Here is a 72,089-nt window from a genome sequence, read left to right as displayed (position 1 = left end):
TCTGAAAACAGGACAAATGTTTGTGTATTTGTTGTATACAGTATGTCAAAAAAAATATACAATCAAATTTTCGCATTGATAACACCCAATATGATTAAACTGTCTAAATGTTACTTCAGGGTCTTAGAATATAACATCTTAGCTCTATTTCGCAGAAAATCCATTCAATAAGCCAATTCGGAGATAGGTCATGTGCACATGGATACAAAAAAAAAAATGACCTTTCATTTTTCTCAGTTGGTTAGGCACTTCACTGAATTCAAAGCGACATAATGCAGCAGCTTGCCCAACATAGCGATTTGTGGAACTCGTATTCTAATAAAGAATGAACCTGTGTAGATGAAGTGACCAGAATGGTTCGTCATTCAACAGTTTGGGAATCATCTACACGGTATGTATTTCATTGTGCTGTTTTGAATACATTAACAAAATGTTTCTGTTCACATTGATAATACCAGGCTTGCTGTCTGGATGTACTGGCTGGCACCATTTATAAGGATTCCATGAATAATCATAGCATTACAGATGCTTATCTCAGTGAAATTAAAAACCAGACTGTCTCGCGGTACAAATGACCTTTTTCTGCTCATGCTCAAACTGGAACCCCGAACTGGCTTATTTGGTTATTAAGAGGTCTGGGTCACAGAGAAATGTGAAAAAGTTGTAAAGCATGTCATGGGTCTGATTCTTCCAAGTTTAGCACTTCGATGCTTTTGTGTGTGAATACAATATAGATAGAACTTGGAGGGGAGAGATTCTTGACATCCTCTACAAAATTCCTCATTTCTCTATGACCACAGAATCAAATCGAATGGGGTTTTCTGTAAGATGTGGGCAATGACTTAAAGTCTCATACCCTGATCTTGTATTGTATTTGATTTGCATTGATTCACTATTTTCAAAGATATCATTGCGGAGGGTGCCGTATTTTTATTTATTTATTTTTATTTTTTATTTTTTATTTTATTTTATTTTATTTATTTTTTTTTTTGGGGGGGGGGGGGGGGGGGGACTTACGGTACTGTAAGGAAATCATCCTTGAACAATTTACACTTACCTGACAGCAAAAGCAATATTTCGCAATATCAAAAGAAAATGATTAGTTGTTACATTCAGTGCTAGATAATGAATCGGATCCTTTCCAAAGGGCCAATTGAATGATCATTCTGGTCTGGATTCACCTGGGCGCCATTTCATAAAAGATGTTAGGTTAGTAACTCTTCCTGGAATGGCAACTTCCCATAGGAACAACCAATCAGGAAGCTGGATTCTTGTCGTTACCATGACAATAGCCATTCCAGCAAGAGTTGCTATCATATCAACTTTTAATGAAATGGGGCCCTGGTCTTCTCAAGTTCATCCTTTGTTTGAGCATGACTGATGGACAGTTACGTCGGGCAAGCTAATGCCTTCTGTTGCTTGAAAAGTGGTGGAGTGCCTAATCAACTGAAAAAAAAAAGAAGAAAGGTCATTTGCGCATGCGCTATAAATCCCGAACTGGCTTATCATCAACTATCGCATAAAAAGTTAGCATTAGATTGTATCATCTCCCTCATGTTTTGTGTAATCTTATTTACCAGGTTTAGTCCCTGCATGAAGGTGAAATATTTCGGATATGCTACTGCGTGTTTCAGCGTATTCAATAACATTTCATACTGAAATAAGTACTCTCTACTATTTGAAGTGATATGTTTACTTATCCTATCCTCAACACACTCACTAATTGCTAAAAAAAAAATATGTTGAAAGGGCAAAGCGAGTTACTGCTCAGTCGGGTAGTTGGTTGTGACTGGGGAATGCGTTGTACTTAATTGAATAGAAATGAAAGTTGTCTTTATCAAAGCAATCTATTAGCATCTGTTGTATATAGGTTTATTGCCACTTTGTCTACTACTAGTATCAGATGGTCTACTTCCTAGTTCGTCTAACACCACTACGGCTAAAATCACTTGGTCTACTATCAATTTCGTCTAATGCCCGTTTGGTCTACCTCTCACTTGGTCTAATGCCCAACCTGGCTACTTATCGTTTCGTCTAATGACCAGATGGTCTAATTGCAGTTTTGTCTTTTTGGACTTTTCCTAATTTGTGTAATAAAATGTGGGTATTAGACGAAGTGAGAATAGCCCATCTACTGGAAGTAGACCAACTGGTGATGAGTCTAAGTGGCAAAATTGGACTATAATGGTCACTGTAACTAGACAAACTGGTTTTAGACGAAACGGTATTCGACCATGTGGGTTGAGACGGCATGCAAGGGTATTTAATAGACGAAGTGGGAGTAGACCAAGTGATAATGAAAGATCCCCGTTGTATAGAGCACATAACTTTTCGGCGGTGCTGAGAATGGGTACAAAAGGAAAGACACATGTTCCTTCTTCTTCTCTACAACACTTCCCTGGTCCATGTACAAGCCTTCACAGTTCACGCTGTAAAATGTCCCAGAATTCTGTCTGACGTTTCATCCTGGACAAGATGTATTCACCCATAAGTGCATAATGTCCGCTGGTGGTGTTCTATTTCTAATGGAGCTATGTCCTAGCTGTGATCACTATAATATTATGTTTAAAAAAGTGATCTGCTTAATTCGGTTTCCATAAAAAATTGTTACAAAATAATTTCATTTCGCTCGAAATTTTATCAATATTTGAATTTATTGTTGAAAACCGCCTGGCCACGGAAGATAAATAGGATAGGTTTAACGGGAACAGTAAATGTCGGCTGCCTGCTTCTGTACAGGAGTACAGGGCTGTTCCGTTCCGGGCCCGTCGGCGGACGGCTTGAAGACCCTACCGTCGACGACATGCAGGGGCATCGTCGAAAAGAGAGGGTAATAGAAGAATAGCTGAAAAGATGAAGACAGTAAATGAAGACAGGTAGATAGCTTAAAGGGGAAATCCATTCCAAATATAAGTTAGTTTGATAAGAAAGAGTAATATATTACGAATTCATCGGTAAAATTTTGATCGAAATCGGGAGAAAATTAGGAAGTTATGACATTTTAAAGTTTCGCTATAATAGTTCAGGAAACATGTGCAGTGAGCATTGTCCCCTCACAACTTGCCATATAGTTTTTACATAAAATTCCGAAATTTCCATTTTTTTATTCAGTAACGCAATCATACCCGAGGCTCAAATCCTGATATATCAAATTGATCACTACTCTGAAGTTATTCAAGAAGGAATAACATCATGTTTCACATTTCAATGACAGAAACATTGAGTTTTCGTCATTTTTTTTTTTTTTTTGCACACAATCAATGTAAAATTCTGAGGTTATGACATGGTTAGCTCACTCATTTGCATATTCATATCCGCTGTATACAAGAATTGTTTTGCAGAAATAATAATTAGCAAAACTTCGAAATGTCACAACCTTCTTATTTTTCATCTGATCCCAATTATTCTTTTTTACCGTTAAACTCGTAAGATTTTACTCTCTTTTTAAATCAGATTAACTTTATTATTTTACTGGATTTCCTCTGTTAAGGAGTGGGAGAGATGCTCTGGGCACCTGCCACTCCATAGTCACCAATAGTGGTAGATTCAGTGGTCTGAACACTTCCCATGGACGTCCGTCTTGACTCGGGACCCCTGTGTGTGTGTGTGTGTGTGTGTGTGTGTGTGTGTGTGTGTGTGTGGGTGGGTATATGTGTGTGTGTGTGTGTGTGTGTGTGTGTGTGTGTGTGTGTGTGTGTGTTGTGTGTTTGTACAGTATTCCCCTCTCGATGTCGGGGGCGATGATAGGGAGAAGCTGCTTTAGATTTCAGCGGCTCGAACGTTTTGACGAAGATTGCGTTGGCCGTTCTCCTTTCTCCCAACGTCCTGTTGCAAAGTAGCTGTAAGATTACGTGAAGACGCAAACAATGATGTGGCTGGCTCTGGCCATTCATCAGTGCATCACTATAGTTTAAATGCGGACAACAAAAGGCACTGCCTAAACCGACCTTGCAAACTCACACGATGCGAAGCCGATTTTGCTAAACAATTTTGCGCACGCGCTGAACGCTGTGTGTGTGTGTGTGTTTTTTTTTTTTTCCTCCGGACGTCCTCGTCGTGAAAATCTAAAGCTCCCTAAAGGCAAGGCCTTATGGAAGATATGGCTATACATGTATTGAAAAAGATAACGTGGAAATAGAACAATCTTATTGGCGTTGTAATAATCACAGAGATGCCAAGTTAAGAAAGAATGCGTGATGTACTTTAATGCTTTCTGAAGTGAACTCCTGTTATTTCGAACACGTCGAACACGGTTATGGCCTAAAACGAAATTCTTGTTACAACAATGTAAAAATCCAGGTCCCCAAATTATCATCTACTTATCTTTCTGTGCTTTACTGTTCGGCTATGACGATTTTCTATATATACAGTAGACTCCCGTTATAACGAAGTCTTCGGGACCGGCAGATTTCTTTCGTTATATCAAAATTTCGTTATAACCGAACAAATAAACAAATGAAAAAACAAACAAACATACAGCCAATGATATTGAGACCTGGAATTTTATAACCGTGTTCGTTATGACAGGATCGCACTGTATAATGAAAGAAAATCGCCGACCCAAGGCTTCGTTATAAATCAGACTACTTTCTTTGGACAAGGCATCACCAATGATCACACTTTGACGACGATTTGTCAGATATGAGGTAAACCAACGCAGGGCTGTCCCACTGACTCCCAAAGAAAAAAGTTGGTCTAGGAGAATGTCGTGGTCAACAGTGTCGAATGCCGACGACATGTCGAGGAGAATTAGAGCTGTAACGTTTCCCCTATCCATCTGCTGTAGTACATCATCTGCTAAGTTGGTCAGGAGTGTTTCCACGCTGTGGTTTGGCCGATATGCAGATTGATGGCTGTCAAGTAGCATGTTATCATCCAGATATTCTGAAAGTTGAGAGAAAGCGACATGCTCCAAGACTTTGGAGAGATATGACAAGTTGGAGATTGGGCGGAAACTCTGAAGAGACTCAGTGTCCATTCCTGGTTTCTTTAGTGTCGGACGAACATAGCTTTCTTCAGATCTGCAGGAACTACTCCAGTTGCGAGGCTGGTGTTGATGATGTTTGTCATGGCGGGAACAATGGCAGAAAAACACTTCTTCAGAAGAGATGTTGGGACAGGATCTAATTTGCAAGATTTCGCAGGTGACCCTGACAAGATCCTTCGGACTTCATCTTCATTGGTAGCAGTCAGAGTGTCCATTACTGTAGCAGTTTGACGCGCTCCAGAAGGTCTTCTAACATCTGACAATGATGCACGTATAGCATCAACCTTATTGGTGAAGAACTTGTTGAAACGTGAGGCCAGATCCAAAGCAGAGGTATGTGTTGGAAGAGGTGATTTCTGCTTTCTGTTCAGAAGATCACTTGCAATTTTGAACAGTCGTTTTGAGTCTCCAGAGCAATCCTTGATTCGTTCTGAGTTGTATTCCCTCTTCGCTGTACGAATCAAAGATTGAACACGTTGACATTGTTGGCGATACAGTTGTCGATGTATTTCGAGCTTGGACGATCGCCATTTTCTCTCATGTTGCCTACGTAACAGTTTTGCTTCTGCGATTTCATTCAGTGTTTGGACGAACAATTACAGAACGCTGTCGGACAGGAGCATGCTTACTTAGAGTCTCCTCAAGAATAGAGTTGTAGTTGTTGACGGCAATGTCTGCATTGGTCAACATGCATTTATCCGTCAGTGAGGCTTTATCCAGATCCTCCATGAAGCAGCTGGCCTTTACAGACTGGATGTTTCGGGACACAACAGTTTGTCGTGATGATTTCTGACTTCTTACATGAAGATGACATGTGATGGCTGAGTGGTCCGAAATACCATCGATGGCATTGACGTCAGAAAGCACGATTATATCAGTTTCCTTTCGTGAAATGAGCAGATCCAAAGTATGGCCCCGTATGTGAGTTGGCTGCTGGATATGTTGCTGTAGACCATATGAGTCAAGAACATCATTCAACTCTCTGGCATCAGGAGCAGAAGTGTCGACATGAATGTTGAAATCACCAGCAATGACCAGACTAGATTGTTTGAAGAGACAATCGTCCAATAAGTTTGAAAACTCTTCCAGGAAACATGTGAATGGAACTGATGATCTGGGAGGTCTGTAGATAACTACCAAGTGCATCGACTTTGAGTTCTCGATTACATCCATCTGCATCATTTCAAAGGACGTGAAATTGTTGACCTGTGTATGAACTTTGACATTCAAATGACTCCGATAAAGGAAACCAACTCCACCACCACGTTTCCCTATCCTGGGAATATGCTTGAAGGTGTACCCCCTGGGGCTAAGCTCTGCAATGACAGCATCGTCGTCGGTGGATAGCCAGGTCTCACAGACGCTGACTACATCGAACTTGTTGTCTACAACAAAGTCAAGAAATTCGCTGCTTTTATTCCTGAGAGATCGTGCGTTGATCAAACAGAAAGAGGCTGTTGGCTCTCTCATTATCCGTTTTGTGCTTCCTGAAATCTTTACTAGATTACCTTGGCAGCTGGTCTCTCTTCTATTTTGCGAGGGGTCAAAGTTACTTTGAGCAGTGATAGGTTTTCTCCGTCTCCTATGACCAACAAGCACTGGAATCAAACTTTGAAGGATCCTCCTTCTTCTGTTAGTTCCAGCTTTGCAACCCCTACGTGTACGCCTTCGGAGAGCACGATGCTCATCAGGATCACACGTAGGTGGATGCAGCAAGCATGGGGTCTGTCTGATGTGTAAGCTGGTGATATACCTGCATGTATGTAGCTGGAAAGGACATGCTTGGTCATTATTAAACACTTCGTCCTTGTTCAGCATAAAGAGCTGGGTAGATGTGTAAGTGAACTTCTGCTGTTGGGAGGTTGAATGACCAGAAGTCATTGTAAGCTTCAATAGACCTCCACAGAGATGAAAGGATGACAGTGAAAGACTTGGCGGCTTACTGCTTCCCTGACAGCTGGCTAATCCATGAAGGTGATGGTGCACAATACTAGGCCACTTGTGGTGCAGAACTGACCTATTGTTGAAGAGATTGATGCACCTATGTCCAAAATACACAGAAAAGTCAGAAAAATGATCCAAGATATTCTCCAACCAAGAGTCCTTTCACCGAGAGTGCAGCAGCCCATGATGATCAGTGAATTTCAAGCTTTCTCCTGATATAAAACTCATGATAGATCTCAAAGTAGAAAAGGCTAAAAGCAGCCGAAATTGAGGAGCCCAATGTGGAGCTGCCAGGTAGTAGCGCCTCACACAATTATGTCTAAGACCTCTATGTGTTTTCAATTACATTTGGAAGTTAAGATATTGATTGCTGAAGACACCCACAGCATACCTTAAAGGGATCGTATAGTTTTGGTTGAAACCTAATTTCAGGTTTCTAATATTTTTGGGTGAGATAACGAGAAACCTCTTATGAAATATGAAAGAGCATGTAATTTCATAAGGAATTCAACGTTTATTTGATGGAAATTGGTTTTGAAATGGCTGAGATATCCAAAACAGAGCGATTCTAATAAAGTGTGGGACCCATCTTTTATTACGATCACTTTGTTTTACTTTGATTTTGGATGTTTCAGTCATTCCAAACCCGATTTTCATCATATAAACTTTGAACTCCTCTTCAAATGGTATGCTCCGTACTAGTAACAAGTGTTCATAAGTGTTTTCTTGGTATCTTACAAAAATTTAAAAGCCCAATTTTCATCTCCACCAATACTGTACTATCCGTTTAAGTAAATTGTTTACCATTGGGAGCAGTAATTTGAAAATGCTCAGGTTATCACATTCAACATATTCCTATGAGCAGGTTAGGTTGTATCATACAACATCATACCATATAAAAAGGGAGAGCCTAGAATATAGGGAGATATCTCCCCCTCTCTCTTGCTCTCTCTCTCCCTCTCTTTCTCTCTCTCTCTCTCTCCCTCTCCCTCTCTCTCTCTCTCTCTCTCTCTATAAACCATAACTGTAAACGGTTTAGTCTAGGCTACTGTTCACATTCTGTATGTTTAACAATACTGAACATCGATTGTCATTTTTGTTTCTATTCCTAAATCACATTGTAGAACTATCTTGAAAAATTACAGCTGGGTTTTTCTTTATTCTACAAATAGTAAATAATGCTTTTTCAAGAATTAACTTAATTTTGTCATAGATTATTTTATTTGTGACACACCATCCTTGTTGTCTGTATTTTCCTTCACAGAAAGACGGCCATGGCACATTCACGTGACAGCGTAAGGTCCATCGGCCTGGGCGCCATTTTGGGTGTGACGGTGACGCTCTGCTTCGCCTACCCTTTCCTGGACCCAAGACTCACCTCTCCCGTCTCTAAATCCCTTTCCCCGCGAAGGTCCGAATATGACGTGAAACCACCCCAACCTAAATCTACCGCCAGTCATCTACAGAGGGCCCTATCCAGGACGTCCGACGGGCGCGGTGGGAGAGCTCGTGCGCCGCCGAAAGAGTCCGCCCCTCTGCTGAAAAACATAACATGCCCGGAGGACGGAAGGCCTTCATCGCTCATGGCAGCCCTGGACTGTAGGCGGCGCCTTCCGACAGTTATCGGTATTGGTGCCATGAAATGCGGAACGGGGGCTCTCTCGTTCTTTCTCGAGGCACATCCATACATCGTTCGCTCTTATCCGCAAGAGGTTCACTTCTGGACTAGGCACTTCGAGCGAGGAATGAATTGGTATCGTGAGCAGATGCCGATTTCCTCCAAGTATCAAGTTACCATGGAAAAGACGCCCGAGTACATTAGCTATTCCAACATCTCCGCGATGATCAAAAAGCTGATGCCGTCCACGACGAAGTTCATTCTCGTGGTCCGGGACCCGTTCACGCGAGCCGTGTCCAATTACGTCCACCATCTCGCGATCAAAGGAAGGGACGAAATGAGCCGAGAGACGTTCGAGTCGTCAGTTCTCGCCAAGGATGGCAGCATCGTGCGCAGTAACTGGGCCATTCGCGGAGGGATTTACGGCAAATATTTCCAGGAGTGGCTGGCTGACTTCCCTCTTCGCCGTTTCCTGGTGATCGACGGCGACCAGTTGCAGGCGAACCCCGTCCCTATCCTCCAGGAGGTCGAAACATTTCTCGGGCTCCCAAAGTACTTTGACGAGTCCTCCGTTTACTTCGACAATGAGAAGGGATTTTACTGTCGAACTCACGAAGACCCTGAAAAACGATGTCTGGGGCAGGCCAAAGGGCGCCCGCATCCGGTCGTGAGCAAGCAGGTTGAAAACAGGGTCCGCGAATTCTACCGCCCGCGAAACGCAGTGTTTGAAAGAATGGTGGGCAAGAAGTTTAACTGGAAGTGAAGACACTGATAAATCAGAGCGATTCCTCTTGTCCACTGCACAGTCAATTTGGATGCCTGCCCGCCTAGTCACCAAAGCTTTGATATTCCAGGAATTCACAAAGTCCTGTATTTGCTTCGATGAAGTTCTCCATCATTCTGCCATATGAATGCAATGTGCAAATCCCTTTTTAACTCTGATGTCCTTGATCTTGAAACAAAATTGACCATTGCTTGGCCGACGGAAAGAGGGGGTTCTCCCCGGGATGCTTCTCGTTGAAATATGTGAGAGAGAGAGAGAGAGAGAGTGTGTGTGTGTGTGTGTATGTGTGTGCGTGTGTGTGTGTGCGTGTGTGTGGGGGTGGCTTTTACCACTAACATTTACGATCACTATTTCTTTATATCCTTCCTAAAAAAAATATGCACTCGATAGGTTTAGTTTGAAAATGTCATTTTTAGCCAAATGTTTAGTGACCTTTGACCTCAGTCCTACATGTTTATGGAGTTTGCCAAGAATATAAATTACTGTAGCTACACAATCACGTCGAAAGTACTACAAAAACTTCAGAGCAGATTTTCTTAATCCATTACAAGTTGCGATAGCCATATCCCAAATTGTTCATCAGTCAGATTGAAGGTTTGTTTTGAAACACAAATTTCCTCTACCTAGATGTTCTTTGATCGAAAAAAAAAGGAAATAAGTTTGTCAATCCGAACATTAATTGTGGCATTATTCCGAAGGTTTATAACTACTAAGGTTTGTTAATCCAAAAAAAAAAAAAAAGAAAGGAGTTCGTTATCTGTGTCAATAAGGTTCCTTAATCGAATAATGCAAAGGAAAAAAAGGTGCAAATTAATGAACCTTATTTCCTTACTAACGAACATTGGGAACAACAAACCTTATTTTATTTTCGGGTTAATGAACCCTCAGAATAACGAACAGAGGAGCCGTCAACAAAATGTCATGCCGGCGTAGGTTGGTCTGTCTGTTTGTTTGAAAAATAGCTCGAAGTGTTATGAACGTATCTCATCTGGATCACTGTGGGTCCACTGATGGACGGATGGGCAACCACTCTACGTAATCCCTCTTGCACCATTTGGATTAGAAACATAAAATCACTTTTCTGTTAATGTGGATTCATTGTATTGACTACATGTACTTCAAAATCGTCTTGTTATATGTATGTTTACTTGTTCATGCAAATGTTCTTTTTTTTTGTACAAGTGAAAAGCAGTATTCCCACAAAATATTGAATTCACTTAAATATCTTGGATTTTTTTTTATTATTATTCGTGTTGTTGTTTTCTTCACATTTCAGAATTCCCGGTTGAAATTTTGGTTTTTCCATTCTCACCTCTGTAAACATCACGAAATGCATAAGACGCTGTCATGGTAAATTTGATATAATGAACACGGTTGTAGCGAAGATCGCAACGAATTGAAAATTCAGAGCCGCTAAATTATCATTTGTGTTGTATCGTCATAATAGTTCGGGTATAATGACATTTCGATGTAGCGAAAAAAACAAACAAATAAATAAAAACAGCAAACAAAGGAACAGAAACAAGCAAACAAAATAAAACAAACCTGCCCGTCTCGCGGGCTTTATAGTAAAACCTGATATAACGAGGTCCTTGAGACCGCCCATACTGTATTGCCTCGTTATTGCCCCAGTCACATATAAACACGGATGTCAAGGATCTACACGGTGATCCGGGGAGATCCGGGATTTTGGTATGACTGTACACGCGGTATCAACACGGCAGCTACACGGATAAAGCCGGAAGAGCGCGGCGTCTACACGGACATATACGGCATCTACACGGATCAACACGGCAGCTACACGGATCAACACGGCAGCTACACAGCAGCCACACGGACCACCCCGGATTGCTCTGCCAACACGGCAATCCCCGGATGACGCCGGATGTTTTTGACCTCCAAAAGTTGCCGTGTTGGCCTCCCGGCGTCAACACGGATCTCTCCCCGGATCAAATCCGGGGTGGTTCGGGTTGATCCGGGATGTCTATGTGACTGGGGACATAGACATCCCGGATCACCCCGGACCATCCCCGTGTTTGTCCGTGTCGACGCCGCGCTCTTCCGGCCTTATCCGTGTGGCTGCCGCGTTGATACCGTGTGTACAGTCACACCAAAATCCCGGATCTCTCCGGATATCCCCGGACGTCCCCGGATCACCGTGTAGATCCTTGAGCATCCGTGTTGATGTGACTGGGGCATTATAATCGGTTCCTCGTTATAACCGTACGCACTAAAGAAAACGTAAGCACGGAGTCATATACCAATCAAACATGTGAACAGTCTTTGCATTGTTATTAAAGGGGCATTCCGGACGGTTTTCATAATTTCACATCGTGTAGTACATACATCGACAGCTCCACGTATAGATTCGTGGAATTCATAATGGTCCTTGAACAGAGAAACCAATGAACTCGTCTGCTTCTTCTTCTTCTGTTTTTTTCCCCGTGGTTCTGGGGGTTGTGTTCAGTATCTTGATTTTGGAGCTTTGTAATTGGGCTTGATACGCAACGCAGATGTCCAGAGGAAATCAAAAAAAAAAAAAAAAAAAAAACGAGCAAAACAAAACAAAACTCTTCTGCGCAACCGGAAGACCAATTTTCTGGAGTTTTCACGTCGGTTGTGGGCCATTTTAGCTCAAATTCACCGACGCAGAGAGCTGTTTGATGCACTAATCATAACTGATGGAGGTGCCATTTTTACTTTTTACAGGCTGCGTATTGACCGATTCGGGTTCGTTGAGGGCAGCAGACATTTTACGGCACAGGGCGCAGCCATAGTGGGTGTATCGGTGTGTATCAGCCGACCCCCCCTGCTCTCCCCCACCCCCTGGCAACATGTTTATCACGCACTTGTAACAAAGGTTCGCGCACTAGCAAGCATTCGCGCACTCAGTACGAGACGCCCATTGGCTAAAGCAGTTTTTCATTCTGCGCGCGTGCTAATGTAGGGAGAGGGGTGGGGGAGTGCGGAGGGGGGGTCGGCTGATACACCCAGTATGGCGCTGCCCATGCCAAAAATACACATAGCGCGGCACAGAATCGGTCAATACAGCTACATGTACTTTAGAACACGACGCAAAGAGAGAGAACAGCCAACGCAAGCGTGGTCTAAACGTCTGCGTCGCAAATCTAACCGAGCTTCCTACTATTCATGACGAGGAAGACATAGATAAGGATTTAAAAGAAAATGAAAAAATAAAAAAAAATAAACAAAGAAAGAACCAGATCATCAAGGTAAATATAGTTTCAGCAGTAGGACAAACCTCATATACCTAAAGTGTGACAGGCTTGTAAGAGTCCTTATGCTAAAACTAAATTTACCTTGACGATCTGTGTGTGTGTGTGTTTTTTTTTTTTATTATTATCCTAAGCTATAATTATATGAATTCATTGTAATCTTTTTAATCTTAATTGGCAACATTTATTTTTCAGGAAAGTGAGTATGCTACTTCCTCAGATTGGCAACATTTCCTCTTTTCCTTTTTTTTTTTTGTGGGTACTACATTATTGTATAAAATAAAAGACAATGGTTCCCTCCATTGAAATAAATTATTTTCTTTGTTAAGCTGTTTCTTTTGGCCTTCTGCAGATTCATTGTGCAACTAGTGCCGAATTATATTTCTCCAATGTACAATTTCCTGTAAAAGTAAGAGGTGAAAATACTTCATGAGGAAACGATAATCTTTGCAGTTAATTATGCCCCCCCCCCCCTTCACCGACCTGATGGATTTGATATATTTTGGCCCAAGTAGCTGTAACTGAAGAATGTTTTTACAACATCTCATTTTTAATCCATGTATGAATGCTCAAAATGCAACCTCCGACATAGCATCAGACATACACATAGCATGTTGCGTAAGCAAACCCTTAAGGAAATGACAAATCACAAACGATATTCATGCACGTACATGTACTACTATATCGCACTTCTGTTACATTGAACACAATTAGATAACAGAAGGGAATTTTGCACCATAGGCTTTAACCCTAACTTACCTGGGGGGGGGGGGGGGGGGCATAATGCCCCCCCCCCCCCCTCAACGAATTCCGCGACCATTCTGGCGCGCAAAATTTTTTGACCGTGCCGCTCGCTGACTTTTTACTTTCAAGTCTTGCGCAACTTTTGAGACCAAATTTGTCGCACCCGGCATACCGTTCTGAAGCCACGCCCCTTCAAAAAAATTTCGTCAACCCCCAAATTGCTCAAACCCCCTAAATTGCTCAAAAAATACAAATTGTGTTTTTTCAATTAATTCATATTTTTAATTTTAATGGCTGAAATCAATTTGTTTTAGTGTAATTATGCTTCAAAAAATTTGTATGACAAATTCTGCTGAAAAAAACAAAAACAAAAGTTCGAAAAAACAAAGAAATACATAAAAAATTGACAGAACAATAAAAAACATAAGAAATCGATTTTGATACTGAATTTTTTTTTACGCACAAATGTTCGGAATGTCACTAGGAATATTTACACCAAAAATCAGCATTCCATAATCTTTTATAAGAGTGCAGGTACACATATTTGGGGAATTGAGAACTTTTACTTTTACTTGACAGACCTTTTTATAAGTTTATGCATTGAGTAATTTCCAAGGTATGAAGAAAGAGTGTAATGACGGTACAAAATGTATTTTTATTTTTTTATTTTTTTTTTTTTGGGGGGGGGGGCATTGAAACCTGGTCTTTGACCCTTAACCTTTGACCTTTGACCTTCCGGCTGGAAATTTTCAAGAGAATCTCCATTAGGTAATGCATGTAATAAGTTTTGAAACTAATAATGCAAGCATTGCATATACTAGTATATGAGGGAAATAGTAAAATTTTGAGGAGTTGACCTTGACCTTTGACCCCTGACTATTGACCCATGACCCCTAAATTCCCTAGATAATCCCTGCCAGTCAGTACATGCGTATGTACCAAGTTCCACGAAGATACATTGAACCATTTGCGAGAAAAGTGACATTTTCACCTCACCATTTTGCAACATTTTCACCTCACCTTTGACCTTTTGACCTTTGACCTTATGACATGAAACTCTCTCTGGAGAATCTTTACGCAGTAGTACATGTCCACACCAAGTTTCAATAAAATACCTCTGGGCATTGCATAGATATGGGGGAAATTGCAACATTTGTAACATTTGACCTTGACCTTTTGACCTTTGACCTCTTGCCAATGTCACTAAAATCATATCAACTAATTGCCCCATCATGCATCATCCTTGGACCAAGTTTGGTGAAAGCTGCTTCATCCAGTTTTGAGTTATCACGTAAACAGATAAATTTTAGGATTTGACCTTGATCTTTGACCTTTGACCTTTGACCTCTGTCCGATTTCACAGAAAAACTAATCAAGTAATTGTCCCATTATACATCATCCTCCAACAAAGTTTGGTGAATTTACTCCATCCAGTCTTGAGTTATCGCGTAAACGGATACAATTTCATGATTTGACCTTGACCTTTGACCTTTGACCTTTAGCCGATTTCACCCAAAATGGCCGAGATACCCCTAAACATACAGGTCCTAAGAAAAGGTGGGACCTACTCTTTCTTAGTACTATTTTGTTTTTACTTCTTTTCTTTTTTTGGATATCTCAGCCACTTCAAACCAATTTTCATCAAGTAAACTCTGAATTCCTCTTAGAATAGCACGCCCTTTGATAATTCATATGTAGTGTCTAATCACATGGCAAAAAGGTACAATCTGAATACCCCCATCTCAACCAAAAACATACCATCCCTTTAAGAAAATACATGATATTTTCACATGTTGGCAATTACAAGTAATTCAATCATTCACTGCTTGTTATGCATTAAAAAACCAATAATTGATTGTATCCAAACAGGCAACTCCCATTTTATAAAGAATTTCTTGAGACCGGTGGTTTTCTTTTATCATATTTAAATTTCATCATAGTCAAACAGTAAACTATCCATGGGATGTAAACATATAGATGTCGTTGGCTGATAATGATAAGGGCATTAAGGTGCCTCGAAACTATGGCTTTAGTGGCAACTTAACACACTTATCATTCTCACCCGGCAATGTAAAGATAATAATTTAGGGATCTGAATGTTTACTTCGTTGTAACAAGAATTTCGTTATAACATTGTTGGTTATAACAGGAGTGCATTGTACTTATAAAGAGAAGATGATTTTCACTGAAGTATGCAAAGCTTTCATCCTTGTGATGTGTGGTGTAAAACTAGTGGATAAAGAGAAGAAAAGGGAGATAATGGAAAGGCCTGTGATGAAGGAATAAGTGGTGGGAGCAATTGTGGCCCCTGAAGATTTGTTTTTTAAATTATTACCAACATCATGGAAACACTGTTTATGATGCTCTATACTGATCTATCTCTCATTTGATCAAAGAGAACTCACACCAACCTCTTTCATCATTATTGTACATGTATCTAGGATTTTGTAAAAGCCCTGCACAATCTCAGACCCATCCATGCTATATCTACACCATCTTGGTAGATATTAGTAGCAGAGATGCACTCCCTTAAAAGCCTGGCACTGATGAGATTTGAACCATCGACTCTCAGTTCACAAATCCAGCTCGCAAAAGGCCATCTTCGGTCTCAACTATGTTCTTAATACATTTCCTTTTGGTCACATGATCATTAAAAGCAGCACCCTCACAGCTTTGGATTCCACAGAATTCAGCCATCACTTTGCTTGAATCCCAACTACCAACACATGATGAAAAATGGAGGTCCAGTGGTTAGTGTCCATCGAGTTTCAGCAGGGTACGGGTTCAAACCCCTTCCAAGTCTGCTGGTTCAATGGCCTCGTATAGCCTTTTCATTGCAGTCGATACCATATGCCTGAGCTGTTTGTCCTCAGTCTGCACTTCCTGTTTAGTAAACAGTAAACAATACGGTAAACAAAAACAGTAAACAGTAAACAATACGGTAAACAAAATCAGTAAACAGTAAACAATACGGTAAACAAAAACAGTAAACAGTAAACAAAACAATAAACAAAATATCTCATCATTTAATTTGCTGCTATACTAATTTCTAGCAGAGTAATGTAATAGAGCAATATGCAGGTCAAGAATACACTGACAAGTTCTATCAAAATTGACAACCAAACTGCGACTAAATCTTAACAAGACAACAAACCAATTGAGATGACTCAAACAATTTATTTTCTTATTCCATTTTATTTTTACATGGAAGCTATTTCAGTTAATAAATACAATGAATTACAAAGGGATCCTGCATAAAAACAACACAAAACACATTAAAAAAAAAGTGAAAATTCAACAGTATTCATTCACACTAACAGTGCACCAAGTTCCTTTAAAAAGAGATCATTCACTTAATGTCTGCATTTCGAGCTAACATCAACTTTGCATCCTAGAAGCCACAACAAAGGGTTGTAAGAGATGAACGACAAACTATAATTCATAATACAATATTGTGTAAGAACATAATACTGAGTTTTCACTGTATAGACACAGCAATTTGAGGGGCCTGACCTGTCTTTTTTTTTTTTCATTGTAACAAGAGTTTTGTTGTAACCGCCTATGTTATGATGGGAGTGCACTGTATAATGATATGGGATTTCCTATGCCAGTCCGCACTCAGAGCAAACAGAGGTTTTAAAAGGGTGGTATAGTATTGGCTGAAGTGAGAATACAGCTTTAACTTTTTGCAAGATATTTAGAAACCACCTGATGAAATGTTAAGAAGTCTACAATACTAAGAGGAATTCAAAGTTTATTTGATGAAAATCGGTTTTGAAATGGCTGAGAAATCCAAAAACAAAGAAAAACAAAGCAAAACAAAGCAATCCTAATAAAAGATGGGTCCCATCTTTATTGAGATTGCTCTGTTTTGGATATCTCAGCCATTTCAACACCAATTTCATCAAATAAACTATGAATTCCTATTATAATTACATGTGTTTTTTTTCATATTTCATATGATGTTTCTCATCATCTCAAAAAATCATTACAAAAACTTTGGAAACCTCCACCCTCCATCGAAGCTGTACCATCCCTTTAACACATGAGTGGACACGCCATACATACCAAAGTGGTAACGTTGACCGCCGCTTCTTTGCCGTCCAGACAGACCACTAGGTCGTTGCTGTCGGGAAAGTTCTTGACCGTCGTCTGGCCGAACATGTCCCTCAGGAGGACGGAGAGGCGCTCGCTGAAAACCTCCGTGTCGTTCTTGGCGGGCAGCTGCTTGACTGCAACGGGGAAGCATTTGATAAACATTATTATACAACACCTAATTAGAATATAGCTATCCGATTGGTCGATTGCCCATCACATGACATTTAGATAAAAGTTCAGTCGCATGCTGTGTCTGTCAGCAGTGCAATTTTGTTTGAGCAAAAATTAATAGCACGGCCGTAATCTGGCAGAACTCCCTAAGTCGATTTTGGTCGATTTTCAGGTTTTGAGTGTTTTGTGTGTTTTTTCTCATGCTCTTTCAAGTGGGCCAAAAAATAAGTTGTGATTCGATACAGAAAGTTATTTTTAGAAAGTAATTTTGGCAAAATTCCTGAGGAGAGAGGGCGATTAATCTGGCAGAACTGCGTAAGTCGAGACTCGAAATGAATTTTCCGATGTTAATCAGGCAGAACTGCGTAAGTCGACTTACGACAACGCTTGGACCAAGGTGTTCCTGCATCCCGCTTGGACATGGTATATCTTAACATGCGCGGGCGCAACCTTGGTAGTGACGAACGCGCTGCGCGTTCAAGCCAGCAGTGCCTAGCTAGCTAGCTAGACACGTCGTACGGCTACGTGTATTGTACACGACGACAGTCACGCTAAAGCAATAACCCTCGTTACTCTTGGGGGAAATTGCCACTTTCTTTCCCTTCATAGACTGGCAGGCTTCAAAACAGGTCAATATGCGGTATGCCTTACTATTAAGTTTTTCTACAATCTAGTGTTTTTTAAGCCTAGAGCATTTCTAGATCTAACAAACGTTATAGTTTGCATCTTGTCTGACATCACGCTCCAGTCAACTTTAGGCCTACTTAGTACTGCTGCAGCACTTGTCCATTGTTAGTGTACGTGAAATCAATGTACTGTGCGGTAGCGTAGGTCACGTGAACAACAATATCTGTAATCCATTGACCATAGCTTCTTATTTTGATTTTCATTGTAATAAGCGGTTAGTGGGCTTGGATCTATGGGATTGATCTCGAGAAGTTTAATGAATATCTAGGATACCGTCCATAACGATGGCATTTTCGATCCAATCCTACAGACGTCAGAAATTGACCAATACTAACACTTTTACAGTTTACTTTTTAATACCGGTACCGTACCGGTACTCCCAGTAGAGTTGTGCAGTAGACTAGACTACTGGGGCCTATCGTTACTTAACTTAGGCTGAATCGCCGGTTATCCTGTCTTTACTCTGTTTTCTATTTTTCTAGATTTGATTAGGCGTAGACATTCTTTAAGTCTGTAATATGAAGAATCTAGAATCTACAGCTTAAATGCTAAATTATAACCATTTAGCCCTAGAAATAGATCTGAAACTTAGATTTAGATCTGAGATCTATACATTGATTACTACTAATACTAGACATTATAGGCTATAGACTTTATAGACTTAGGCACCTACCGTTAAATAGTCATTAGATAGGCAGGTTAGGCTTTACGTTGTTTTTAGATCTACTATAACATTAGTAGGCCTACTCTAGGCCTAGATCCCCAATAGACAGTCTAGCTGTAGATTTAGCCCCTACCTGGATATAGAGTCTAGATCTAGAGTCTAGACTAGAAAATCTAGAAACTAATTTTCATTGATATTACCAGTCTGTTATAATGACGCCCCAAAATAGACGTCTGGATGTTACATAGACCTAGACAATCGAGTAGAAAGAGTTCGAGAGTTCTCGTACGTTTTAGGCCTGCGTAGATAATTAACGGTTAGAACACTACTACCCTAACGTTTAAATAGTACTGTCAAACTTGTAATAGGCTTACAGTAGGAGTCGACACAAACGAGACCAAGAGTCTATTTTGTTTATATTTTCTAACAAAGCTGTAAATAAACTTTTAGTCAGGCCTAGCTCCTAGTATTCTTTAATTTAAACAAAGTTTAGGCCTTCAGCCAAAGGGGTCTAGGCATACTCTTACTTTGGGCATAGAGTAGGATAATGATGAGATCAGTAGGCCTATCGTATGCAGATTCCTACGTACCGCTCTACTAGTCTCTAGATGTCTAGTGTATCGTTAGGCCTGAATAGACTACGGTCTAGACGGTCTACAATGTAGTACCTGTAGTCTTGATGAACAATATAGCGAAACATCTAGAACCTAGTCTAATATTATTCTTAATCCAAATGCAATGCTTCATGAGATCGACAATATCCCAAGCAGCAGCGAGGCTTTTGATGTAGCAGTACTTCTTGTGCCGCTAAATAATACTGAAACATGAACACAGACTGACAACATTTAGGGAAAGCAAGTTATTTTCCACATACAAATGAATGGATAAAATGAAATTAAATGTGAATCAATAATGATGACTGTATACAATACAAATGTTTCAAAAAAAATTGTACTCGATCTAAAATATTCATTGTTTTGACACTGCATCCACTGAATAGTAAGGGGTAAAATCCGATAGACAACCCGCAGAAAATAGACCGAGATACGTAGTTCTGGTTGATAAACCATGTGTTTATCAGCCAGAACTGCGTATCTCTAGGAGATACGCAGTTCTGGCTGATAAGCACGTGGTTGACGACGAAAAGAGATACGTAGTTCTGCCTGATGAAACACGTGCTTATCAGGCAGAACTGCGTATCTCCTAGAGATACGCAGTTCTGCCTGAAAAACCCCCCGCATGGCCAAAGACTTACGCAGTTCTTGCTGATCAACCCGGGCACGTGACCAGAGATACGCAGTTCTGCCAGATTACGATCGCAAAAATTTGGTGACGATTAATCTGGCAGAACTGCGTAAGTTTTTTAAATTGGTAATTTTTACTACTTAAAAAGGTCAAATTGTCATTTTTTGCTGGAAATAAATTCTTTAGACCAATTATGACCAAGAAAAGAGGAAAAATGCAACTCATCGTATCTCAGTTTAGAAAGGTGTAACATTGAATCTTTAAACCCGATTTCTGGCGTAATGTGTTAAAGGAGATACGCAGTTCTGCCAGATTACGGCCGAGCACATAGCTGATATCACCCATTTCCATCGACTCCTGTGTTAAACTCACGATTGACTCGAAGTTTTTGTTCTATCGCACGGATCTGATGTCACAATAAACAAACATTTGCCTTTTCAGCAATTTGCATTTTAATAATTACAAGTGCGCTTCCGAGCACATACTTTTGTCACTCATATTTGTAAAAAACTGCAACCCATCAGCTTCGCGTACGTACCGTACGTGCACGGCGACTGTGACTGTGTGGCTACTCATACATCTTTTAATAAAAATGGTTGCCATTTCTGTGCTAAATTCAAGAATCTATGTGGACAACATCTGTTGACGTTCGAGGTGTTGTCAAAAATAAATAGTGTATCGTCTTTACTCGTGCAATGGAACAAGATTTCGCACTTGGGGAAAGATGAGGTGCACTATTCAACTTGGCTTCGCCTCTATGAATAGAGCGCTTCTGTCTTTTACCTCTTGTGAACTCTTGTACCATCACACTCATGACCATTTACTATTTGTATATAATGAGATGGTTTTACTGTAAAAGCGGCTGCAGTGCTACTCTGTATAATGAGATCCTTGGGACCAAGATATTTTGTTCTTTATATCAGGTATTTTGTTATATCAGTAGTCAATAAACAATACAAAACAAAGGAAATAAATTCATTGAGGCTGGAGAAATAAGTCTGTTATATTAGATATTTTGTTATATCAGATCTCTTTATATCGAGTTTCCACTGTATTGTTGAGACAGTTTAAAGGACAAGTTCACCTTCATAAACATAAGGATTGAGAGAATGTAGCAATATTAGTAGAACACATCATTGAAAGTTTGAGGAAAATCAGACAATCCGTTCAAAAGTTATGAATTTTTGAAGTTTTTGTGCAGTACCCGCTGGATGAGAAGACTACTGCTGTGTATGAATAACTTAGATGTCACATGCGTACAACAATATAAGGAAAATATAAAAAGAATTTCACAAAATTCCATCTTTTGAAAAAAGTACACATTCCCCTGACTCCTTACCGACACATGTTATGGGTAATATTATTCCCCCTGCCTTTAGAAAGAGGCAAGTCAAGTGCTCTTTTATTATTCGAAAAAAGTGAAAATATGTTGAATTTTCTTTTACATTTTCTTTATACTGTTGTACGCATATGACTCACAAGCTGTCATAGTCTCCTCATCCAGCGGTTCCAACACAAAAATTTAAAAAATTCATAACTTTTGCATCGATTGTCCAATTTTCCTCAAACTTTCACTGATGTGTTCTACTAATATTGTTGCATTTTCTCAATCCTTATGTTTATGAAGGTGAACTTGTCCTTTAATTTCTGTGAATTTCTTTAATAACTATTGGGCCATGAATTTGTCAACATACGAAAGCATGGCTACATGATCTTGATCATACAAAGTGGTGGAGTCAAAGGACAGGCATTAGCGCACTGGGTGTCAAATCACAAATACAACATCTCCCAAAAACATCTGTGACCACCTCATTCACAAAAATATACTTGTACGCGAAACTAACATCTTTTACAGTACCCTGTGATATCACATCCCATAATGGGTACCTGGCAATGCTACGGTTACCCTCGGTGGAAACACTGAAGAGGCTACCCTGGATAAATAAGACTTTATTATTATCATTTATCATCATTTTGGGATAAGGTCAATAGATGCAAAACTCACATTTCTGCATGTTGACATCTGATGCTACCTTGACCACCACAGTCATGACAGCATCTGCATACATGTCGTTCTCTGCATTAGCCACCCACTGGAGAGAAAAATGACATTTCTAAGTAAAACTAGAAATGTCGCTACAGCAACTGGTTATACCCCCGCCAAACAACATTTCATAAGCTTTGGTCAAAACAACATTTCATAAGCTTTGGTCAAAAAACTGAGGAAGTAGTTAAATCCGCAAGATCTTTCCTTGATCTTCTGCCATTAATATGCCGTTACCATGGCAACGTACTTTCGGGTACTGTCGGAAAATGCGTCTTGCACATCTACAACCAAAGGCACACATCTGTACCAAGTTTCATGGAAATTGGGCAAAAACTGAGGAAGTAGTTTGCAACACAAAATTTTCCATCATTTTGGCTCATAATATGTGAGCTGTTACCATGGCAACATACTTTTTGTCACTGTCAAGAAATGTGTCATGCTGACCTATATCCTAAGACAAACATTCAATATGAATTCCATGAGAATTGGAAGAACACTGATGAAGCAGTTTTGCCATGAAGCATTTTGCCCTCTATTTTACCAATAACATGCCGTTACCATGGCAACGCACTTTTTGCCACTGCGGAAATATGTGTCTTGCACATTAACATATTCAGATGAACATCTGTACCTAATTTCATAAAAATTGATCAAAAACTGTGGGAGGAGTTCGCGACGCAAGATTTGTACCCATTTTTGCCCATAATATGCCGTTACCATGGCAACGTACTTTTGGGTACTGTCAAAAAATACGTCTTGCACATCTACAACCCAAGGCACACATCTGTGCCAAGTTTTATGGGAATCGGTTAAAAACTGAGGAAGTAGTTCGCGACGCAAGATTTGCAACGGACCGACCGCCCGACCGACCGCCCGACCGCCCGACTGCCCGACCGTCCGCTGATTCCTATATACCCCCTTCAAACTTCGTTTGGCGGGGGTATAAACATAGTTCTGGTTAGGGTTTGAGAACCCGTCTTGCACCATTTCATATTTGCCTGCAATATATCGATAGAGTCTACAAAGAAACTTACCTGGCTGAAGTGATTTGCCGGGATGGTGAGTTGTTTTGGAGTATTATGAGATCAAAAGTGTAGAATGATAGAATTTGGAAAAGTCAGTACACCAACTTTTCCAGAAGGAGCCAGGACTCGGGGACAACTCAGCCCTATTTAAGACAATTTACATGCAGTTCATGATCACCATACTTTATACAAAGGCGCATGTTCCTTTTGCATGCGCGCCAAAGAGGTTCTTTGATACGCGCATTGTATCAATTTGGTCCCTAACTGCGTCCAGCCAGAACGTGAAACGCTCCCATAGTACAACACTGTACAATCCAGGGGACAACTCAGCCCCGCCGTCAAAGCAAGGCCGAGCTGTCCCCGAGTCCGAGTTAGCCTGACCCCGATCGGGTAAGTTCAGAAATTGCAAATCCAGCTAACCTTTTTTGCCTAATATTTCGTATTTTCGTCATTACCCAACAAATATCTTGTTATTACAGCGTCATTCCACACATTTCTGAGGCATACCTGTACATTTTGGAGCGAAATCTGACAGTTCTGCAGGCGTACGAGAACTATGTTTTACCTTTAAAGGTGAAACATTCGCATATTCTGCTCAAATGTACACACCCGCCTAAATCAATCAATAAATCGCCAAATGCCACGGTACGATGAAAGCGTATCTCGCGATTCCATTCTTGTCACATATAGCATGTATTTTGCATAGTGATTGACTATCAGGTTGTGTTCCTCTCTTCATTTGTGGGTAAATTCTAAGTTTCTGTCACTATTTTGTGTCAAAAGTTCATGCCACTACAATAATGTAGGCATTGGTCATTTGAACAAAAAGCAATCATAGATTTGTCATATATTGTACAATTTACATCAAAGCAAAGCTTGCAATTTTCTGTACAACTTTGATCATTACATGGCCAGGAAAACAAAAATTCATAAAAGTCACATAGATTGGAAAAACAGAATGTTTTCCCAAGGCATGAATATGTTATCACGTCAAAATAATGTGGCACACAGGGGGTTTACACCTTGGCACATTAAGAGTTAAAGCACTCATGCACACTGCAGCCTCAGAATAATGTGGCACACAGGGGTTTAACCCTATTCTAACTGGGCTATTTGAGACCAAGTTTTTACTGGGGGGGGGGGGGGGGGGGGGGGGGTGTGGTCAATTTGACCCCCCTTCAGATCTCAACCACCGATCGCGCGATAGCCGCGAAATTTTGCCTCAAGATAGAGCTGGATGTCAACTACAAGATTACATGGTCATACAATAGAAAAATATTTCCTTTCTATTTTCAATAAATTAATTATGGAAATTTGTGCATGAAATCATATTTTCACCTATAACTCCATCAAAAAGACTGAAGGATTGCTAAATTTTTGTGTCAGAATTCCTCGAGACATATCAAACAATTTTCATGCAAAAAAATAGCGCAATCAAAACCAATTTCTTTTGTTTTTTATTGTTTTGTTAATATCTTATGTATTTTATTGTTTTTTCGACCTTTTGTTTTCTATTGTTTTTTTGCCAAAATTTGTTGCAGGCACTTTTTCAGGCTTATCTACACTAGAATTGATTAATTTCAACGGTTAAAAGTTGAAATAATCTAATTCATATCAATTTAACCTAAAAACACAATTTGCATTGGATTTGCACACGATATCATGAATTTGAGCTGTTTTTGGGTTGACATGCATATGCAAAACATTACGTAACTTCAGAACAGTGTACCCGGACGTCGCAAATTTGGTCTCAAAATTTGCGGGAGACTTCAATGAAAAAAGTCCTGAAACGACGCGGCAAAATCTTCGCGCATTGCGGAATCGTGGCGCGAAACGTCGAGGGGGTGGTCAATTTGACCCCCCCCCCCAGTTAGAATAGGGTTAACACCACCATGGCACACAAAAGAGTTTATACAGGACTTGTTGAGGTGAGGATTCAGCTTATAACATTTTACAAGATATCTTAAGAAACCATTCTACGAAATGCTAAAGAACATATAATTCTAAAGGGGAGCAAAAGTTTATTTGATGAAAATCGGTTTTGAAATGACTAAGATATCTAAAGACAGGTACAACGAAGAGATCCTAATAAAAGTTGTGGCCTGTCAACTTTATTAGGATCGCTTTTTGGATATCTAAGCAATTTCAAGGCCAATTTTCATCAAATGAACATTGAATCCTTCATGAAATTACACGCTCTTTCATATTTCATAGAAGGTTCCTCATAATCTCCCCCAAAAATGTTATGAATCTGAATCCTCACCTCAACAAGTATTGTACAGTCCCTTTAAGTTATATCACGGCGACGTACTAACCTCCAGTGTCACCATGCCACAAGCCGGTTCGTGGATGATGTTGATTGCGCTGAAGACCCTGAGGGCGGGCTTACTGTTGACCTCAGTATATTCAATGTCTGCCGAGAGCTGGGTCAGGTAGTGCGTAAGGAGCGAGAGTGGGGCGTGGTAGGCAATACTCTGCCGCTGAGTAACGTTACTGACTGCAAGATCCGTGTATTCTGCTCACATTAAATGTAAAGAAGAAGAGAAAAAGACAGCACAATCAGGGGCAGATCCAGGAATACTGTAAAGGAGAGGCGCCTCCGCAAAGTTAAAGGGGGGCAAACGCATCCCCCTCATTTTTTTCTTTATTTCTTATGTTTTAACCGAAAATAAAAGAAGGGGCGTGCGGTGCGCCCCCTCTCCCCCCCCCCCCCCAATTTGCTACTGACAATAAAAGACAGTGACATCATAGCCATTCGTTGCCATGGAAACTGAGTCAAACAACAAACCCGAATAATTGTGAACACAATAGTTGCTAACCATGCTCACACCTAATTCCAACACACTGCCAAGAGCCTGTGAGGATTTCTCTACGGTACCGTCGCTAAGCTCTGACAAAAGACTGTGACAGCATCTTTACGGTACTCTACACAACTACATCTGTAGAATCTTTGGAAACTGCATATGATATGCTAGTGTCATACAATGCTGAAATACATATCAATCTATATCTCATAAACTTGTCTTCACTATCATGTGAAATCACTGTTTGGTTGATTTGGAATTCTTAAATGACTTTTGGAAGTGTACAATATAAGCAAAAGTTGTGCTGTCAACAATTTTTGCAGACTAAAAATCATTTTTATTATTGGTTGATTCTTTTTGTACAGTATGACCATCCATGATACCATGATTGCATGATTTCCACCCATGCCATGAATTGTCAATGTGAAAACCCTATGGTGAATGTGAATCGTTACATATTCTGCACGGAATGAAATGAGTGTGAAAACGTAAGTGCACAAATTTGTAATGCAGAACGGTTACCCAGTACCCATATAGTAAAAGCCTTAACCTGACATAGCAGTGAGGAGCTGTTTCAAGTGCTCACTAAATTGTCACGACCATCAGCAAAATTAAGAAATGAAAAAAATTCATCATAAAAGCCGAGCAATAAAAATAAATTAAACCCAAAATTTCCTCTTCCACGGTAGCTTTAGAGCCACTTTCTTGGGCATCATGAATACTGTAAAACCAGAGAACTCCTGCGAATTTCGTGAGCAGTTGAGACTTGAAATAGTAAAATGCTCGCAAAAGTTTTTGTCTGCACAATGAATTGAATGCCAGTGCAATTTGTGAAAGTTTCATGCCGCAAAAAAAGGCCATCTGCTCCGATTCGCGAAAGTTTTATGCTGCAAAATGTTTCTGGCTTTATTATGGACAAAGAAAGCCAATTACCAGACAGGTCGGCCGGCGCCATGATGTGGTAGTTGAAATTCCTCTTGACCAAGATTCCGGACACTTTGCCGTTGTGCTGGGGCTTATGGGAGGCTAGGCTGCCCATGACCTGAATGGACGAAAGGTCAAGAGGTCATGTTGAGGTCAGAGGTCATATGTCACAGCTGTAACCTATCGCACACAAACTAGGGCACAAGATCTTTCTTCAGTTGGAATTCTCTACTCTAAGAAATTTCATTATATTCAGCAAACATGTAGAGTTTGATTGCAAAAGAGATTAAATCCAATTTTTTTCATCTGCTGACGGACTTAGTTAACAATTTATGAAAATGGCATTCAACCTGTTTTTCTGTCAAATTCTTTATACATTAGAGATGAAGAGGTTATTGTATTTTGTTTTCATCCTCTTCTGCTGGCTCTATTTTGGCTACGTGGAGTTGCATGCATAAGCACTTGCCCGCTTGAACAGGGCAAGAGAAAACTGAAGTAGGGCAAGTGTTTTTGTACACGCTCTTTCATATTTCATAAGAGGTTCCTCACTATCTCACAAAAAAATGTTAGAAACCTGAAGTTAGGTCTCAACCAATACTATACGATCCCTCAAAGTCCTACATCCCTCCTGCCCCCCCCCCAAAAAAAAACAACAACAACAAACACTCACCTTTGCCATTTTCTCGCCCCGGAAGTAGAGCTCCACCGCCTGAGTGGTCCTGGGATTGTGAACCTGGATGTTATACTCATCATCGTCCTCGTATTCTCGGAGGACCGCGGCCTTCAGACGACTCATCTCGTTCTGCTCGCCGTGGACCAGGATCTGTCATAAGGGGGGGGGGGGGGGGGGAATACACAGACAAACAAATGAGTAAGAGTTTTACATCCTTGGCATAAGGTAAAACATTTCTTGAAGGTTCATAGTCAAATGAAGATCAGTAGAGAGTTTGAGGCATATTCATGAAAAAGTGGAAATAATTATTTACACAGTTGATATTTGGGATGAGCTTGAATAAGGTGAATTTCTTGCAGTTTCAAATTAGCTGATGATATACACACATTACGGGTTGTTAAGTCATGTAGACAACATGTTGTCATAATATCTTTACTTTCTTCTTTGTTAGTTTGTTTATTTGTTATGTTGTTGTTGTTTTTAGCCATAATCACATCATGCTATAAACTGGAAAGAGGTACCCACGTTGATTGCCACAATTTGAATCCACGATCTTAAAATGCATCACTATTCAGATACAGAAACTAAACCACAGAGCCATTTCCCCACCCTGTTGGTCTCATCTTGAACTTTTTTAGGATCCCGACTCCCTATCTGGGGAGGCGCGAGGGCCCACATGAATTCCTGATGCGGAATTTCATTGTGGACCTGAAGACCAACTTTGAATTCCATGACTTGAGCAGAGATTTGAACCCTAAAAGTTATGATGTATCTGTTCAGATACAAAGACTAAACCAATGAGCCCATCTGTCCACCCTTTTGGTCCCTTCTAGAACTCTTTTCGGATCTTGACTCACTATCTGGGGAGGGGAGAGGGCTTGAATGAATTCCTGAAGCCAAAATTCATTGTGGACCTGGAGACCGGCTTTGAATTCCGTGACTTGAACAGAGATTTGAACCCTAAAAGTTATGATGCATCTGTTCAGATATACAGACTAAAGCACAGAGCCATCCTGCCCCCTTCTGGTCCCTTCTCGAACTCTTTTCGGATCTTGACTCACTATCTGAGGAGGCTTGAGGGCTCGGATAAATTCCGACGTCTGCTCGTAGTCGGTGTGGGCGGAGAAGGAGATGTAGTCGACCGACATCTTGAGGGGAAGCTTCTGACCACTGAGGGAGGTGATCTCTTCGGGTGATGACATCACATGCTATAAAAAGACAAGACAGATGACATCACATGCTATAAATAGACAAGTTGGAGGACAAACTGATCATTTCTACAGCAAAGTTACCCTAAGACTGAATGAGTCAAGCTGTTTGAAGACAAAGTTGGGACATCTATCCACAATTACAAGGTACCACTTCATTGGGTAGTCCACTTTAATTGACAAACAAACTGAACAAACCATTCTGATGCATGTTATATATTTATGTGATTGCGTAGACACTTCAGAATAAAAAAGGTAGAAATTTTCAAAATAAACGTCATTACATTATCTTCAAAACTTTCCTTGAAAAGTCTGTAAAATGGGTTTATTACAAATTTGGAAGAAACTGCAAGGTGCTGAGAACCGACTGTGTGCATAGGTTTACGTTTTACAAGAACATGTCACTGCAAGTCGACACAAAGTATTATGCATGCCATTCACAAACCCTTGCACCAGCCGAACACACACTACTGGAACTACACACACAGTGACACACTCAACACCACACAAGTCTGTGGCTGTAGAGACATACATGTAGTACGCTGTGTCTGTGATACAGATGGGAGCATGATAGTAGAGTACGGTGGTTGTGACATGAATGAAACACGCTCTTGAGTTAGTCGGGTACTCTACTTCATCTGGTAAGAAATGCTCTGCAAGACACATGCGGTAACAAAGAATATTTTCACATGAGTAATTTTTCACATACAGCCAAATAAAATGAGCTTAGCATGTTCCTACTTGCATTTCTGCCGTATGAAAACATTTGCTACAGAAACATATGGTAAGCAAAAACATTTGCGTACTTTCATTTTTGCACTAGTTTCTGGTTGTACGAAATGTGCAAAAAATTTCAACATTGCAAAAATTTCAATTTCACAGTACCTGGTTAAGCAGAGACTACTGTATATCAAAAAACGTAGTACAGCTGCTGACAATCTAACCTTAGCCATGGTGCCCTCTACGCTGTAGCCAGCAATGATCAGGCCATTTCGGCGGTCGTTGCACCACATCTCGAAGAGCTCCCTCGACAGGCCGGACTGCATCATTCCGGGGCTCGCCATGACAACAGAGGGGCCGACATCGTCAAAGTGGTCCATGCCTCGAAGGTTTGAGATATGCTTAAAGACGAAAGGGTTACTGATGTTGATCTGTGTGGAGGAAGGACACAAGACATAGAATTTACCACATGTTGAGTGTTATATTTGTTCCCCTTCCCCGTTACAGGATACATTTTGTGGTACTTTTGTCTGTTAAGAATTTAAGAGTCACCAATAAATACTTGCAAAACCTTCTTAATGCACTGCATGTTGATGGCCATTTACAAATCATTAAAGGAGATATATTTCCCATTCACAAATATGGAACTTTTGGATCAGAACACCATACTTTAACTCTTTGGGTTTCACACTCGCACATCCAACTTTTAGTCGATGGCTTGTCAACTGTACATACTGTGAAACATGATATTTTCGCGGGATTAAATATTCACAAGTTCGAGCTGACAGCCTTTTTCGAGGCATGAAATTTTTGTGAAGTGCTGCTGGCATTCAATGCATATCGTGTAGACAAGAACTTTCACATGCATTTTAATTTGCAAATATTGGCGCTCGCGAAATTTCCAAATTTATAATGCATGTGAACATTCCTCGTTTTACAGTAACTTGCTTAAATGCACAACTGTTGACAGACTGATAGAAACATTGCAATAGCCACACTACTACACTTTCAATGTCAGAGCCATAGCTTTATAATAACATTCATATCACAACAAAGACTGCAATATCCTCTACAACACTGCTGGACTGTATTTCCAGCATTGATGCTTCTATGAAAAGTGATATGGCTTTTAAAAACAAAAACCCTTTCCAAAAAAGCACATGCGTTGCCATCTCAGCATAATATCATGCATAGGCAGAATACACTCTGACACACACACACAAATTTATATTGTAAAAAGAGGAATCATCGCATGCTGCGATGCATTTTAATTTCGCGAATTTCGCCAGCGGCAACATTCGCGAAATTAAAATGCACATGAAAGTTCTTGCCAACACAAAACACATTGGATGCAAGTGGTGAGTCGCGAAAATTTCATGCTGCAAGAAAGGCCGTAGGCTCCAATTCGCGAAATTTTCATGCCGCGAATATAACGTGTTTTACAGTACTGGGAAGTATCCATTTATATCAACTGCCCAAGAGTGAGATTCTGTTGCCCTGTAAAAGTGGGTATGTGGCTCCCTGAAGTGACCAGTGGTCTCCCCTCTCTCTCTCTTCTTTTTTCCTTCCTCTCTCTCTTCTCCTTCCCACTCTCTCATCTCTTCTAACTCTCTTCTCTTTCCATCTCTCCCTCTTTCCTTCTCTTTCTTCTCTTACCTGTCTCCTAATCTTCTCGTTCATGGCGTCGATGTAAGTCTGGTAGACAGCCATGCACTTCTTGGCCAGGGACGAGGCGTAGTAGATCGGAATGTCATGAAGCTCGGGGTGGTTGGACCAGTACTCATCTGTGTAACCATGGCAACAAGAAGCAATCAATGTTACACAGTAATGTCTATTGATGACAACAGAATAAACTTTAATATGCAGTCTTAATCCCCATTCTTAATGATGGAATTGTTTGTTCTGCAATTCATTCAGTGTCCACTATCAAAACAAAAGAGTCCACACAAACAGAAAATAACTAATTAAATGCATAATCAAATACACACATAAATAAATTAACAGATGAATAGATGAATAGATCAATGATGAATAAATAAACAAACAAACAAACAAATAAATGAATGAATAAAATATAAGTAAGTAAATAATACAGCATCAAACTTTGGAAACTAACACTTAATAGCCCGAATTCACGAAAATGTATTAAATTAGACCACAGACTAAAATAAGCATGAAATAGGTGTACCTTTCCCATGCACGTATCAATAACGCTTTTGTTACTGGACATCTGCTTGGCGTATGCAATCTGCCAATCATATTTACACAGACAAAATTTGTATAAACCATGGTCTGAATTAAAACCACCTCCATAAATTTGGGCCAAAGTGTTAACCACTTTTTTTTATTATTCCTTCAAGTATGAGGGAAAAAGAAATTGGACGAACCTAGAATGAGAAGGAGCTCCTGAGCTCTACCGAGAGCAAAGACAGGAATGAGACAGCGCCCTCCCCTGTTGACGATGTCGTGCACCGTTGCCGTGAATCGCGCCTCCCGCTCCTCCCGCTTCTCGTGGATGTGGGTGCCGTACGTTGACTCCTGTTTGAAGAAAAGAGATGCACAGGAATTCGGCGAGAGAACTACATCATATTAAATGGCAATGAATGGAATACGAGGGGAATATTGCACAAATCAAAGATGATTGCAATATTGGCAGTAACGAGTGCAATATCTATATCACATTGGATGGCTATGGATGGATACCAGGGAATATTGCACAAGTTATGGCAAATATTGCATGAATCAAAGATGAGTGCAATATTCACCTTGACAAGTGCAACATTTCCTGGTATTCAATGAATGAAATCCATCCTATATGATTATTATTATTATTATCTATAATCATTATCTAGAATATGGAAAAAAGTACCCTACTTCTACCAGACTTTGAAGTCAACTCTGCACTGAAGAAGGAGTGACTCGCACTTGCTGCCTATGTAAAAGATGTTTGCGCGCTGGTGAATTGTCACAAGAGTGTGCGCACTTGCAAGCATTTGCGCACTTAGCAAAGCACCTACACAAGAGATGAGACACAACGCTGCTTATTATTGCTGTGATATACAACTATATGATAATTTTGGGAGCTGGATTTCTAACTTCACTGTAACCGAAACTTTATTATAACCACGTTTGTTTTAAGAGCGGTACACTGTACGTACTACTCTCCGCTATCTTACCGTGATGAGAATGTCGGGTTTGATGTTCGGAATCTCGGCCTGCATGAGATGGCGGTCCTCCTGTCGGGAGAAGTCTCCAGTGTACAAAATCTGGGAAGAAACACGGAGAAAGGTAACAGGTGAAATCACAGGCATTAAACCAAAATATCATGTCCACAATAAACATCTTTTACACTCTCTTCTAAGAGTATAATTTTGAACATATCACTGAAAATTAAAGGTAGATTTTTGTATATACACATTGCTTTGACTTGATACAACAATATGTATGGCAAAGATGATGTTATTTCTCTCCCCACCCCTCCCCCTACATCTAAGGGAGGTAAGTAAGCTGTGCTTTCACTTCCCTAGAAAATAAACAAAATATGGTAGTCTCAAGGAAATAACATCAGATATGATTTGTTCGTTAGCACGGGAAGAGCAATCAGCAACTAGTGTTCTACATCTACATGTACATGGTAGCTATTCTACAATAGAGGAAATGGCTGGAATGGCTCTTTTGTTTACACACCCGACTCAGTAAACGGCATGCCAAGTTCGCACATTTTGCTTAAATGCACAGACCCGCCCCAACCGATCGATAAATCACTAAATGTGACAGTACAATGACAGCTTCACTTGCTACTCTGTTCCTCTGGTATGTATGTAGCTTGCATTGTGTGGTGACTGAATTTCAAGCAGTCTTCCCTACTGGATTTTTTTTTTTTTTTTTTTTTTTTTTTTTGGGGGGGAGGGGGTAAATTCCAAGGTTCTATCATAGTTTAGTGTGCAAAAGTCATGCATGTACTATAATATAGTGGCTGGTCATATGGAAAAAAAAATAATCACATATTTGTCATGACATACGTCATAGCAAATCCAGGCATTTTACCTACAACTTTGCACATTGCATGTCCAGCATAACAAAATTTATGAATAGTCACATGGATTTGAAAAATAATACATCTTCCCAAAGCATGCCTATATTGTGGTATCAGAATAATGTGGCACACAGGGCATTTCCATCGTGGCACATAACAAGTTGGATGGTGGAAACTGTTATGTAACGTGTCTTCATGTACCTTGACACCAGCGATCTCAATGAGGAACATGCAGGCTCCGAGCACGTGACCAGCATGGTAGCAGGAAAAACGGATCCCATTCACGTCCACCTCCTGGTGGAAGTTGACCGTCTCGATGCGGTCCATGCTGGCCTGAAGGTCGGCATCGGTGTAGAGCATCCGCTCAGCCGAGATGTTGCTGTGAATAAATGAAGAGACGATCAGTCAGAAAGAGGAAGATATAACACATTTGAAAAGGCTGAAATAATTTGGAAATCAGGCAGACTCTTATATAATTCTACTTGTGGGCTACTGTACAACCAGCAATTTTAGCAGGCATGAAATTTTTGCAAATTTCGCACGGTGTCACGATTCACAAAATTAAAAGGCACGTGAACAGTCTTCTCTACATTATGACTTGAATGTCAGTGGAAATTGGCAAAAATTTCATGACGCTAAAAAGCTTGTTTGCTAAAATTCATGAAAACTTCATCCCGCAAATGGTTCTACAGTATGAAGAGATAAAACAGGTGCAAAGAACTTCGTATTTTAGAAGCAATATTTGTTCTTGTTGCTGCTGATTTTTTTTCAGGCAGCCTTTTTTTTCTTCTGCAAAATCAAAGAGAGATGGTATCTCTGGATATGTCATTATTTTTTGCTGATACAAGACAGAAGATATGAAGAGTTTGTTCGCAAAAACCGATAAGTCCATATTTGCCAAATGGAGATATTTGCAATTAAAGGTCAAGAAAAATACAGAGAATAATAAGAAAACTTTTGCTTCTTTTGACCATAACTTCAAAAATGTACCTTTATATGTAGTGACCAATATATCATTTAAAAGGTATTATTTTGTACTTTATGACAGGAGACCGTACTTCAAAATCTGTAAAAATGGACTTATCGGTTTTTGCGAACAAACTCTTTATATATGCAAACAGCAGGAACTGGAGTAAAGATAATCCCTACTGTGATCTTTTATCATTACCTCCGCCAAGGGAGGAGGTTATGTTTTCTTCAGTGTTTGTTTCTTGGTTTGTCCGTGTGCAAAATAACTCAAAAAATTGTGAGCGGCTTTGGATGAAACTTAATGAAAGGTTGAGGATGGCACAAGTAACAAATTATCAAATTTTGGTAGTGATCTGGCAATCTTTGTGGATTTTATGTAGGGTTTACGATATCTTGGCTGGTAGGGTCAATGAACTTGAGAGTTCAAGGTGCACATTCTTTAGGTTTTCATATGCACACTTAAGTGCGTGCTCTAGTTTCTAGGTACGCCGCCCAGATGGAAGTTGGAAGTTGATGACGTAACAAAAGGCTTCTACTTGTATACTGGGAAATCGGGCAATTTTCAGCATGCATAAGTATGGGTGGAAATCACCGATCTCTTTGGAAGAACAAGAGCAGTGGTGTAAATGAGCTGCTCGGTGGAGGTCTGCGCTCTCACAGTGCTTCTCTAGTTGATGCTTAATTAGAATATATTTCAAACCTTTAAACAGACATAATGGAAAGAATAAAATCACAAAGACAAGCACACATACACAAACAAACAAATACAGAAACGAACAAAATCAGCTACATGTAAAGCTAACAATTGACTTTGCAACTAACCTGACTTTAACATAGTCGGAAAGGTTCCAGCGATAAATGGCCTTGGTAGCGTGGGTCATGAAGACACGCCCCCGGAACGTGGTCGTCTTCAGAAAGTACGGCAACCCTCCGCAGTGATCCAAATGGAAACTGTGAACCAACCAACAGGCATCCAAGTGAAAATGACAAACCCTACAACCATCTGCAAGAACTACATGTAGAGTATGCTTCTTCATGTTAGTGAATTTGTGCATCCATAGCATCTTTGCTCATTGGTTGACTCCAGTACAGATTCTTTGACTCTGTGTGTAACATTTCAAAAGATCAATAATAAAGGTAAATCAGTACACAATTCATTACAGGGATTCTCAAATATGTATAAGCTGTTAGTTTTGAGAGGGTTTAATCTGCGCAAATTTTGTGAAATCACTGTTCGACCGCGAATTTAATAAAAGTGAAAATGTCACCTTAATGTATTTGTGTAATAGAGCACTTACAATAGCCTCGGCGTCAATTCGCAAAAACAACATCTTGCGAAAACATCCCTGAGCCCTTTATTCATAATATATTTAGTATCAAAGGCGATATTTCCGTGCAACTTATTTTTTGCGCTTGGCGGGGTAAGAAGCATTTGGCGTGTATTTAATTCCGCGGAATCACGACTTCAGCTATTGGAACATGTGGGAATCAAAAATATTAGCGTGCTTTTATTTTCGTGCTAGTTTCTGTTTGCGCGAAATACACGAAAATATCAACGCAGTGAAAATTTCCTCGTGTACAGTATATAAAAATAGCAGCTTATACAGCATCCAAGTCAGACCAGTCTTCCCAATCCATGGCATCTAGATGCCAGCTGCGGGTAAATACACGTAGGTTAAAGGGATGGTACAGTATTGGTGGAGATGAGAATTGGTCTTTTAACTTTCTGCGAGATACCAATTAAACACTTATGAAATAGTACAGAGCATACCGTTTTAGAGAAATTCAACATTTATTTGATGAAAATCGGGTTTGGAATAACTGAAACATCCAAAAACAAAGTAAAACAAAGCAATCGTAGTAAAGTGTGGGTCCCACACTTTATTAGAATTGCTCTGTTTTGGATATCTCAGCCATTTCAAAACCAATTTTCATCAAATAAACGTTGATTTCCTCGGAGAATTACATGCTCTTTCATATTTCATAAGAGGTTTCTCAATATCTCACCAAAAAATGTTAGAAACCTGAAATTAGGTCTCAACCAAAACTATACGATCCTTTTAAAAGGATTGTACTCACTGGCTGACAAGGAGAAGATCAACCTCTTCCGGGTCGATGAGGTCAAAGTATGGAAGAGAGTCCATCCCATCTCGGCCTGGATGAATGCCGCAGTCGAGCTGAAGAATTAGAGCCATTTTTGTTTGTTTGTTTTTTATTCATATGCACACAGACATTACACAATGTGTCTACTTGCATAATTAGGTACGCAATGGGACATCAATGATAGATTTTTCAGAAAAGGCACATCAGTTTTCGTACATGAAAATGCTAGGTCAACACCCCCCCCCCCCCCCCCCCCAAAAAAAAAAAGAGCTAAAATGGGTAGAAATACCAAACACCAACAAAATGTTACCAGGAAAAATAAACACATTCTTCTGCCAATTTTTTTTTTCTTTTTACGTATTGCAAGTTTGCTGTGACATTCGGCAATGGCAATTCTCAATGCAAAGGAATCATTCTTTTTTTTTTCTCTCTCTCTATCTCTTTCTCTATTTTTGGGGGGTATCTGTTACTATCATTGTTACAATTTGTATGTGACAACCCCATTGCCAATGTGAAATGAGAACAGCCAATTATTTCGGCTTATTGAACATATAGGACACTTTTAACTTCTCCATTTCAAAGGGGAATTTGAGAGGAAAGCTCTTTGAAACCACAGCACAATCTTGTGCCTATCACAACATTCTACAGAAACGTATCACACAGGAATCATTTCTGGAGCAAATGCTTACCATGATCTTCTTGCCCTTGAATTCCAGCATGATGCAAGACCGCCCAACCTCCTGCCCAGCCCCCCTGCAGAAAAAGGGAAGAAAATATAGACCAGCCAAAGTCAAAACAAAAACATTTAAGCGGAGGAAGTATTAGAACAAATCTAATGGATTTTGACAACATAAAGGGGTGTATAGAACTATTAGAAGTAGATTAAAAGTAGATTGAGAAAGTCGCCATTACAGAAGCAGGATATACCTACTCTCCTACCCATCTAAGTACTGGAAAAAAAGCACACACCCTGGAAAAGTGTGAACCGAGAAAATCTTTCTAAGCCGTGCTGACTGTACCATGAATGGGGCAAAAAACAGGATGTAAAACACCACAGAAAGAAAAATAAAGCAGGATTATCAGATTAAGCATGAAATTGAGCATGATCTATTAACACATTATATCCATTACTAGTACCAATTTTCAAAGCAGCAGCGTCATCATCCTTTCAAAAGTTCCTAGAGTTGTAAGTGAAGAGGGATATATAAAGGATTTTAAAGAAATGAAAAAGACTGTTTTATACTATTCTCAGAAAAATCTTGAGTGTTCTAGAAAACTGCTTACATTACAACATAATTTCCCATTTATTTTATGCGACGCTGCATACTGGCACGGGTCTGACGGCCCCTGACCAGTAAAAATAACTGTCTGACCACTAACTTTGTTTTAGGAATGGACCAGTATAAAAAATGGAAAACACTGGGACAGGGATCTACCTACTGGTCCAACAGACTGGTCGGACCAGTAGAAAAAATGGGTTAGTGTGCTGCCCTGTTTGAATTATGACCCAAAACTTTACAATAATGTGGAAAAAGAATTGCTCTCTCAGAAAATAAATAAAGCTCAAGATAGCTTAGGGTGACCTGTTTCACCTATTTTGAGTCCTTATGTAAAATCAAGGCAGATTCTATGTGACTTCTTTTTGGTTTTGTGAAGCATCGATGGTTACATGAAATAATGTTCATTTGGGTACTACGTACCAAGTCCTGAATAATATGCCATAAATTTATATTTATATGTCTAGAGAGTCTATTTTCTTTTCTTTCTTTCAAACAGGGACAATTTTGCAAGTGGTTAAATTTGTGATCGGGAGCCAAGCAATGAATGGAAATGCAAATCATAGAGTCTAGTGCTAGCTTGCTTGGGCATCGAGGGTTGTTCTCGAATAGCACCTAACTGGCAAAATTTGCAAAAAAAAAATTTAATCTAAGCCTCATGAAATGTGAGACTCTGGTACCTAGATTCTATGTTTTGCATGCATGCACACAGTACACGGTAGTCGTCAGTAGTAATGTCTAGTATAAATTAAATTTGATTATTGTTAGACTCTAGTCTAGTGTGTAGTAAATTTAGGGTCGTACATCATCTTTACAATAGCCTACATATTGTACATGCATTTAACACTCGTACTATGTAGATAGCCCATCCAACACCAACACTGGTACTTGTAGAACCCTGTATGAGCAGTATGATGACACTCTTGAATTGAGTACTGTGTATGGAGACGAACCAACGCAACAACTGTTACAGTCGACAGTGAACAAATTAATCAGGAGATCTAACGTTAAACACTAACGATACAGGACAGAATGAGAGCTATTAATACGTGAGCTGCAACAGGATTTGACTGAAAAGATCGGTCTGTATCAGCTGGTCCGCGAAGACTGCATCTGGCTTCACGGATCCCCCGAGGAGAGCGATAAAGTCAAATAATAATAATAATGATAATAATAATAATAATAATAATGATAATAATAATAATAATAATAAAAGATGCCTCCGGACAGACGGATCTTTCTGTCCGACTGTTACAAAGTATGGTTGGGTCTTCATCACACCGACCACCTAACGTTTTTCTATCCATAGAAACGTGAAAAATCGCACAATTTGCTTGAAATTTTACTCACGTGTGGAGAAAATACTCCGGATTCACAAGTGCGCACTGAAAATGCGATCTGAGGTACGCGCTCTAGATGGCGGCTTCGAACGCGTGAGATGTCATTTTTTCCGCACTCAGTTGCCCTGAACATTTAAATCGACCACCCTAACAATACGTATAAAGCGCACTTAAATGCATTTTTTTCGACAAGCTGCTGTTTTTTTCTAGCCATCATTTTTTCCCCAACAATATTTGAATATATTTTGAATCCTTCTACATTACTTTTGAAGGACTGTTTGATGAATTTGAATTGATTTTCATTAGGAAACTTTTCATCGTAACTGAAATAAATTAGATGAGTCGGTTTGTTTTTTCACATTCATTTCTCGTTTCTGCTTCAACTCGTACGGTCGTAGCGGGCGTCAAATCAATTATGTCATGTTTACGTGTAACGTGTGTAATGTAATGTGTGCACGATCGTACAAGCGGCGGAGTTTGAGAGAGCGGCATAATGACAATTTTGCGGTCAAAACCGTCAAATTTATTACGGAAGGATACTCTACATCTAAGAACGAGTCAGCAAAGGTAGGCCTAGCAAATGCAGTTTTTCTACACGATAGATCTTATTCGATTTTGCTAACTTTCGGTAATTTAGTCTAACAATTAGATACCTAGACTACTGTAGAGGAAATACGTAGTCTATTTGTTTTCGCCTCATTTTACTCGGTAGCGTAGCCCAGTGAAGAATCGAACACCGTTGCGCATAGTCTTCATGCGTACATTTTCTTTCTGTTCGCGCAATGCCATTATAGAGCGCGGTCGGTTTTCTTCTAGACACGGTCGGTGTGTTGAACACCTAGACACCTCTACCATACGTTGCATACAACATAAAAGGATCTAGTTAGCTAGGACTAACACATGACAGAATATGTGGGACTGTACACAATCTACACTTTGGAATTATCGATTTTGTGCGCTTTCATGACATAAAGCTTCAAAATAAGTAAAACAACTTTGCTTCCGTTTGAAAATAACGAACACGCTTCACTTACAGGGGCCGAACGATGAGACGATCGCTCTCTTCTTCAGGAATTTGGGCATCAGGTTTACGTTTCGCGGCCATTTCTCTACAACAGTGACACTACACATTCAAGTCATGCACGTGAGTGTTCATGATCCACCAATATGCATGCATCGTATTGTAATCGTGATAGGTCCGACCGGTGAATTCTTTGTCGCCCTCTACTTCGAAAGGAGCAACAGTTTCTTGGATCCAGACGCGTTTTATGCTATAGCCTCCATAAATCAACGTCACCATTATATTAGTATAATGAGCATAAAAGTGAGAATGAGAACTTAAAAGATCCACAAACCTGGCAATCCCGGTCGTCCCATCCTCTCTGGAAATGGTTCCCCAACAGAGAACATCTCCCTCTTTGTTGATCACCACATTAAACCTCTTGTCTCACTCGCACCCTCCTACATTCATGACACACCAGACTTTCTCAGGAAACTCGATGACATCAAGGACCAGATACCCGAGACAGCAATCATCGGTACTTTCGACGTCTCCTCTCTCTACACCAATATTCCCCACGATGAAGGTATTCTGGCCTCCTGTGAGGCTTTGACTTGCAGCGGCCATTCCAACCCCCGCCCCCCCCCCCCCCATATCTGACATCAAATCCCTCATGTCACATGTACTGACGAAAAACAACTTCACATTCATGGACAATTAAGCACTACTTACAGGTATCTGGCACAGCTATGGGTACCAGGATGGCTCCCTCCTTCGCCTGTCTCTTCATGACCAAGCTAGAGCAGCAGATGTTAGATTCAGCCCCCTGTCGTCCATGGATCTGGTGGCGCTACATCGATGACATTTTCTTCATCTGGACCAGGGAGAAAGAAAGCCTCCATACTTTCATTGACCACATCAATTCTTTCCACAGAACCATCAAATTCACTTCTGATTTCTCCCAAGAAGAGACCAACTTCCTCGATGTCACCATTAGGAAGGAGTCTAACCATGTCACCACCACCCTTACAAAAAAAAATTGTATGGTACATGTATGGTATGGCTCTATGGTGTATGGTAAATCTATGGTACAACTCTATGGTAGATGATTGCTGTATGGTATACCATATATGGTGGGAATATTGCATATATGGTACATCTGTATGGTAGATGCTTGGTCTATGGTATACCATATGGTGTAGGTACATGGTGAGTAGACTGCATATGGTACATCTCTATGGTAGATGCATGTTCTATGGTATACCACATGGTGCAAATTTATGGTGAATAAAGTGCATATGGTACATCTGTATGGTACATGCTTGTTCTATGGTATACCATATGGTGTAGATACAAGGTGAGTAGACTGCATATGGTACATCTCTATGGTAGATGCATGTTCTATGGTATACCACATGGTGCAAATTTATGGTGAATAAAGTGCATATGGTACATCTGTATGGTACATGCTTGTTCTATGGTATACCATATGGTGTAGATACAAGGTGAGTAGACTGCATATGGTACATCTCTATGGTAGATGCATGTTCTATGGTATACCACATGGTGCAAATTTATGGTGAATGAAGTGCATATGGTACATCTGTATGGTAGATATGCGTTCTATGGTATACCATATGGTGTAGATACAAGGTGAGTAGACTGCATATGGTACATCTCTATGGTAGATGCATGTTCTATGGTATACCACATGGTGCAAATTTATGGTGAATAAAGTGCATATGGTACATCTGTATGGTAGATATGCGTTCTATGGTATACCATATGGTGTAGATACAGGGTGAGTAGACTGCATATGGTACATCTCTATGGTAGATGCATGTTCTATGGTATACCACATGGTGCAAATTTATTGTGAATAAAGTGCATATGGTACATCTGTATGGTAGATATGCGTTCTATGGTATACCAAATGGTGTAAATATATGGTGAGTAGAATGAATATCGTAGATGCTTGTTCTATGGTATACCACATGGTGTAAATTTATAGTGTATCATAGAATGCATATATGGTACATCTGTATGGTAGATGCTTGTTCTATGGTATACCACATGGTGTAAATGATGGCGAGTAGAATTATAGAATGAATATGGTACATCTGTATGGTAGATGCCTGTTCTATGGTATACCACATAGTGTTAATCATGGTGAGTAGAATAAATATGGTACATTTGTATGACAGGTGCTTGTTCTATGTTGATATCACATATGGTGTATATATTATGGTGAGTAGATCGCGTATGGAACATCTGTATGGTAGATGCTTGTTCTACAATATACCGTATGGTGTAGAATATGGTGAATAGATTGTATATGGTACATACAGACATTTCTGTTATCTAATACTTCTCTATGCAGCTCATAAATATTAAGATATTTTTTATTGTGTTACATTTTTTATGACTCGGTTTTTGTTTTCATACAGGTAATTAACCATGTGAACAAAATATGGCTGTTAAGTATAGTGTTGGTTCTATGATGGTAATAGATGCATTGTAGTTATATGGTAGATATCAGGTGCTAACATGGAACATTGTATGGTGACTGTGGTAGATATCTGTGGCAGATTAATGCGTCATTTGTGTTAGCTGTTTTGGTTTATGGTAGATATATGGTAATTATAATATTATGAACGAAGTATGATTTATGTATGGTGTTTATGGTGTATGCATAGTGGTTCTATAACTTCTATGGTGGGTAAATGGTGCAACCATACCACCATATGCCTACCATATAACCATCATACACCATATATAAGCACCATACATATATCATACTAGTATCATACATCTACCAAATACTACCATACTTCTACCATATAATCACCACACATAAAACTACCCCAGAAGCACCATACAGCTACCATCATGACCGCCATGATACCTATACACCATACCACCACTCATCTACCACAAAAGTACCATATATCTACCATTTATACACCATATAACCACCATACATACACCATATAGCGACCATACATACCCCATTTTACCACCATTACATTTGCATGTTCTACAATGACGACCATACATACACCATCCCTGATACTGTTTAGTGATAGCAGACACTCGTCGCAAAAACGTCTTTTATTGGTCATAAACTGGTCAACTGGTCATACGTCGTGTTACGACAAAATTACGACGTCTTTATGACGACTTTCAACGACGAATGAATTGCACAACTAGAATATGCTGTGACGTTTACGTCAGTTATTGACCAATAAATGACCAGTGTTTTTCTCCTGCTTTCATGTCGGGATTAAGACGTCAGTTTTACGTCGCTTTTTGACCAGATCTAGTGCATTCCCGCAACCAGATAAAGACGCTTTATTTCACGTCATTTAACCTAATCTAGACGTGTTATATAAAAGGGTTAAGTTTACTGTATATGTACATATTTCACTCTAAATCTTTTACCAAACCTTAGTAAAACTAAAATACGTGTCAAAATGGAGAATTGTTACATGCCATAGCCAGATCTCAACACTAACGGTGGCCCGGGGCCACCAAAAACGCGCGTCGGGCCACCAAAATGTCGGATAATTGCCTTTACTTTTGTAGATGGACAGCGGTAACAATCGGCTCCGTAAGAAGCTAAAATGAATGTCAGATGTTTGCTTTTTATTTTGGTAATGAATAACGGTAATATTCGGCTCCGTATGATACTAAAATAAGTGTTGGATGTTTGATTTTGCGTTCGGAAATGAATAAGGATAACATTCGGCTCCAGAAGATGATGAAATAAATGTGGAATGTTATAGCTCTGACGTTCGGAAATGAATACTAATAACATTCAACTCCGTACGATGAGAATATAAATGCCGGATGTTTGCATTTTATTTTGGAAATGAATAACGGTAATATTCGGCTCCGTATGATACTAAAAGAAGTGTCGGATGTTTGGTTTTGCGTTCGGAATTGAATAAGGATAACATTCCGCTCCAGAAGATGCTGAAAAAATGTGGAATTTAGCTTTGACGTTCGGAAATGAATACTAATAATATTCAACTCCGTACGATGTGAAAATAAATGCCGGATGTTTGCTTTTACGTTGGAAAGTAAATAACAACAACATTCAGCTCCAGAAGATGCTAAAGTAAGTGTCGAATGATCCCTTTGACGTTCGGAAATGAATAAACATGATATTCAACTCCATATAGATAGGAAAATAAATACCGGATGTTCACGTTCAGGTGAATGATAAGAATAATGTCTCATGTTTGCTTTTATGTTCGAATGTATATAGCAACAACATTCAGCTCCGGATGATGCTAAAATAGATGTCGGATATTAATTTTGCTCTGACGTTCGGAAATGAACAACAATAATATTCAACTCCATAGATCACTGTGATAGTAAAAAAATACCGGATGTTCACGTTCAGGTTTGAAGTAAATAGCAATAACAGATCAGCTGCGGAAGATGCTAAAATAAATGTCGAATAATCCCTTGCCCTTTGACGTTCGGAAATGAATAACAATGATATTCAACCCCGAATGATGATTAAATAAATGTCGGATGTTTGCTTTTACTTTCGAAAGTAAATAGCAATAACATTCGGCTATATAAGGAAGATGCTAAAATAAATGTCAGATGATTGCTTTTGCGTTCGGAAGTGAATAGCAGTAATATTCTGCTCCATACGATGCTAAAATGAATGTCGGATATTTGCTATTACATTTCGAAATGAATAACAGTAACTTTCACCTGCGTTTGATGGTAAAATATTTAAAGTCTGATGTCTGCCTTGACGTTCAAAAATGAAAAACAGTAAAATTCGGCTCCGTACAATGTAAATTGTCAGATAATTCATTTCACTTTCGGAAGTGGACAGCAACAACATTCGGCTCCGTACGATAATAAAACAAATGTTGGATGTTTGCTTTTTTAATTTTAAAATGAACAACGGTAATATTCTGCTCCGTACGATGCTAAAATGAATAACAGATTATTGCTTTCACATTTGGAAATGATTAACGGTATCAATCGGCTCAGTTAGATGCTAAAATAAATCGGGGATGTATGCTTTCCGTTCAGAAATGAATAAGGATAACATTGAGCTCCGTAAGATGCTAAAATGAATGTCAGTTCTTTGCTTTTACATTTGAAAAAAAAAAACAATTAATAGTAACATTCGGCTCCGTATGGTGTTAAAATACTAGTAAATGTTGGATAATTGCTTTTACAATCAGAAATGAATAACGGTAACTTCCAGCTCTTTATAATGCCAAAACAGATGTCGGATGTTCACAAATGTCTGCAAATGCTCCCCACTCTATCGTTTCAAACGTAAGTTTTGACCACCTGAATAGGCATCAACTTTATGATAATCTATAAGCCTATTTGCTAAATCTTAGAACTCAGAATAACGGTAAGATGATTGAATTTTCTCTTCATTTATTTTAGACATGGGTACATGTACAATGTATCACTTCAGTAATACTTAACATTTCATTTTCTATGTTCAGTAGGACCGATTTAGTATTTATGTTTTCTTGATTTTTTTTTTCGGGCCACCAGATTTTACTTTCGGGCCACCAAAAAATAAAAATTAATGATTTGGGTGGCCCGATCGGGCCACCCAAAAATAACAGGTAGTGTCGAGCCCCTGCCATAGCCATATACCAATACTAAGTAGTCCCCTTCGCTATGCCATCCCCCTGGCCGTGCGCGCCAAAAGCAGAGCTCGTACGTTAACCGCCAGCGCGCGGTATGCGCAGTCGTGCAGTGCCCGCCATTGTTCGAATTGTAACCGTTAGATGTGGCCAACGCAAGCGAAGGACACGTCTCGAAAGATCGGAGATTGAATGCCAAATTTGGAGACTGGAAGTGGAAAGGTGAACTGCATAAAAGCATCTGTTCGCTGAAGAGGCCGGTTTCATCAAAGAACTAACAATTCCACGTCAAATTCGGTAAGAATTTATTTGATGCCTGTTCTCCATCCACTCGCACTCTGCAAATATTCTTTTACTCCCACAGTCCCATAGATAATTTTCTGTGTTGGTGCTTAACTGCGACCAGCAGCCCCATGCATACACTATGCGTATGGGGCTGCTGGTCGCAGTTAGTGCTTAAATTAACCAACATAGATGTGGAGGCAGTTTCTGTCAAAATGAAATCACATCCTGCAGTAATTTACAGTGCAACCGCAAGTTTATAAGCCCGCTTACGCATAAATAATCGACTTAAGTGATCAAGATCGGTGTGTTGAATATGCAGATAGACCTACATGTAGCTCGTTAGCTGGGTAGAAGAAAATGCAACCTTATAGGAAACAATATTCTAACTGGAATCGGCCTCAGGACTGTGCTTGACAGGACTGTGCTTGTTAGGACTTGCAAGATTCTTCCTAAATTTTGCCGTAATAATCAAGATCTACTGTGGCATTACAAAATACAAAGACGGAACTTGCAACTACATAACGTGTAATACTTTAACCCGTTGAGGACGGAGTCCCGAGTATACTCGTGCAGGTGGGAAATGCGTGTTGTAGCGTCCTCAACGGGTTAAACAGAAATCCAAGTTCAACATAATAAAGGCTTCACCGAAGGTTTATAGTAGTACTGGCAGGATATTATTCATTGTCACAATTAATCTATTGTCGTTGACACTGTCAATGACAATGTTACAATTCTTACAGACAAGGACAAGGTCAGAGCCCACGGCCCATATGCGAACACAAAACAGTCTAACCCATGCATATTAGTGTGTTACAGCCTGTGAGTATTGAGGCTGTGTGTACTCAAGAAGATTGCATGTTCATGTATCAGTTTGTCAGTGATAATGATAAATGAGTGACATTGCCGATTGCGAAATAAATACATTATCCTGCTACATGTTTTGTCTAAATGAAGCCTTTACATTGTTCATTGTTAAAATCTATTTTAAAAATGAATTCTCTTTAACTTTGTTGTCATGCAAGTATGTGGTGATGTTTCATGGATAAAAAGGAGGAAACTGGAAAACATAACACCCTAGAAATGTCGAATGCAAATTAAATACTAATTAAACATAATGCTTACTACTATTTATGTGCAGAATACTGTCAAATTTGCATTTGGATTTTGGAGAGAGGCCTATTGTCACATTGCTGATTCAAAATGTTTTCGTTAATATTGGTTCTCTATAAGAATTCTTGCAATCTGCATTGATTGTATATAATGAAACTTTAGATTAGTACAATTCAACAATTTTGGATTGAACAATGTTAGACACTGCCTTCCAATGTTGATTGAGGCTTTTTAAAAAATTTATAGAGAACATGCAACTTTATAAAACAATACAGCACATGAAACAAATTTACTTTTGCTGATGTGGCAATTTAAAATGCAGGAAGTGGCTTTTTTTTTTCAAACTCATACTTTCCAGTGAAGTAATGAAATCATTTTTGTCAATCTTGTTTTGTTTTAATTCATATTTAAAGGTATGGCTGCTAGCAGCGAGCATGAAAAGTGCTTGTAGGAATGGAGGAGCGACTGGAGGAGCCATGACATGAACTACACTTGTCGGCAACATATGGGAGCTTCGTACATGTACGTAGGGCAGAACTGATGCGAGACACATGTACCAGCCTGCCCTACCACTCATGTTGAGAAAGGCACATTGTATGATGATGATGACCAATAGCTCCCTCTGAGCCCCTGAGCCCTGAGTCCTGGAGGGCTGGGGACATCATGGCTTGTTTGGGTTTTGTACATCACAGGTATGATACCACAACGAGCACCCATAATTCATCCACCAATTACAATTCCGGGGGCGGGGGGCAACTGCCATTTGCAACGTGGACACCATGCTCGTTTATGAACTTCCAAAATGGACCCTAAATGGTAATGACCCCTTCGATTTTTTCCACTGAATGAAGTATTTGTATTCAGATTTTCATGAGTTGTAAAAATATATTCCCTGAACACATCTATCGAGCTAGTTGATAAGCAAACCCTTTTTTCAAATTTCTCTGTGATTTTGATACCCTTTTCCACTGTCTCACAGTCATGCATTTGCCTGACCGTGAAAAAAAAAAACCTTTTACATGTTTTGTTGAATGAGCATGGTGTGTCCACCTTTCAGTGGCAGGTTGCCCCCCCCCCCCCCCCCCCCCGCAAATTTGCATTTGATTTGACCATCAAGAGGCAAATAAGTGCACTTATGACTCTGTATTTTGCAATATGTTAGGATTCACATCATTTTCAGTGAAAGAGCATTTGAGTTCAAGTAATATTCAACAAAAATATGTGCAGAATAGATTAATTCATTTTTTTTTGTCATACATGATGTACAATGTATTCATATGATGGAAATGTGTTATGTGAAGCTTGCTTTCAACTTGCTTGATTTTCCCCACTTTTATACTCCAAAAAGTGTGCCTATAATTTGATTTAAAGAGACTGTAGATATGAATTTTAGACTGATATTTGTAATGGAAAATGTATTGTTTTCTGTAACTTGCTTTTTATTGCTTAATGAATACATGGATCTTTGAATAGAAAGGGAAAAATATAAGCCTCTAAAGCTTAATTCATCTTCCAATATTTCTTGGAAAATGATCCATAGCCCATGAATCACCTCCCATTGCTCACAAGAAATATTGGTAGATGAATGGCACTTGTGTACTGTCTTGTGTGGTCTCAGTCACAATTTGGATCACCTTTTTCACTTTTATCTCTGGCACAGAAAATCATGAAATAGCCACCAGGAGGTGTCAAAAGGCAACAGATTAGGTGTGGATTCCATGTTGGAGGCAACCATCAGCAATAGAAGAATCAGGTGATTATCACATTACTGATTCTAAAGCACAAAGATAGTTTGGGTAAATCTGAAAATTTTTCACAAATATTTTTTTTAAACAAAAATTCGAGTATTTCATCCTGATTATGAATGCAAGGCATCAAGCAGTAATGGTTTACTCTGAATCTCTTTTATTTATTTTTGTATAATTTATATAATTTATTTGAATTATTTTTTTGGATTGTTCGGAGGGCCTCCGATCAAATCTATACACCTTATCAATGCACTTTGCAAGATGTATTTTTTATCAAATTGTTAATCTTACTTCGGTTCAAAGTGTGAAAGTTGTTCAGAAATACTTAGGATTGTGTCTTATCAACTGTAGAGCAAGTTATATTTTTAAAAGTTTTCTTTACCAAAACTATCTTTGTGCTTTAAATATTGGATTTGTTTGCGACAATAATCATTTATTTTCTACATCACAACAGTGGTTATATAACATGGTGACCAACCAGAAAGATGGAAAACACTACTCTAACCTCGCACATGTGACAATGCTGAGATGGACCAGCGTTATTTTTTAAATAACCATGGGAATTATCATACAGCTCCGTTATGTTTTTTTTATAAAAATAATTCAAAGTAACAGCTTTTTATAGTATTTGAAAACTGATTCAAATAAATTTGACATGAATTGGTTGCTAGCTGTCATAAGAATGATTGCTTAAAAGTCAGTAGTGTGTAATGTGATGAATTGCACATCCACACCTACACACTAACAAGAAATCTTGAAATCAATTTAAAAAACTTAGTCTTTTAAAGACCAGTCTTCACTGCCTGAGTTCTACTTGAATTTCCTCTCCTTGCAAAGTCAGATCATTATGAAGAGTATAAGCCAATGAAAACATATACTTTTGTGTGAAGTTTGTAGTAACTGGAGAGTACCAAGTCATCCATTTGGATGATCAGTTTGTCCTGCCTTGATAGGATCAAATTCATTAACTGCATAATGGCATTTGAGGAATATTAAGAAAAAAAAAATCCACCTTACTTTGAGAATTTTCCTTGCCTGATTTGAGCAATCAGTTTTTGCCTTTGCTCCACAACACTTGCCCGACTTTGACTTGCCCAGGGCAAGCGGGCACATGCTTACCTAGCACCTTGCCCTAGAAAATTAGCAATGATGGGTAAGAAGTGTAATGAATATGTTAACTTAGATGAGCATTAATTTTGTGACTCATGTTAAATTGACCCAAAACTCTTGTGTTGATACTCAGTATATGGCTAAGATGTAATTTATAGTAGCAAAAAGAAGTTTCCACCAGTATTTCAAATCTTCATTTCACATCCCCTTCTTTTCCCAGCACTCTAAGTCCAGCAACCAGCTGTGGCATCCCAACATGACTGGTCATTTCAGGATCCAGAGCAAGCCCTGTAACAAAATTCGCAAGTAGCAAGCTAGCTTTACTCAGCACCCTGTACTAGCTGTATCTTGTCTCCAAGGAAGCACCCAATGGAAATTACTACGTCAGTGTGGAATAAACAATTTTGCAAAAAGGCTGGAACACCCACAACCTATTGTAGTTAGCACGTCTACTTGTGTGTGGTTTCCCAATAGGGAGTTTAAGATTTCAGTGAACATGCACTAGTGGACGGAGTCGAGATCATGTCTGCCTGCAACAAAAGGGCTACTGCGCATGTGCCTCGCTCTCAACAGTACGTCAATGTGTTCACTACCCATACTTAGAACTCCTAACCTGCCAATTTCACGTCATCTCAGACGGGTGAACGTCGTCCACTGCACCATGTAAACGTAGCCTTAAATGACGCCATCGGTTCATGTCGACTATGTCAAGGTGCAATCTTAACTCCCTAATATACAGTCAGTGAAATGCGGACTTCTACGCCTGTCATATGGCTCTCACACGCCACATCGCAGCAGGTATACAACCAACACAGAGCAGTTGAGACTGCACTTCTGTGCTCTTGCTTGCAGCAGCTCAGCCGCTGCCCCGGCGAATTGCCAATGTTACAGTGTGAAAATGCGGACGTCTACAGATTGTCAATCGTATGATAAGCTTTTTATGAGAGGCTTTCAAAATGTTTGATACACGTGGATATTTTATCAAGCCAAAAATTGGAAGTTTGTATCAGAGCTTTGGAAGGTGAAATAGTAACAGACTATATCAGCAATGTGGCCAATAACATGAATTCTATGCTCAGTCTTGTGGAGAACCGCCATTTCATGTTCTGAAATTGTGGGTAATTACCCCCCTTCAGTGACATTGGGGGCAAGGGGGGTATACAGTTTTTAAAATTATATTTTATTATTGTCTAAAGTAAGCATGGCTAGATTTTCCCTTATCATTTTTAAAAAGCAGAAAATTCTGTAAAAACAAAGGAAAATAGGAAATGTGCAAAATTTTTATGAATTTGTGTCATGGATATCAATTACATCATTTGGAAGATTTTTTTTTCTACAGAAAACCTAAAGGAGTTCTATTTTTCATTGATTTTAGATGAAATTCCAACTTTCCCTAAAATTCATTCGAAATTTGCATATTGAAATCCAAATGTTGAAAATACTGGTCTTTTTTTTGGAGGGGGGTGGTTAAATTATTCTACTCAGTATGTGTGAATTTTCAGGTCTTTCAGTTGATTCTAGTAAGCAATATATGTACTAGTTAGACCTTCAATACATGTGCTTGGAAACTGCTATGTTAACAGCAAAGTGTATTTTTAAAAATGTTTTCCTTTTTTCAAGATATAGAATGTATGTGTTTTTCTTGTGTTCATGATTGAATTATGTAAATACGTTTCTAATCAACTTGTGTGTATTTAATTTTTTGATGCAGTATTGTAGTCTTTGTCTTGTGTTAGTGATTGAGTGTTAGTTTATGAGGTGGTTTTGACAGGTGTAGTTGTAAGACAAGTATGGGCATTACACTGAGTACAGTACTACTGTAAATTATACATTGATATACTGTAACCATAGAACAATCTGTCTTTTTGATGCATTAATGCTGTCCTACTCATTTTACATGATAAATAGAATTTAAAATAAAACAATTATTGACACCGTAATGATATCACACAGACATCTTTGTGAACATTTATACATTCTAAAATGTTTTCAGAGTATTACGACTTATTTTGACCAGTAACACATCTTAATGTAGTCTTTTCATGACCAGTAACATGTCCAAAATATGCCGTAAAGACGTCTTGTCATGACTTGTAACAGGTCTTAAATACGTCTTAATGACGTCTTTTCATGCCCATTTAAATGTGTGAATTACGTTTTAAACATGTCATACAATGTACGTATTATGGTCAGTAACTGGTCTTAACTCTTTATGTGCCACGTTCGCACGTCCGACTCAGTCGACGGCGTGCCAACTTCGCATATTCTGCTCAACAAACAAAGCCGCCAAAACCGATCGATAAATCGGCTAATCATTGCTAATCCCGCGGCACAATGAAAGCGTTTCTCGTGCTTTTGTTCCTCTCATATACGGCTTGCATTCTATGTGGTGATTGACTATCAAGCGGTGTTCCCAACTAGATTTGCTCATACATTCTAAGTTTCTGTCACGGTTTCATGTGCAAAGGTCATGCCTTTACAATAATGTAGCAAGTGGTCATTCAAAAGAAAAAACTGAAACCAGATTCGTCATACAATTTATATCTAGACAAATCTTGGCATTCCTCTTTAACTTTGCCTGCTATTATGCCCATCTTAACAGAAATTTGTAGAAGTTTTACAAATTGGAAAAATAGAATTCTTTCTCAAAGCATGACTGCCTTCCTGTCTCACAATAACGTGGCACACAGGGGGTTTCCACCGTGGCACATAAAGAGTTAAAGACGCCTTGTCATGACCAGTGACAGCTAAGAATTACGTCTTAAAGAGGTCATATTATGGTCAGTTACTGGTCTTAATAACGTCTCAAATGTCATTTCATGACCAGTAAGACATCGTAATGACGTAAAAATATGACGTCATCACGACGTCTCGCGTTGGTGCAAGTTTTCGTCTTATTTGCGCCATTATATGACGTCTTTAAGACAACTTACTGGTCAGGAAAAGACGTCTTTAAGATGTTTTTAAGATGTGTCTCTGCTATTAGGGATATAACCACCATGCACCATATAACCACCATACATCTACCACAAAATCACCATGCTTTTACCACACAGTGCTTCTATGGTAGATGTATGATGGCTACAACTATATGATAGATATATGGTGGTTATATGGTAGATGTATTGCTGTTATATGGTGCTTTTCGGGATATGGTGGTTATATGGTACATGTATGATACCGCCATGGTAGATTTATGGTGGGTATATGGTGCTTCTGAGGTAAATGTATGGTGGCTATATGATAGATATATGGTGGTTATATGGTAGATGTATGGCTGTTATATGGTGCTTTTCGGTATATGTATGGTGGTTATATGGTACATGATACCGCTACAGTAGATTTATGGTGGGTGTATGGTGCTTCTTGGTATATGTATGGTGGTAATATGGTACATTTTTGATACCGCTATGGTATATATATGGTTCTCCTATGGTAGATGTATGATGTTTTTGTGGTAGATTTATGGTGGGTATATGGTGCTTCTGTGGTAGCTATATGGTAGATATATGGTGCTTTGCTGGATGGTGTATGGTGGTTGTATGGTATGTACATGGTGCTTCTGTGGTAGCTGTATGGTGGTTATATGGTGCTTTGCTGGATGGTGTATGGTGGTTGTATGGTAAATATATGGTGCTTCTATGGTTGCTGTATGGTGGTTATATGGTAGGTATCTGGTGCTTCGGTGGTAGGTGTATGGTGGTTATATGGTAGGTACATGGTCTACTGTGGTAGTTATATGGTAGGTATATGGTGCTTTGCTGGATGGTGTATGGTGGTTGTATGGTAACTATATGGTGCTTCTGTGGTAGCTGTATGGTGGTTATATGGTAGGTATATGGTGCTTTGCTGGTTGGTGTATGGTGGTTATATGGTAGGTATCTGGTGCTTTGGTGGTAGGTGTATGGTGGTTATATGGTAGGTACATGGTGCTACTGTGGTAGTTATATGGTAGGTATATGGTGCTTTGCTGGATTGTGTATGGTGGTTGTATGGTAACTATATGGTGCTTCTGTGGTAGCTGTATGGTGGTTATATGGTAGGTATATGGTGCTTCTATGGTTGCTGTATGGTGGTTATATGGTAGGTATCTGGTGCTTCGGTGGTAGGTGTATGGTGGTTACATGGTAGGTGTATGGTGGTTATATGGTAGGTGTATGGTGGTTTTATGGTAGGTACATGGTGCTACTGTGGTAGTTATATGGTAGGTATATGGTGCTTTGCTGGATTGTGTATGGTGGTTGTATGGTAACTATATGGTGCTTCTGTGGTAGCTATATGATGGTATATGGTGCTTCTGTGGTAGCTGTATGGTGGTTATATGGTAGGTATATGGTTCTTCTATGGTTGCTGTATGGTGGTTATATGGTAGGTATCTGGTGCTTCGGTGGTAGGTGTATGGTGGTTATATGGTAGGTACATGGTGCTACTGTGGTAGTTATATGGTAGGTATATGGTGCTTTGCTGGATTGTGTATGGTGGTTGTATGGTAACTATATGGTGCTTCTGTGGTAGCTATATGATGGTATATGGTGCTTCTGTGGTAGCTGTATGGTGGTTATATGGTAGGTATATGGTGCTTCTATGGTTGCTGTATGGTGGTTATATGGTAGGTATCTGGTGCTTCGGTGATAGGTGTATGGTGGTTATATGGTAGGTACATGGTGCTACTGTGGTAGTTATATGGTAGGTATATGGTGCTTTGCTGGATGGTGTATGGTAGTCGTATGGTAACTATATGGTGCTTGTGTGGTAGCTATATGATGGTATATAGTGCTTTGGTGGTGGTGTATGGTGGTAATATGATAACTGTATGGTATTTTTTGTGGTAGATGTATGGTATTTTTTATGGTAGATGTATGGTAGCATAAATTTGCATAAATTTGTCCCAAAAATGTAAATGAGATGTATGGTATTTGTATGGTATATGTATGGTATATGGATGGTACATGTGTTATGGTATGTGTATGGTATATGTATGGTACATGTGTATGGTGTATGTATGGTATCTGGTATTTGTATGGTATTTGTGCTATGGTATTTGTGATGTATTCATATGGTATTTGAATGGTATAAGTCTATAATACCATACAATACCATAGTATGGTATGGTACCATACATTGTATGGTATTTTTATGGTATACCATAGCAATTTTTTTTGTAAGGGCACTCTCTACACTAAACCCACAGACACCCATCAGTACCTCCACTCAGCCAGCTGCCATCCCCGCCACTGCAAAACCAGTATCCCTTACAGTCAAGCCCTCAGACTTCGCCGTATCTGCTCTGAGGATTCTGAGTTTTCTTTCCAATAATTCCATGCCAGGAACCTGAAGAGACATCTCGCAGCCAGGGGCTATGGTACCAGGAGAATTCAACAAGCCATCAACAAAGTTCGTTCTCTCCCCAGATCTGAAGTTCTCAAACCGAAAACCAACAAGCAGGACATCACTGACAGAATACCCCTCGTGACCACTTTCCATCCCAATCTACCCTCTCTCCACAATATCCTTCGTGATAATCACCATATCCTTCACACCTCTGATCGTCTCTTACAGGCCGTCCCAGATACTCCCATCCTAGCATACCGACGCCCCCACAACCTTAATTAAGGATCTCATCGTCCGTGCCGAAGTACCCTCCCTCACTGACAATTCTTCTCCTTTACAGCATGGCACATTCAAATGTTCAGCCAGTAGGTGCATCATTTGTAGCATACACATCCATGAGAGTGACTCTTTCACCAGCAACTCTACCGGCCTCTCTCACCACACAAAGGGAAACATCACTTGTACTACCACTAATGTTGTGTATCTCATCACTTGCAGAGTTTGTAGAATCCAGTATGTTGGGGAAACCAAGACTACACTCAAAAGACGCTTCTATGGACACAGATCTACTGTCAACACAGCCAAGCTCGACACTCCAGTGGGCCACCATTTCAATCTACCCGATCATTCCATCACTGATATGACTCTACAGGGCATTGAATCTTTAGACACTCGTCCAGACACAGTCAGAACCAGCAGAGAGAAGCTCTGGATGAGACGACTTCACACCATCCAACCCCATGACCTCAACATCCAGGAGGGGAATGACTGACCACCTTTATTTTTTCATTATTATTACCACCATTATTATTATTATTATTCTCTTTTTCATTTTTTAATTTCATTTTGTTCTTTCTTTGCGCTTTTTTCATTTGCAGATCCTTTTTTTCCCCAATTTATTCCTTCCTCTAGCCCGAGTCTTTTTTATACAGCCTTTTCCGCCTACACTTACACACACTAGGTTTGTTTGTTTATACATACTTGTGCTTATTTTGCCCTTCCTGCTTATCCACATACATGTATACAATTTTCTCTCCCCTAGTTTTCACATGTGCTTTATTTTATTTCTTTTATCTATCTATATATGTATATATATATATATATATATATTAATTATTTTTTCATTACTGTTATTTCATTGTCATTTTTGCCATTACTATATGTGTATATACTTTGATATGTTTGATTACTTCCTTTTGTTGCCTCCTCCTGGTACACCTTAAGGGCTCCCTGTTTGTTCAGCCCCCCCCCCCCCCTCCCCTTCCCTTGCTGTTGCTTTTTTCACTCTTTCCCTTTCCATATCCTTCTGGTGTTCCTTATCTTCTTTGATGTTGCCTCCCTATTCATCCTTTCCTTCAATGGTTGCCCCCTTGATCCTCATGATCATTACTGACCCTCCTCCGCCTTTTGTCTGTCCGCTCTCCTCTGCCTTTTGTCTGTCCACCCTACTGCTCGCTCTAATCCCCCTCCCTTTACCTGTTGGGCTCCTTGCCCATGACTTCCCATCCTCTCCTTTGTTTTCTTTGTTTTGTGTACCCAGCCTGTCCCTGTCTGTTCTTGTTGTGTGAAGTCCTTATATGTGATTGCTTTCCCTGCCTGTTTGTCATTTTGCCTCTGACGAAGATTCTGCTAGGATCGAAAGCTCAGGCCCCTTTTGACTCCATTTTACTTCATTGGCTCGCCTTCATTGGATAAGCAGTTTTCAGCAGCTTTTTTTTTGCTAAACTTAAGCCACTAAATTAAAGCCAGTATTCGAGGCACCGTAACGCCCTTCTAATTCTCACCCGACGATTAAGTTACAGGTCTAGAGTAAGGACAACGTTTCATACTATAATCCTGCCCAAAAACATAGGATCTCAGTGTCTGCAATCACTTCCAAAAGTTAAAACCTCCTTCGATCACTTAATTCGTTTTCTTAGAATTTATGACTTCTTCAGAATAGAAAAAAACCCAACCACACAAACACAAAACAAAACCGAAAAACAATGACAAGAACGAGGTAGAAATATGTCGCAAAGTTATCATTCAAATATTGCATTTTTTAAGCACAAACATAATTTCATGAGGTGGGAATGAAAGAAATAAAGACAAATAATATTTTGTGTGTGAACTCTAAAATTAAAGGAAATTGTGTTAACGGGTTAAGTAAGACTAATCCCGTTTTTGAAGCTAGGCTTTAAAATCAAGACAAGATTTGTAGAGGAGAGAAGGATTATATTTGTGTTGTTGTATTTACACTGTTCGCCTCTCCTTAAAAGGGATAGTACAGAATTGGTGGAGATACAGTGAGAATTGTTGTTGTTGTTTTAAAGAAGAAAGAGAAAGAGAGGGGTCCTATACATCAATAATAATTTGCCCCGACAATACAAATGTAAAACAAATAATTCTTAGAGATATTAAACAAGAATAGAAGTATACCATGATGTCTCCACGAAGGAACTCATATCGTCTCCACGAGGGAGCTCATATAAAAAATACAACTATTGATTATTATTAAAGTAATATTATCCGAAACCAAAAAATAATCACCAAAGTAACATCATGTCTCCTCAAGGGAGCTCATATCGTCTCCAAGAGGGATCTCAAATAATAAAATGCAACTATCAAATATTAATTATTATCAAAGTAATATTATCTAACACCCAAAAAAATTATCACCATGTCTCAATAAAGAGAATCATTATGAAGGTGACAATATCTACTATAATTATGTTTATGAATACCTCACATTCTTTGCGCAAATTCGACTAACTATATTATAATACACGCGAGCGTGTATCGCACACTAACTCACCCACGCACACACACACACACACTCACACATATATACACACACACACACACATACACACACACACACACACACACACACACACACACCCAACCACGCACACACATAATATCAAGGGTCACCCCAAATGATATACACTGTAGTATTTAAAATAATGCACGCACACAGTTATTTGCATTATAGACAGAATAAAGAACATTACTATAACTAAATCATTATTTCAAAGGAAATACAAGATGATTTTAAAAAAGTATACAGTGTATATACAGAGCTCTAGGCATCATAACAATTCGGGGCAAGACCAGAGGCGTGTTATAGAGCAAAGCATGTTTTGCAGCAAAACAATAGAGAAATTATTGTGCCCCCCCCCCATTTTTTAGCTAAAAAATGCAGAAAGAAATCAAAAGAAAAAAATGAAATGAAACCCGGAAATGGCACCAGAAATAATAGTTGCGCCCCCCCCCCCTCCACCCTTACAGAATTCCTGGATCAGCCCCTGTTCCTCAGCCTTTGAATTGCCGCCTACAACAGTCTAACTTAAAGGACAAGTTCACCTTCATAAACATAAGGATTGAGAGATTGTAACAATATTAGTAGAACACATCATTGAAAGTTTGAGGAAAATCGGACAATCCGTTCAAAAGTTATGAATTTTTGAAGTTTTTGTGCAGTAACCGCTGGATGAGAAGACTACTGCAGTGTATGAATAACTCAGATGTCACATGCGTACAACAATATAAGGAAAATATAAAGAGAATTTCACAAAATTTCATCTTTTGAAAAAAGGTACACATTCCCTTGACTCGTTACCGACATATGTTATGGGTAATATCATTCCCCCTGCCTCTAGAAAGAGACAAGTCAAGTGGTCTTTTATTATGCGAAAAAAGTGAAAATATGTTGAATTTTCTTTACATTTTCTTTATACTGTTGTACGCATATGACTCACAAGCTGCAGTAGTCTCCTCATCCAGCGGTTCCAACACAAACATTTTTAAAATTCATAACTTTTGCATCGATTGTCCAATTTTCCTCAAACTTTCACTGATGTGTTCTACTTATATTGCTGCATTTTCTCAATCCTTATGTTTATGAAGGTGAACTTGTCCTTTAAATAGCTAATTGGCGTCATCATAGTAATCAGCAGCAGCTGCTAGTTCTGATGATTTTTAAGAACAAAGGACTTATATCACCATAAGTGTAATAACAGTGCCATAGAGATAAAAAGATATTTTTTAAATGATAAAGCTTTACATTACAAGATTTATATATCATAAAATTTATTAGGTCTGATAACAGTTGATTATTGTAAAGACGTGAATAAAAATAATGTATCAATATATCAATCTTTGTCAGCTGACAGGTTGATGTGTTGTGTTTTGTTTTTGAGTGGTGTGGTGTGGTGTGGACCGTGTACGGTGGTGTGTGTTTGTGTTGTGTACAGTGTTGAATGTGTTGTGTTGTGTTGTTGTGTTGTGTTGTGTTGTGTTGTGTTGTGTTGTGTTGTGTTGTGTTGTGTTGTGTATTGTTATGTGATGTTATGTAATATTATGTTATGTTATGTTATATGTTATGTTATGTTATGTTATGTTGTGTTATATGTTATGTTATGTTATGTTGTGTTATGTTATGTTATGTTATGTTATGTTATGTTATGTTATGTTATGTTATGTTATATTATGTTATGTTATGTTATGTTGTGTTATGTTCTCTTATGTTATGTCATGCTATGCTTTATTGTGTTTGTGTTTATGTTTGTGTTTGCGTGATTCTTCTTGCTGGACAGAGAGTTTTGGCAGGACCAACTGGGTAGTCTCACTCACACCAAACACTGAATGTATTAAGCCAGTTTGGAATTATACGTCGATCATGGCCACATTGCCCAGCACATTGGTACGAATTACCTATCTATTTTCTCAGTCGGCAAGGGGCACTTTATTCGTTTTCAAAGTATAACACAATTCATTCCTTTACATAACAACTTCTGGGATTAACCAATCCCGTTGAAACAAACAAAAAGAAAAATAATATCTTGGGTGGACCAGATGACCATCAAGAATGATACGTCAATTAACACTTGGGAAAGCATCCATTTTATTTTTATTTTCATTATTTTGAGGTGAATGTATTGACCATGACGTCTTTTTATTGATATAGCCAAATACATGTACCACACTTGCTGGCAGGTGGGTGTGCTGACAAGAAGCATCTATAAGGATTGTCACGATAATCATTGCATCAAAGAATAACTGATGTTTATTTCAGTGAATTTAAAAACGACCATAGTTGTTGGTCTGAATTCCTTCTTCTTCTTTTTTTTTTTCTGGCCATGCGCAAAGTGGAACTGCGAACTGGCCTACTACATTCCAGTGCACTCACTGTTTAAACGAAATCCTCACTGCAACGAAATAAAAACTCAGGCTCCACAGCTTTCATTAAAATATCTTATAATACTTTATTGTTTGGTTTTGATGAAATATCAATACAATGGAAGAAAATTGACGATCCCCAGAACTAGGTTATATATATCAATTGATATCCTACCTTGATTACATACACCCTTGTATAATATTTCATAATAACAAGACTGCCATACGCACTAACCCATACTGGAACAGAATAAGCAGCACAACATAAAACCTGTTAAATCTGGAAAATTGCCTTTACTTGAAGCAAACTACTAGATAAGTATAATTATAATCATTGAGCATACGTATAAATACATATCACTTGCATACGTAAATTTACATATCATTTATATGCGTAATACAGTAATAGAAGAGTATAATAAAGAATTTTGATCATCGAAATACCATGCCCAAAAAGAAGCAGTATTGAAGCTGTTTACGCAAATAAAATAAAAGGTTACTGAGGTTCAAAGTTATCTTTCTTTCTTCATGTAGCCACAGTCAAATTTCCGATGAAAAAAATGTTGTGAATGGTCATTATGTTCACAAAATATTACGCAAAGAAAAGATATGGTAAATTCGTTTTACTTTGAATCACTCCTTCGTAGATTCTACAATAAAGACAAATATTACACAGAAGGAAGGGAAATATTGGTGGCATGACAACTTTACATGCCACACATTCTGACGAGAAAACAAATCACCAACCCCAACGATATCAGACATAAAAGCAACAAGAAAACTCAAGCGCCATCGTCCCCAGCCTCGATCGATCTGTACTCCAACGTGGGCCGAACAGGCCACACCCACTTTGCACAAATGCATACTCATGACACAAAACTTCTGTCAAACACTACGGGTCTTTTTTTATAACTCTACACGACTAGCCGGATTCCAACATATGGGGAAAACTTTTCCAACATTCTTAAAATGTCTTAACAAGAATCTCCAGTGAATTAGAATATATACGATATGAAAGATGATTAATCAATATGTGACGTATGTATCTAGGCCTAAACACAAGACTTCTTTAGCATGATAGTGGGATTCATTGTACCTATACAGATCGCGAGACTTGGATCATGATCGTTTTAGCTACCCCGCTATATTTCGTATGTGTGAACGCGGCTTTAGGGAAATTTGCTGCTTTTCAGCGTGCGTGTAACGGTGGTGAGCTGCGCGATGGAGGTCTGGGCCCTCTGAGTGTTTTCTTGAATATATGGAATCATGGTAATTATTCAATAGTATACGTAATTATGTCTCTCGTTGCAAAAAAAAAAAGAAAAAAAAAGAAAAAGAAATGAGTGCCAGCTGGTAAAGCTCTAACGGTTTACCTCAAAAGGGGTAAGTTATCTAGATTTCAAAGAAGTATGAAATTCTAAATGCCTATACTTACAGTAAAAAGTAATAAACAGATGTTTTTATCATGCGAATAATGTCATTTTTCTGAAATGAATATTTGTAAATGGATTGGAATACTAAAGAAGGTAAAAATGTGAAAGTATGGTTGCCATTCGATGATATTCTGACTACATCGTGGAAATGCTCGTGGTATTAATAGGTATTGTAAATGTGGCCCAATTGAGGTAGTCATGTTTAGGACTTCCGCTGTACTGCGCATGTCTGGAAGGGATGCGTGTTCCGCGTTGTACCCACAATGCCATCGAAACACAGAGGTGGAGCGTCGTCTGGTTTCTTGAAGCTGTAGCGGTGAAGGAGACTGGTGAAGAACAGAAAGAGTTCCATCCGGGCTCGTTGCTCACCGAGGCATACCCGACGACCTGGAAGTGAAAGATGACGTAATACCCACTTTAGAAAGAGCTATGTTGGCCAGTTTCCGGCATGTGTCTCTTAGCTTCTTGTGCACACAGCTTGCGTCTGATTGGCTGAGGGCAAATTTGTCGGACAAAACGCTTCAAGAAAAATGATAATGCCCGTGTAGTTGCATTCTAGCCTTTTGACAAGGCCCCTTTGCTGTATAATAATGATGATAATGATAATAATAATTATAATAATGATAATAATAATAATAATAATAATAATAATAATAATAATAATGATAACAATAATACTAATTATAGGGGCTATAACTTGTATAGCGCACAGGTCCACCTTTCGGTGTTCATGGCGCTTCAAAAAACAAACAAGCAAACACACGAATTATACATGATCAAACTTTCTAACAAAGAAGAAATGGTAAACAACGAACAAACACATACCAGATAAAGAATACATCATTGTTCCTAACATTACAGACTGCAATAATCCTCACAGTGAGAGGAACAGATACATTTTAAGTTTGGATTTGAATGTTTCTGTAGATGGCGGTTGCCTTAACTAAAGTGATTCCAAAAATGGTCCCATAACGGAGAAAGCACGACTCCACCCATGCACGATTTATCTATTTTTACTCTGGGTGTTTGGAGTAACAATGCATCTGATGAAGAATGTAGACTTCGTGTCGGATTGTACTTTTGAACAGAGTTACTTAGGTATGGGGGGGGGGAGAATGAACTGAATGATGTACTAATAACAGAATTTTGAAAATATTTTTTTTTCTAAAGATAACCAATGTAAAGAACAGAGAATAGGTGATATGGAATTAAAGAAATTAGGAAAAGTTAATACAAGTTTATATTATGTGCGAATAAAGCGTACGTACCCAGTCGAACGTGACGTCCTGATTTTGCTCACTATAAAAAAACAGAGTGACAGGGCGTTGCCAAAAGGCTATTGATAGTAGGGCCTACGTGCAGAGGCTTTTCGACATTGTTTGGATCACTGCATGTGAGTACTGACAATGGCAATGGGGTGTTTTGTTCACGGAAGTTTGTGTGTGTGTGTGTGTGTGTGTGTGTGTGTGTGTGTGATAATTAATGAAAAATCAAGAAAATCGATCAATTGATAAAGATTAATTTTGATGAACTTACAAAAAGTTTATTTTATATTTCGCTTGTTAATAATTTCATATATAAAAGCTAAATAATAAAAAACATAAATAACTCACCAGCACTGAAGATGATCAGTTCGTCACGCTTGAGCAGCTCGCCGTCTTTCCCGAGGAACCTTTCGGGCCTGAACTCGTTGGGGGCGTCCCAGTGACTTTCGTCATTCACGACCTTGAAAAGGTTGCCAAGGATTATGGCGCCTTTAGGGATGTGGTATCCCTTGACCGACGTACTCTCGGCCGCGACGTGTGGCAAGGTGAGTGGCGTCACATTGCCACGTCGCATGCACTGTGATGAAGGATGGAAGACAGACATGCATGGTGTTGTTAACACAGAAAGTAACCAATCAGAAGCACTGAAATGAGCCACGTGTTTGCTATTCATTCTCTTACTATGTATACGGGGATGCAAAAAGTGTGCAACGAAAATGAAGTCTAACAGCACGGCGTATCTATGGCACATTGCATGAAAGGCATTATGTGCAACTGCACGCTCACTAAACCCCACAATGCATACTTTAGTATTGCAATCATTGATTTCTTCTATAAACAATTTTCAGTTCGTGTAGTCTCTGTGTGATGAGTCGAGTGTTTAGCTGAAAAGAACATCTTGGCTTTTTAGCATGTTCTACATGTAGCTGATCGACTGATATATTTACCCATAAAGGTAGGGCCGACTGAAATGCCGTTAATTTTCGATGTTATAAAACAAATAACGCACAGTTTCCTGTTCGCAATGTTAGTGGAGATGCAGCTCACACACTATTTGATGAAAATCGAGTTTTGGAATGGCTGAGAAATCCAAAAACAAAGTAAAACAAAGCGATTGTAATGAAAGATGGATTTCACCTGTTATTAGGAATGCTCTGTTTGATATATCAGCCACTTCAAAACCATTTTTTTTTAAATAAAGGTCACATTCCTCTTGGAATTACACGCTCTTTCATATTTCATATACAAGAGGTTTTTCATTGTCCTACCCCCCCCCCCCAAAAAAAAAATAGAAATCTGAAGTTTTGTCTGAACCCAAACTATACCTTTCCTTTAAACACGTAATTATGTAGTGAAGTGAAACATTAAACGTGTATAATAGTCTTACTTCCAGCACCACGGCGTTGGTGTAAGGCAGATTTTTACGATCATCGAGCCGGGGGAATCGATCCCTTCCAACCACCTGATCGAGTTCCTTCTGAACACGTGACTGTACATCTGGGTGCGTCATCATGTACATGATGGCCCACTTGAGGGAGGTGGACGTAGTCTCGGTTCCAGCGATGAACAGATCGACGATACTGTAGGTCAAATTGTCGTCATCAAAGGATGTTCCTTTCCCCTGATGAATGTGAAACATACAAAAATGAATTTCATTCTCTTATTTTCAATTTCCTCATTAAACTTCCTCTGGTATTACTACTGAAAAATGCAACAGTAAATTTTGTTAAAAGATGAAACAAAAATAATACTTCCAAAAACAACGTCAACGTCTCGAAGAAAATTCAATATATGAATACAAAGAACAAATTGTTAGAATCTTATCAGGTCTGACTCTCTCCCTGTTGTTTTTTCCGAAAAAATTGAAATATGGGTTGTTTCTTTTTTCAATTTTAATTCATATTCACACATTGTTTCAACCAAATACCACAAGGAAACCGCAGAAAGGCGGATACAACGTTATCCGTACTTTAAGAAATCTTTAGGGTTCATCCATGTCAGCCTTTACAATTTGAATTCGGATTGATAAAGAGTTTTAAAGAGATTAAACGTTTTGTTTCTTTTTTTTTGTTTCGTTTGTCTGTTTGCTTGCCTTATTGTGGCTATCATTACCTCCGCCAAGGAAGGAGGTTTTGTTTTCATTGGCGTTGGTTTGTTCGTTTGTTAGTCTGTCTGTCTGAGTGAAAAATAACTCAAAAGTTGTGAAAGGATTTGGATGAAACTTGACATTAGGAATGATTGAGAATGATACGAGGAATAGATGATTGAATTTTGGTAGTGATCCGGGAGTTTTGTGGATTTTATGGAGGATTGTCGATATTTTGGCAGGTATATAGGGTCAATGAACTTGGGAGTTCAATCTGAGCATCATTATTAATGTTATTATTGTTATCATTATTATTACCATTATCATCATTATTATCATTGTTATCATTATCATTATTATTATTATTATCATTATTATCATCATCATCATCATTTGGATATTTGCAAACGCGCACTAAAGTGCATGCTCTGCTCCGGAGAGGCGTCGCGCGGCTGGAAGCTGATGACGTAAACAAAAGGCTTCTATTATTGTAAAAGTGGGCTATTTTCAGCGTGCATACACGAATGGAAATCAATGATCTAGTGGAATGACTGAGCTGCTTGGCGGAGGTCTGCGCTCTCAGATCGCTTCTCTCGTTTCTCATGGATTTCTCCATTGCAGTTCATTCTGACTTGTCAAAGCCACTCACTTCGAATTCCTTCATACGCTTCAGGTAGATGTCGATGAAATCTCTCGGGTTGTTCCAATCGATGTCCTTTCGGTGAGTTTCGACTATTCGCCTGATGAAGCCGACAACACTCTGAATGTTTTCTTTCATCTTTCGGAAGCGTCCGGGAAACTTCGAGATGCCCGGAATGGGAAGGTAGAATATCAAGCCACCCGCACTCGTCATTTCGAGGTTGGAAGTTACGAGTCTCAGCATCTGCGAAGGACCAGAAATTTAAGACACTAATGAAAACTATAAAGAAGCAGACAAAAATATTTCTTAACAGGGCCGGCAGAACCGGGAGGCGGGGTGGGAGCACTGCAAAAAGTCCGGTGTTAAAAAGTGAACACCGAGCTGGTGTTAAATTTTCGGTGCTCATTTATGGTGTTAAATTAACACCTCCGGGTGTCATTTCCAAATTTTAAACTGTTTTTTTTTTTGAAGAGTTTCTTAGTAACTGCACTTCTTGTTGATTTTTTGATTTAAACAAGACTATCAAGAATTTTACATTAAAATACTAGATTTTTGAAAAAATGTGAAAATAAATTTACACCAAAGTAACACCAGCTGGTGTGGTCTCTTATCGAAGCTGGACGGGTGTTAAACCATTGATATTAACACCAACAAATATCAAATCAACACCATGTGGTGTCATTTTTGAATTACACCAGTACAGTGTCAAAATAACACCAGGTACAGTGTCAAATTAACACCACGAAGTGTCAGGTGAACACTTTTCAACACCACCACAGTGCATTTTTAACACCTGCGGGTGTGGTCCTTTATTGAAGTTTGATCGGTGTTAGATTTAACACCCGTGGTGTTAAATCTAACACCGATGTTTTTACAGTGAGGGGGTGGGGTGGGGGGAGACATAAACATACAACTTAGTACTATAGAAGTGACAAACATCATAGACATATCCACCATACTTAAGTTGGACTCGAACCAACGACCTTAAGATTGCTATGCATGCGTCATCACATTACAGAAACTCAACCAGTGATGGTTCTAATCCTTATATAGCGAGCAGCCCGCCAATTTGCGTAATCATTTTAATCATTGAATTCTTGCGTGGAGTTGTTCTTATTTCAACTAATTGACAATATGTGATTGACATGATACGTGAGCCATGTCAGTGAAGGATTTTGAGAAAACAGTTGCGATGAAAACAAGTCGGTGCACACCTCCCGTTATTTCTTTTAGTGTGTTAAATAATAAAATGAAAATGGATGGCGCGCACGCGTCTCTCCCCCCCCCCCCCCCCACTCCACTGCCGAATTTCTGCATCCGCCCCTGTGCAAGAAGTATTGATTTATCAAAACCTACCTCAACGAACTCTTCGTCGTCGTAGCTGTACTGCGTGCCAAACACCACGGAACAGATAATATTGGAAACAGCTGCAGAGAGGAGGTCATTGGGGTCGAAGGGTTGACCTCCTTTTTTCTCGAAAGCGTCGACGAGCTGGCCGACTTCGCGGGCGACTGTGTCCTCGTAGTTCTTCTTGCCGACTCCGAGACTACGGAACACCGTATATGGACGAACTGTCTCTGTTCTTTCCATACTTCACCATTCGACAGGGTAACTCCTGTTTTACGTGTACACACAAACTCGTGTAATTAGTCTGTTCCGTACTATCAGAATATACATCTATTATGTCGTGCAATCAAAATGTTACCATGAAGAGGGTAAATGGTTAAAGCACCAGTTTTTTATATTCCTAAGCAAGTCCGTCAACAGAAAGAGAGAGAGAGAGAAAAAAAAAACAACCTTTACAGTCTACCTCAGTTGCTATACATAGCAATTAAGGACCCGTTCAGCAGCTATACAAATATCCAATATTTTCTTACAACCATACGCTTTTAGCAGCTTTTTATCAACATTTTATTATATCCAATTAACAGGAATGGAGTTTACTGTTTTTGCTTTAAAACCCTTCATACATGTCACATAATAAGCATGCATATCAATACATAATATCTGTTCAATACATATGTCTGGGTTAAATAGCTTTATTATGTCAATATGTTATTATGTCAATAAATGATAAAACGTGCGACTCCCATTGTGTCACCTAAAAATAAACAGGCGACACAAGGGAAGACCGATTATGTAACAAACATATCGAAGAGAAATACGAAGTATTATCTGAGTGTACTTTTGCAGTTTGATACAGAAATTTACTCCATTACGATTTTGAAGAGTTTCATCGTAAGATGAGTTACACGCCATTTTTAAGCATTGACAAGTTTATCATCCCATAAGGCAATATAAAAACCTTTTCAATGAGACCACACTAAGTGTAGCATCACAAGAAATGTTTTTGAAGTTATAACTAAAAAAATCCTATATGTTCTTTTTTTTAAGGGGGAGGGTTCTCAGCAACTTTCAAAGTTCATTATCCCACAACAAAGAAAACTTGGAGGGAAAGAACGTAAGGTAATTATAGCAATTAAGATAGACGTATCTTAACAAAGAATCTTTTGGAGACTTAGACACTGATGATAATGCTCACGTGACAAAATAAAGTAGTAGTAGTAGTAGTAGTAGTAGTAGTAATAATAATAATAATGGTAATAATGATGATAATAATAATAATAATGATAATAGTAATAATAATAATAACAATAATAATAATAATAATAATAATAATAATAATAATGATAATAATAAATCAATGTTTTATTCATCCAGGGTAGCCTCTTCAGGTTTGCACTGCTGTACAAGGGCACCCTGCCATTATCATTAACTTAGTGTTGCCGGGTACCCATTTATACACCTGGGTCGAGAGGGACATGGTGGGTAAAAACATCTTGTCCAAGGACGTAAGCACTGGGCGGGATTCGAACTCGGGTCTTCGAGTCTGGGGTCTTATGCCACACACCTCCACTGTAGATGCATGTGCGACAGAATCTGATATTCTTGCAACTCGGAAGGTTACAGGTTCGATACTCACCGTTGTTAGCAAACCCAGAACTCTCCTCATACAATCGGCTGCCCGGACGATCGTTGAGTTTGGGATTCTGAAACGTCTCGCGGATAATGGACAGGGAATTGACCATTACTATGGTAACCGGTCCGACGGTGAAAGAGTATATCTCCCCATATTGTTTTGCCCATCGGAAGTGAATAGCTCGAGAGGGCTCAATTTGCTCCTAGTTAAACAAAATATAACAAAATATATCATTAGAATGTAGACTTTGTACATAATACGTTTATGTTCTCAGGCATAAAAGATATGCATGAACACATCTGTATAATGCGCATGTCTGTATATACAGTCAAACCTGCCTTAGCGGCCACCTCTCTATAGCGGCCACCTGTCTACAGCGGCCACTGAAAAATCCCCCGAGAGAAAAGCCATGTTAAAGACCCTGTGTATAGCGGCCACCTGTCTAACGCCGCCAGCGGCCACAAATTTTGTTTCCCGCGGTAGATTTTAACCTGTCTATAGCGGCCAAAAACCCGATGGAGCCGTAGCCGAGCCGATAATTCAGCGTGTTTTTCTGCTTTTTAGCCGTGCCAGTCATTCCTGGGCAGCGTTCAGTGATCGCTACCGCTGCATTCATCACTTATTCAGTCACAATAATGCACTAGTATTAAGCTTTCTTCATGACTGTGCACATGCTACATGTATAACTGTGCGACAATTTCATAAACACCGGCATTGTTCTATGCATGATACACACGTGTGCATACGTACACACATACATGTACATGTAAGTATAGATGTATACAACGATGATACATGTACATGTAGGCAATGCACACAAAGTTGGATCACCTGTCTACAGCGACCACCTGTCTATAACGGCCACTTTTTCCGTATCCCTTGGGTGGCCGCTATAGACAGGTTTGACTGTATTATCATTGCATTTATCACTATTACAGATGTAAGAGATCACCTCGTATATTGTCATTTCAAACCAATATGAAGAGGCAGAATGAGTATCAACATACTGAGGATTTATTCCCCACCCTAGAAAATAAACACAAAAATAACAATATCACAATCTGAAAATTACATTCTTTTGACAGACTTAAGATTTTTTTTATTCATTACTTTATCATCTTAAGCCATGTTCGACGTTGAGAATTCTCGCCTGAAATATTATGTCTCCTGTTCAAGGGATGGTATTGTTTGAGGACAAGGATTGAAGCTTTTCACTTTTTGTGAGATACCAAGAAGCCACTTATGAAATAGTACAGAGCATAATCATTCTAAGAGGAATTCAAAGTTTATCTGATGAAAATTGGTTTTGAAGTGCCTGAGACACCAAAAACAAAGTAAGACAAAGCAATCATAGTAAAAGGTGGGTCCCATCTTTTATTAGGATTGCTCTGTTTTGAATATCTCAGCCATTTCAAAACCAATTTTCATCAAATACCGGTAAATGCTGAATTCCTCTTGGAATAACATGCTCTTTCACATTTCATAGGAGGTTTCTCATTACCTCACCCAAAAATGTAAGAAACCTGAAGTTAGCTCTTAACCGACACTCTACGATCCCCACTTAAGCGGTTACGTCTAAAATGTAGGAAATATCACTTTCCAATCAGTCTTACAATAACAACAACAACAACAACCCCCCCCCCCAAAAAAAAAAAAAATAGATAAGCGAGAGCTCCATTTCCTGAAAGTTTTCGCGGTCATTCTATCCCTGTGCTTTGAAATGACAGGTTAAAGAAATGGCATAGTATTGGTTGAGATGAAGATTGAGCTTTTCTATTATTGCGAGATACTAAAAACAACTTGTTACAGAGCATACAATTCTTAGAAAAACTGAGCATTTTATTTGATGAAAATCACGTTCGAGAGGGCTGAGATATCCAAAAACAAAGTAAAACAAAGCGATCCTAACAAAGAAGGGTCCCACCTTTTATTTATTTAGGATATTTTGTTTTTGGATATCCCCGCCATTTCAAAAACAATTTTCATGAAATACACTCTGAATCCCTCTTAGATTTACATTCTCTGTCATATTTCATCAGAGACATGCCATAACCTCACAAAAAAAATTTAGAAACCTGAAGGCACAGCTCATCATGAATTATGTACCATCCCTTTAACAATGTTTCAGTTTCCGAAAAAAAAAATCCGAAAGAATCTGGGAGCGGCAAACAATTATATCCAGCTTCCCAAGCGGAAACATCTCCTCAGTTGTTGTCAGTCAATGCCCCCTCTCCCACTGCCCCCCCCCCATACACACACACATATTACCATTTTCAAATACCCTCATGTTGTTTGCACTAATAAACAATAGATAGAGAAGTGAACTGAGAGTCGAGAGTTTATCGGTGGTGGCGAACAAGTAATATTATAACATTTTGCTGAATTATAACCCGGCGCTGAGTTGTTACCTCATTATCGTAAAAAGGACACCAAAGAACGGCACCCCGCTAGGCCCGGGTGGAAGATTCCGTGGTCGACTCAGATATCGCCTCACGCACCAGGCGACGAGCAGGGAGATGATACCGAAGATGATCACCTGTCTTCTAGCTCCGGAGTCTGTCTGCGACGAGTCCATGGCTTAGCCAGCTGTCGCAGTCAGCTTTGTATCGGATAATACTTGCTTTCCTGTTTGTGGTTGTAATAATGACGACAAAGCGATGGAATCATACCGTAAGTTCAACATTGAACACAAGCATAGACAGTTTTTGTGGAGAGTACTCGTGACTGGAGGTCGTACATCATGGACACTGAGCACTTTAATGTATACTGTAGGTCTGCTGTCTTCTAAACTATTTTTTTATTGTATCATTAACTTGTCAATGACATGCAAAAAATAAAAATAAACAGCGCTCAATCGATTGCATCATTCGCCCTTTCATCACACTCGAATTGCAAATGTGGATTGTCATCTCATGAAACAATGTGTAACATAACCAATAGGCCAACGGACGAAGTGAAAGCATCAGTCACATGATAACACTGACGTGTGCCGGATGTC

The 72,089-nt window shown here is 39.2% G+C and overlaps 2 protein-coding genes, 1 long non-coding RNA gene and 1 pseudogene across 3 annotated transcripts; 2 read left to right on the top strand and 2 right to left on the bottom strand.

The window, feature by feature from the left end:
* The first annotated feature begins 6,571 nt into the window (after window positions 1-6,571).
* LOC139712873 (heparan sulfate glucosamine 3-O-sulfotransferase 1-like) lies at window positions 6,572-9,312 on the top strand. The gene is made up of 2 exons (XM_071624652.1): window positions 6,572-6,723; window positions 8,196-9,312. Exons 1-2 carry the CDS (start codon window positions 6,572-6,574, stop codon window positions 9,310-9,312), a joined length of 1,269 nt encoding a protein of 422 aa, XP_071480753.1.
* Window positions 9,313-15,848: 6,536 nt separating this feature from the next.
* Window positions 15,849-40,440, bottom strand: LOC139712875 (cleavage and polyadenylation specificity factor subunit 3-like). Its single transcript, XM_071624655.1, has 16 exons — window positions 40,339-40,440; window positions 37,377-37,440; window positions 36,664-36,761; window positions 35,407-35,535; window positions 33,817-33,994; window positions 32,756-32,845; window positions 31,967-32,117; window positions 31,236-31,363; window positions 29,804-30,010; window positions 28,713-28,859; window positions 27,649-27,801; window positions 26,988-27,096; window positions 25,566-25,765; window positions 22,184-22,271; window positions 17,382-17,545; window positions 15,849-16,196 (listed from the first exon to the last, which is right to left on the bottom strand). The coding sequence occupies exons 1-16, from the start codon at window positions 40,407-40,409 to the stop codon at window positions 16,098-16,100; spliced, it is 2,076 nt and encodes a 691-aa protein (XP_071480756.1). The 5' UTR covers window positions 40,410-40,440; the 3' UTR covers window positions 15,849-16,097.
* A 7,563-nt stretch (window positions 40,441-48,003) lies between these two features.
* LOC139712862 (uncharacterized) lies at window positions 48,004-51,520 on the top strand. The gene is made up of 3 exons (XR_011709603.1): window positions 48,004-48,030; window positions 48,999-49,091; window positions 50,417-51,520. It is a non-coding gene; the product is annotated as an uncharacterized lncRNA (long non-coding RNA).
* A 10,802-nt stretch (window positions 51,521-62,322) lies between these two features.
* On the bottom strand, window positions 62,323-71,666 carry LOC139712872 (cytochrome P450 2J6-like; annotated as a pseudogene).
* Between the last annotated feature and the right edge of the window lie 423 nt (window positions 71,667-72,089).

The sequence above is a fragment of the Diadema antillarum genome, unplaced genomic scaffold (genome assembly GCF_040938485.1).
Source record: "Diadema antillarum isolate AM-2024a unplaced genomic scaffold, OU_Dant_1.0 seq00001870_RagTag, whole genome shotgun sequence".
Classification (NCBI taxonomy): Eukaryota; Metazoa; Echinodermata; class Echinoidea; order Diadematoida; family Diadematidae; genus Diadema; species Diadema antillarum.
This window is presented reverse-complemented; position numbering and strand designations above follow the sequence as displayed.

Coding starts and splice junctions, on each gene's coding strand:
- LOC139712873 (XM_071624652.1), top strand. CDS start 6,572: ATGACCAACAAGCACTGGAATCAAACTTTGAAGGATCCTCCTTCTTCT. Junction 6,724..8,195: donor GCATGGGGTCTGTCTGATGT/GTAAGCTGGTGA, acceptor TTTCCTTCACAG/AAAGACGGCCATGGCACATT.
- LOC139712875 (XM_071624655.1), bottom strand. CDS start 40,409: ATGGCCGCGAAACGTAAACCTGATGCCCAAATTCCTGAAGAAGAGAGC. Junction 33,995..35,406: donor TCCGACTATGTTAAAGTCAG/GTTAGTTGCAAA, acceptor ATTTATTCACAG/CAACATCTCGGCTGAGCGGA. Junction 28,860..29,803: donor TAGAGGGCACCATGGCTAAG/GTTAGATTGTCA, acceptor GTCTTTTTATAG/CATGTGATGTCATCACCCGA.